Genomic DNA, 70829 nt, shown 5'->3' with positions numbered 1-70829 from the left:
TTCATATGGGCCATTACATTATATCTACTTCATTTATATGCATGTGTGGAGTTTGTGTGAGGTAGATTCCAAGATTTTACAAAGTTAGGACAAGTTTTACATCTTAAAAAGTCAAGATCAAAGCAAGTTTTATGATTTAAAATGTTTGTAGGAGACTATTTGAAACCATCAATAAAATTAAAAATTTTGTTATAAAGGATTGGGCAATTAACTTTGATCATATATTAAGAGAAGCAAATAAATTTACTGATTTTCTCGCTCATTAGGCCTCTTAAAAAAATTTAAATTTTATGGAATCTAACATAACTTGATTTATATTCCTTTTCTACATGGGGGAGGGGCATTGTATAAGGACAAAAAAGTGTTTGTAGAAAAGGCAGGTTTTATGACTAAAAAAAATGTCTACAATAATACTTATAAATTATTTACTAATAAAATTTTATATCAACAAGTTTGGAATTTGCATATCTTGCAAGATATAAGCTAATTCTTATGAGCTTGACTATATGTCTATAATGACTATTGCATATTAATTTAATTTACTTAACTTTTTTCCAAAATGAAGGGCTCTATGAATGTTGGAAATAAATATTTTTTCTTTTTTCTTTTTGGGTTTATATGTCTGAAATGTGTAGAGAAATAAAGGGAATGAAGATAAGAAATTGCAGCAAAAAGGTGTGGTTTGTGTATTTAATTTGCTTAGAAAATGCAAGCAGTGAGTGGTCCCCGGACTTAGAAAACAAAAAAGTGGATAACACCGAAAGAAAAGTTGCTTCATTTAGGGGCAAAGACTCTGCACACCAAAAAAAAAAAAAAAAATGGCGCCTACTCTCTCCCAATATTTAGGCTTTAATTTATATAATTTACATTTTTTATCTTTTAAAAATAATAAACTACGTATTTATCCAGAAAACTACCAAGTGGGTCACTATCACAATCAATCATACCCATATCAAAATTGCCTGAATAATACTGATCAAAGTATATAGAGATTTTGAAGAAGAGTTGAATTGAAATTGAAGGACAAGCATGCTTAAATAAATGGTCACTTTTGGGAATAATAATGACATTCTCGATATGAAAATAATACTTTAATTAAAAGGAACCCAAATAAAAATGATGAATGAACCTAAAAGTGAAGGCAATGCATAATCATAGGAAGTGGGACCATCACTAACTAAAAAGGCAAAACCTAAAGAAGGAGATTGATTATCATATGTGCTTTACTTGATGCCATCAAAAAAATTCTTCATAAGATTTTTTTAAAAATAATATTAATATTAATAATAGTAATAAGGGAATTGGTAGGTGTGAGTGGTGTCTCATTATATAACTTTAGACAAACATGTGATGCATTTAATCATTTCCTATCCTCAATTCCTGGCCTCATTGTCCCACCCTAACATTATCAAACATTTTTTTAACTCCACTTAAAATATAGCCTATATATAAATTTTCTTGATATTTAATTTTATCTTCATTTAAATTAAAATATAACAATTTAGTAACTATATGGATTGTAAAATAGATCAATGTTTTATTAAATCATATATTTGTTTTATTCAGGTTAAATTTATCATTGCTTGTCAAATTTTAATTTAAAATTTTGATCAGGGAAATTATTTTGTTTATTAAACAAAAGAGTGCTCGCATAAGTCATGAGGAGACAAATTGGGCAGTCATAGTGAAGAGAAATTAAAAAAATATATATAAAAATAAAAAAAGCCCGGCCTCTGGAATGTTATAGTGTTGATGGTATTTTAAAGGGTAGGCCTGAACTGACTTTTAAAGGCTGACTTCTGGGGGCCTAAGGGTCAAACAAAACTTTGGGCTTTTAGGCCCATGAAATATTCGGGCTGGGGTAGTGCATACATGAGACATTGCCCCTGCACAAGTTTTTTTGGCACAAATTTGTCAATAAGTAATTGTTATTTACCCAAAAAAAAAGTAGTTGTTATTTAAAACAAAAAAAATGACGTTATTTTTCTAGGGCTACACGTTTTTCATTATTTCAATGGAAAAAAGGGAAAATGACAAATAAATTCGGTTGAAACAAATAAATGATAAAATAGTATTGCAAAATGGATAATTACTCTGAATTTTCTAGAGACTTATTCATCATAAATTAATAATAAAAAGTAGTTGTTAAAATATAAACTAAAGTTATTAATAATAAATATAAAATTATTAATATAAGAAACATAATTGTTACTGTATGAATAAATTAAAATTATGATCAACTGTGCTGTTACTTGTTAATACTTAAACTGAAATTGTTAACAAAAAAAAAATTTGCTATTGCATAATTAAACTAACAATTACACTTTTTATATTAACAACTTTACTTTTTATATTAACAACTTTAGTTTAGGTATTAATAACTATGCTTTTTTATTATTTTAATTAGGGTCGTAAATGTAATTTCAAAAAAAAAAAAGAATTTATGTCAGATAAGTCTCTAAAGACTTCAAAATACTTACAATATTTTGTGACACTTATTTATTATTTGTATATTTTGATAAGATTTACTTGTCATTCTTCCATAAAAAATGAGTCATTTTGTCACTGTATATATATATATATATAGCCTTTTAGAATGAATGGTTACTTCTTCTTATAAGTCATTTCATATGAAAAATGAATTATTAATTCTTTTCTTCCAGTTTTATTATTGCACATTTTTTTATGAGTAAAGCAAAAGGTTACGTTAAAAAAAATTATTTTAAAGATGATGTATTTGATGAGGATAAATTGAGAAATCTCTTTTCTACTTTAGACATTATCTATAATTTAATTATATTTTCTTAATTTTAGTGAGACAGTTAAAATGACTTATAATTTATATATATGGTTGAATAAACATTGACAAAAATTAATTAACTCACACAATTTAAGAAATTAAAGTCAATTAATCCTAATAATTATGCTTGACTTTAAAAATTTTGAACTAAAATGTCCCTTTCTTCTAACTTAATAATAATATCATTTAATAAACATAAAGGGCCTGTTTAGTTTAACTTATTTCATGAAAAAATAACTTATTGGTTCAAAAAAAAATTATTTTGTAAGTTTTTATTAGTTTGTTTACACTTTTAAAAATAATCCAAAATTAAAAAAATAGATTTTTAGTTATTTTAAGAAGTTACTTTGCATAACTTTTAAAAATAATGTATGCAATAGATGAAAAAAAGTGTTTTAAAGAAGCAGTATATGTAAAAATATCATGAAATTTTAAAATAATATAATAATAATTTTTTTATAAAATAAAAATCAAGGAATATATTTTAAAATTTTAGAATAACTAACTAATAATTACTTTTTTATTATTGCAACTAATATAAAATAATGTCTAATTTTTATAAAATCTCTATAAAATTAATATCTTTTTATAAAATCTCTAAATTATGCAAAAATTACTTATTTTTAATTTTAAACAAACGGGCTCAAAATCAACTAATCCATCTTTTGAATAGGTAAAAGAAAATGCTTAATTACAGTAAATTGAATTCAAAAAGATGTAGCCCTCCCACATTCTTTAAAGAAATAATAATGTTATAAAGGCTTCTGTAAATTTTATGGGAAACTTGTACTTAAAGGTTCCTGGAGATCAACAATGGCACAGAAGTATTGTAGGATTATGAAATTTCTTTGCACATCAATAGGACCTAGATAAAATTATATTTGATTGCAAAAAGACTATATTGCCCTCAATATTTTGCATCTTTCTCATGGCCATTTTGATTGTGTGGTTAGCATGAGTGTTTGTTAATTTACTGTGGTTATTTGTTACAAATGGATGAATACTTATTGGTACAGCATTTGCATCTGTCTAATTGTTTTAATTAGGCTTGTTATACTTTAAACTTGTTAAAACACGCACGATGCTTATTAATTCAACACAATTGCTTGTCAAAAAATGAATGACCACTTATTGATAGACCATCTACACTTTGCCTATGTTTTTAATTAGGCCTTGTCACATTTTAAATTCATTAAAACACACATGAGAACTTGTTAATTCAACATGGTTGCTTGTAAAAAAATGAGTGACTACTTATTTTTTATAGCATCTAAACTTGTCCATTTTTTTAACTAGGCCTTGTCACATTTTAAACTTCTTAAAACATGCATTGGGTGCATTTCACTTAAAAAAAAAAAAAGACCATTTGCAGGTATAACATCTACACTTGTCTATTTTTCAATCAAGTTGTGTTACTTTAAACTTGTTAAAAACACGGATGGTTGATTGTTAATCTAACATGATTTCATATCAATTCATATGTCATATTGGGGGTAATTTGTTCCTTTTCCAATCAAATATAATTTCATTTATATCCATTGGATGTGCAATGAAATTTTAAAATCTTAGGATCCTTCAATGCTATCTCCATGGGTCCTTCAGTGCAATTTTTCCAAAATTTTTATTGTTTTGCTTATGAGAAAAGAGAAAAAAAAAGGGGATTATAAATTTGTTTTGATTTCATTAAAAAACAGAGCGAACATATATTTTGTGTTTGTATTTTGCAAGACCCAAACTCGAAATCTTATATGTCATTTGGTGCTATATGTGCTCACTCCCAATTATCATTGGTGGATCAGCCACTATTTTATACAAATTCAAACACCACATGCATTTATCTAATTTAATTGTTTGATAAATATTGTTCAAGCATACAATATTTTTATTAGGAACTGTGATCCTAAACACATAAAAAGACACACACGTAAAACTTGAATTTAAATTCTCTAAAATTGATATTGGTGAATTTTTATGAAATTTTCCTTTTTAAGAAAGAGAGAAGATTTTATATTTTATTTACAAAATAATAAAATATATGAAAATATTTAAAAATTAAAAAATTTACACAAATTTGCTAATCTCAACTCGAGAGAAAGTAAATCCCTAAAACTTTTTGCTTACTTTAATTTCTTCAACATTCCTACGTGCATGCATGACAAATAAAATATGAATAATAATCTGCCTTCATCACATCATCTGAACTTTTAAAAGTGGTTTACCAAACAAGTACTAAAATTCAAACAAATAAATGGCTAATTAAGAATCATGATGGTATAGTAAAGTCTCATAAATGTGTTGTTGAGTAGTCACTTCCATCAAGGTAGTTATAGAATTGACATGAGGTGCAACACTGCAACTAATCGAAATTAAAGAGTTTTATGAAAAAAAATACAAACATATATATATATATATATATATTGATGAGTCCTATTTTGTTTAGGGTTTGATGAAAGCGCTGCTGAGGGCTTACTTTCAAATTCAATGATTGGGTTGGTGATTCCACCACCTTTTCTTATCTCTTTTGTATTTTTGAGTACCTTTTGTTGCTTTATCATTCTTTTTCACTTAAAGTTCCTTGTCTATTTCTACTTTCAACTCATTCTCCACCCACATCATTAAAATAAACTCTCATTTAATTTAATACATCAAAACTTAAAAATATAAAAAGAGACAGCAACAACGTTTAAAAGTTCAGTACGTAAATTGCATATTTTTTATATAATGTGAAAATACATAGCAACAACGTATTAAACTGCACAGTAGGCAACGTAACATAATATAGAGATGGATTCATTGTACCAAATACTAGCAAGCGGGCTGGTGAGTTATGAGATTAGGTGATGAATTATATATAGGAAATATTATTGATCATTGATGATTGAAAGTTCTTGTGTCACCTGACTGTATTTGCACCTCAATAAATAAATTAAAAAAAAAGAAAGAAATTGGCCATTATAAATTTTTAGAGATGATTCTACTATCATTTGGTCAAAACATATTGACTCTCAAGCAAGGGGAAAAATGTACTTTTATGAAGAGATGCCTTGTACGGTTAACTTTGAAAGTAACTGTATTATGATATGTAATAAATTTACTCTATTATGATATGAAGTATCATGGATTTGAGTTTTCTTTTGCTGTACTTTATTTTCAAATACCTAAAATCTCAACATTTCATTTTAATTAATAGTAAAAGAAATTTTATTTAATTATTCCAAGTGAAGGGTTGAAATTTTAGGTATTAAAAGGGACAACAAAGATGGTATAGTTGATACCTCAAATCTAGAGGATTATATTGTGAATAAATTTGTGATAGAAGGATTTGAAGAATATTTGATTTAGTTAGTTTCTTTCATCAAAATTATGATTTTGATGGTTTAAGTGTAATATCAAATTGGAAAAAACTTATATACTTAACATTATATTTAATGTACTCGTTTTTTATTAAATCAAGACATGCAGAGCTTTTATATATTATTTATGCTATAATAGATTCATGTTATTAATGTTATTAATATATTAAGATTCATTTATTATGACTTAATTGGATGGATATAAGTATATTTAGTTTCAAGGCTTTTTATGGAATAATAACTAAAGATAATTAATACCTTTTTTTTTTAATTAAAGATTCTAATACTCCCTCCGTCCCAAAATATAAGATACTTTTAAATAAAATTTTATATACCAATAAATCTTATTAGATACACTTAACTACCTTATATTTTCAAAATGAAAATATAAACTTTTAAAAATACCCATAATTTAATATATTAAAAAAAGAGATAGAAATTAATTATAGAGAGTGAAAGGATAATATTAAAATTAATGTATTTAATAAAAATTTAATCTACTCAAAGTATCTTATATTTTAGGATAATTTTTTTAAATGCCTTATAATTTAAAATGAAGGTAGCACTACATTTGACTGATTCAAAAATATGCTTACCTTGATTGCCTGCATGTCTGACAAGCTTATTGAACACAAAACTAACATTGACCGCTGACTAGGGAACCTTTAGGTTGCAATTTATTGTTGGATGAATAATAGAGAAGTCTTAAAAAGAATAATTAATTCAAGCTAGATTTTAAACATTAAATTTTAATAATTTATAATTTAATTTTATAATTTTATAATTATATTATGATAAATTTATAATTTATATTTTAAATTTTAACAAAAAAATAAAATTTTTTATTCTTCAATTATATTAAAATTTAAAAATTACAATCTCACAAGCATCCTGCCGAAATCCCCAGAAAAAGAGATAATTATTATGCCACTGAGAAATTACAAAGGAATGTCAGCGTGTCAAGTACAGGAGTCACAGGCTCTAACTAGACGACACGTGGACAGGAAAAAGTGCGTCCTTGAATTCAGTTATCTTTTTGCCGCGAAATCATGGAAGACGGAGTGGGGGAAGAAAACTAAATAAAAAATAAAAATTAACAGACCGAGAGAAATTAAGGGAGGGACGGAAATGGATGGGGTATATACTGACAGCAACGAAGTAGGATCCGAATACAACGGACGCTGCGTTGAAGTTTTGAAATTGTTATTCTTTGTTTGTGTCTCTCTGGAATTTTTGGAACAGCTTTTGTGTTATTCTTTCGCATTCAGAGACAAAAGAAACAACAGAGAATAACACACGGAGAGACAGGGACAGAGGAATCCTAGTTCCTTTCTGGGAACGACGATTCCTCGTTTATGCTTCAACTTCTCCTCGCTTCTTCAACCCAACACAATCCCCTGCCTCACCTCTCAGGTCCTTCTTCTTCTTCATCATCACGAAAATCTCAGTCTTGAATCACCCTTTTCTAAATTTCTCGTCCATGTTCTAAATCTGTTTTCTTGAGTGCACCTGTTGAATAATGAAGTTTCTCTCCTCATTTTGTATCCTGTTTTGTTTTGTTTTATCTGCCAACCTAGCCTGATAATGCTTCTAATATGAAGAGTGATACTTGCCTGGGCGAGCTAAGTTATTTTTTCTATTGGGAATATTATGCATGTTTGAACCTGGAATTTTAGGATTGATTTGTAAATGCTTGTCACTTGCTGATGGATCTATATATTAATTTCTCAGGCGAACTTCACAGGTTCGTCTACTTGTGGGGTTTCACTTTTAAATTTTACAGTTGGTTTGGGATGAGGAGAACATTTTCCCCTCTGTAAATTTTCAATTTGTTGAAGGTATGTCCTCAATATTTGACTTGGGCTTGTTCTAATTGCCTAATAAATTGTTTTCAAGCCTCTTCTCTATTTACTTGAATTATGACATTTTATTGGTTTTTATTCTGCATGTTTCTTAAAGGTAACTTTTACTGTTTGAACGGCTGCAGGTTATTTCTTCTCAGAGAGAATAAAGGCTCTGTGCCTGAATTTTTTACTGAGCTGGCACCACTATATTATTAATTGCAGCAATCCCAAATCATGTTGTCAAAGTTATTGAAAAAGCTGGGAGCTTCCATGGGAATCTGTTCTTCCACATCAAACAGGAAGACCAGAACTCATAAAAGAAGGAATAGATTTGGGAGACGTAGATCCACTGCACTCCCTGATGTTCCTTTGAAAGGAGACTACCCTCATGGTGACTTTGTTCACTTTGATTTTGATAAGGGCACTTCGGCAGCGTGCCGGATATCCAATGTCTCGAACCGAATGTTTCATCTTACTCAGCTGCAATACCACAGCCACAGTCAACTTGAACCAAATGGTACCTTTTCTCTCTTGGTTTTGTCTTGTCTGCCACGTTGCTTGATATTTGTGGGATGTTTCTCACCACATTAGCCAATGTTAGGTTGTTCAAGTGTGAGTAGTAGAGTTAAGTGGATGTAAGAAGTCTCACATCAAATAAAATTAGACTTAATTATTAATACAAAATAAAGAAAAAGGACCCATTAACTTGAACCTTGAGGTTTTGGGTTAAGATGCAGTGTTATTTCACTACTCTTTGCCTATTTGTTCTCTCATCTTGTTTCTGAGCGGTTGCTTCCTATTCCTAACAACAAATTTGATGGATTTTCTAGTTCTAATGATTGATGAGAATTTCTTTCATATATATATATATATACACGCACATGCTGAGAACTGATTTTACAGGAACATGCCAAGATGAAGCATGGTTTGACTCTTCTAGTATGATAGAGTCTGATTCAGATGACGATTTTAGCAGTGTGTATGGAGGTAATGCATGTAAATCTTATCAAAACTTGGAGACTGACTGAGGATTGAGACTTCATGTTTGTTTAAGAGGTCTCTTGGTTTTTCCCCCCTTTGCGGCTGACTGCTTGTTTTCCTTTTTGTGAATGATACTGCAGGGAGCATCACAAATACTCAGTTACTTCAGTATGAAACTTCATCATGTTTTGTAGATTCAGAGGGAAAATATGAGGAATATTATGAGAGCTACCTCAATATTAATGACACGAATCAGAATTCTCAATCGTCTCAAATAAAGCAGTCGAGAGTTATCATGGTTTCGGTGAAGAGGACGTCTGTTGATGGAAATGAGAAGACTGAGCTGTGTAAGTACATGATACAGAATTTCTTATAAACAATGATTAGTTTGTTGTGTATCAGAACTTTTGGTCATATAGAATAATATAGAAAGCCTAAATGTACAAATACTATTATATATGCCTTAACATTTAGAACTTCCTTTTCCAACCTTAAGAATCTAATTGTTTCCAAAGATATGAGGAAATACTATTCCATTACATGTTTCATTCTTGATTGACCCTGACTTAGTTTCCTATATATAGAATTTAATTTAATCCTGTCAGAGTAAAATGTGAAAATGTTATGTTAACAAAATTGAGTGGATGTCAGGTGCATCTGAGAAGTTTCTTTATCGTCCCAGATCAGGGCTTCAAATTCCATGTTCAAACGAAGATAAGCCATTGCCTGGTTCTTGGTCTGCTCTTTCGCCTTCAGTCTTCAGTGTCCGTGGCAAAAACTATTTCAGGCATGTCCACAAATTGTATATGTCAACCTTTTGACATGTTTAATGCATCTATCTTTTGTTTCCTTGGAAAGATTGAATATTTATGTTCTAGTAATTAACTAAGCAGAGATAAGCAGAAGTCCCCTGCTCCAGATTGCAGCCCTTATATACCCATAGGTGCTGATTTGTTTGTCTGCCCAAAGAAAATAAGTCACATTGCTCAGCATATCGAACTTCCTTCAATCAAAGCACACGACGAAGTACCTTCTCTCCTTATTATAAATATACAGGTTAAGTTTCCATTCTAAACTATATATATAGCACATCTTGTTCTATGATTTTTATTTTTTCATTCGAGCATATAACAAATTGTGCTGCCCTCTCCAGTTGCCTACATACACTGCCAGCATGTTCGGTGATAATGATGGGGAGGGCATGAGTCTTGTATTATATTTTAAAGTGTCTGATAATTTTGACCAAGAGATCTCTCCTCACTTTCGGGAGAGCATCAAGGTAATTTCTCCCATCAATAGTAGCAACTTTTATTTTAAATCTGCAAGTTTACATATTTAAATGAACCTTTCACTGTAACAGAAATTAGTAGCTGATGAGATGGAAAAGGTGAAAGGATTCGCATCAGAAAGCATGGTTCCCTTTAGGGAAAGGCTAAAAATTTTAGCTGGTGTTGTTAATCCAGAGGATCTTCATCTTAGTTCTGCAGAGCAAAGGCTTATAAATGCCTATAATGGCAAGCCAGTGCTTTCGCGTCCTCAGCACAATTTCTTTACGGTACATACAAGCTCACAATTTTTTACATGACCTCTTCATACAGGAAGTTTAGAAAATATTTCATGTGGTGTCATTCTAGAAGATCATGAAAGCGGCATACTTTATGTTTGTTTGGTTTAACAAAGCATTTACCATGCTTAGACAAACATGAACTTGGTAGAGAATACAGATCATTGGTTTAGTTTTATATATTCTACCTTTTATTTTAGCGAAAGATGAAGCTTGCTTTACAATACAGAATGATTCTTCTGCTCCTGAAGCTCTCAATATTTGCTGTGTTCATTAATTGCAGGGACCTAACTACTTTGAGATTGATCTGGATATTCATCGCTTTAGCTACATTTCTAGGAAAGGACTTGATGCGCTTCGAGACCGTACAAAGCATGGAATACTTGATCTGGGCTTAACTATCCAGGTATAGCATGTTTTACATTATTCAATGAAAACAGTTTTGATATACTAGCTTCTGCAAAATGCCCACTTTTGTAATCCATGCTTGCTTATCTCATAGTTACCTTGATTGGGTATTCTTTAGTCACCTTTCTCTCTTATCTGCATTGTTTTACATTTTATTCGAAGAAACTATCAGAATTTTCTATTTTCATAAAGTAAATGTACTCCTTCCAATCCTAAATATTGGAGCTAGATGAAGAGTTTTGTATGGTTCTAAATATAAGACCTCAATCTCTTTTGTCTCCCTCATTTATTATTTTTCCCCAAACTACCTCTATTGATTGTTTGCATTAATAAGGGTAGTTTCTACTTTTAACGATTAAAATAGGGGCATTTTAGGGAGACTAATACACATTACAAATAACTAACTCAACTAATTTCCTTAATCTATGTGAATTAGTTATCTAGTTTCTACATTTAGAGCTAGGGAGAGTATGCGGGTTTGTCACACAATCACGTTCTACGTGAGAGTATGAAAGAGGAGTGTGTGATTAAGAATAAGCTTCCATTTTCATTCTCTCTCTCTCTCTCTTGATATGCTTTAACAGGCACAAAAGCCAGAGGAATTGCCGGAGCAAGTATTGTGCTGTGTACGTTTGAATAAGATTGATTTTGTTAACCGTGGTCAAATTTCAAATCTTGTAACTCTACAAGAGGATTAATTCAGGTGGTTTAATGGGTAAGAGCCAGCTTCTTTCCCTCCTCTTTCAATGGCAGAATAAAACAATGAAGAAGGATGACTAGTAAAGAATTGGCTTATTTGGTGCCAATACCATACCATTTTTAAAGTATCTAGAGGGGAAAAAGGGAAAAAAAAAACGGGAAGAAGAGGAAGCAAATTTGAAGAAAGTTTAGCTTTCTTTCTGTGATATGTATATAAAGGTGTTTGAATATATATTATGATTGTCATGTTGCTGTAAAAATCCCAAATTGTACTCAGTATGACCAATCTTTCTCATCTCTGAGATGTGTCTCAAGTACCCATACATCATAAGTTCATGTTCCCAGAGATGGACAGGTGAATATATTTTCTTTCCCTACACCAATTTTTTTTTTTTTTTTTTGGTGGATCTCATCTTATCTCCTAGCTGTAGGCACTAGGCAGGCATGAATCTCATCAGAAGTGAGCCATTTTGTTGCAGAGTCTCTGATGTTCTGATAGCTTCATATTATTTCTAGTTTTACTGTAACTAGAAGTGACCCCTGCAGGAGAATAGCATCATGCAACCTCAACAAAAATCATCATTGTGTGTCCAATGATTCTACAGTAAGAATCCATTCTGATTTTATTTATTTAATGATGATGATGATGATGATTTTTTGTCTGTCAATGCTTAACTGGGTCGCAAATGCCAACATGATAATAGAGATATAATTACAAGTAATGAAAGTTGCATTTTATATGATTCAAAAAAGCCTGATGCACTAACATCAAAGTCAACAATGCCAATTTTTATATGATTCAGAAATTTCTCAGCAATGAATTACAAGATGAAACCATGAAAAACCAAATTTAATACACAGAAGGCACAACTGGTACACAACTTCTAGACCCTTTGATCCCTATACGGCTATACCCCACTGTATCAAAACTTTGGCCCTAGATTGAAAATGAAGATGCACAGAACATCAAAGAACACATGACTATGGAATTGTAAATTCCCATATCAGTTTTAAGACTATCTAATTTAAAACCAGTAATAATCTGATGTAGCATTACAGAAGAGAAGAACAAAGTGTTATAGTAACAACATCTAAGTTTTATCCTCGGATTATACCTGGTGTTGCAGCCTGTGTCTGCAATCCTAAACTAGGTTATCTGTTCATTCTTCAACCTAAGACGTGCCACAGGCTGTTGCTGCTGATTGGCCCCACCAATACCTCCACCATTAATGAAACTAATTCTCTCTGGTATTGTGGTATTGTGGGGTCTAAGCTGTGATGCTGGGTTGTTGGCAATAGTGTGGCTGTTGCTTTTAGCTGCTGGCACGTTGTGGTTGTGTTTTCCTTCATATGTTGTAATGACAGCTTTAGGATCCGAGGATGCCCTCTCGACATGTTTCCGAACATTGCAACCTGTGGTGGTGCACTTGTAGTAGCTCCTACACATGACAGAAACATCCGGCATTATTAAATTTTCCAGGACAATTCTAGACGAAGGATTGTTCATTGTCGTAGTATATATAATCTGAGTCGAGACAATGTGAATGATTAAGGTGAGTTTCATTGCAAAACACGTCTAGCAAATTGACGTAATTATTTTGTTGGATTTTTCACGTGCATGATCATCAATCAGTCCTGTTATTTATTAAAACTCAAATTTAATAATAGTTGATTATGAGTCATTCAATTCAAATTGTGGGATCCATATTAAGTTCACCTCACTAATTAAGGTAGGTCATGTTTATTGGGGGTTAATTAACCCCCTCCGGTTCATTTCCAACATACTTATCTTATTAAAATTAAAAAAAATTTAAAACTCCTTAACTCTCTAAAAAATTAATAAATTTTTAACTTTGTCACTTACTTTCTCTCACTAATATTTAATAGGAAGAAAGGAGAGAAGTTTGATAAAAACAATGACATACTTTATAAAGGACCAAAATATTATTATTTGTCTTTCAAATAAGACTAGAGGGAGCAAAAAGTAAGTCAATCTATTAATTAAGATCATACAAGAATGTGAATGAAAAATATAATTCTTTTAACAAATTACTCTACTTAAATGGCACTATAATAAATAATGTTACTAGTTTAGTCTAATCTTTTTGTTCAAGAGAGAGGCTATTTAGAGTATATATATTATCTGAGGGGAAGTGATATATATATATATATATATATAAACTACTATTTGACTCAAATTATCTAGCTTGATAGTACTCAACTTCAATTTTTTTTTCTATTAAAAAACATATCAAAACATATCAATTTACTGCGCCCCATGATAATATACTAATGGGATTTTAAGATTTTTAAAGCTATGTTCAATTTAACAAAAAAAATATCTTACAAGCAATGATTTTTTTTTGGCCAATAATCTTACATGCAATGATGAAAATGAAGTTTTTTTGGTTACTATATAGATCTTAATTATCAAATCTGCAGAACCACTGAAGAGATTCAACCAAGCTTTTCAAGTCATTATATTTTTTAAGGTGGTAAAATTTAAGTAAGAAGAAAAAATTGTAATTGCAAAAGAACTATATCGGAAAAAAAAACTTTATTAACTGCGCACTTAAAATAACAAAATTGGCTTGAAAGTCTTGATTAAGATCGTCCTTAATTAATGTATGATGTTTTTTAAAGAAAAGAAAAGAAAAAAAAAGGAGTTTGAACCCTAAATCTCATTCTTACCACCTAAACTAGCATTAATATGGATAAGCTAGGAAAATCAAATATCCCTTGAACAAGAAAAGGAATGTATTATGTATAAAAAAAAAGGAATGCATTATATTTTTTATCCTATTTATAAATTATCTTTAACATTTTTACTCGAACTAAAAAAAATTTTAGAAGATAAAATTCATTAATTTTATCTAAAAATTTAATAATAACGTAACTTTGTAAATAGAATTAAAAAAAATCATTCTCCCTCAATTCTAAAAATACTAAAACAGGACAAGAGGTATTACCCTGTAGTTCTGTACATGGACCCTAATTAATAAACGAGATTAATGATGTGCTCATCCTTACCCACCCACCCCCCACTTTCAAAAAAAAAAAAAAAAACAGAGAGATTAATGATGTACGAGGTATTTCACCTTGGGAAAGGGTTGCCTTTGACAACTTTTTGGCCATATTTTCGCCATCTATACCCATCGTCAAGCAGGTCTACTTCACTTGTTGTCTGCACAATGATCCTAGGTTCCATGGCTGTCCTATGCGAAGACACTGCCTCATGCACCATTGCTTCTGTATTTCTGCAGATTTCAAAATTTTCTCTTCTTTTAGGATACATATCAACTTCTTAATCATGAATATCATCAACACACACACACACGCTATATCACAGCCACAAAGAAAAAACCTTGCCTCCTCCTCTTTGGGTCAGGCTCGTCATTTTTCTCCTCCACTTCATCAGTATCGCGATAACCTGCTGCTTCCTCACTGTCATCACTTGATCCTTCTGCCACATGTTCGGGCGCTGTTGACTCCCTCCGGGTTGTTCCTCGCGCGTTAAAACTCTCGACATTCGAAGCTGCTGCTAATGCTGTGTCTTTTGCGTGCTTGTTGCTGCTGCTGGTGAGCCGAAGAGGTTGATGATTGTGTTGTCCTTTGTAAATGATGGCGACAACGTGGTCATCGTCGATGGATTTCTCAACCTTCTTCTTGACGGGGCAATTTGGATGCGTGCACTTGTAATAACTTCGAGGGAACTCACTTCCTTTCACCTGTTTCTGCCCATACTTGCGCCAGTTGAATCCATCGTCGGGACATTCCTTCATTGATAAAGACGACGTCCCAGAATCTGCGATTGATGATGCGCTTGGTGGCATCGTCTGAACTCGTTTGGCAATGGAAGTAAAAGAAGATGAATTTTCGTTGACCTGCATACCCTGGCCTGAGACCTGTGCTAATGATTAACCAGTCAACAAGACGATGATATATACAACCATATCATTCTTCTACAGTAGAAGCAATTCAGAAACGAGATTTAATTTAATTACCTGAGAAGCCGAAAAAAGCCTGGGGGGATCGAGGAAGCCAGATGGGCTCAACCCTGGCGAAACTGCCAGCATCGGCGGCTGCTCAACGGAAGGCCTATCCTGCTCCGTCAACAATGGAGACGGCATAGCGCCGGTGAGAAGCTGCGAGAAGGACTTGAAGTCGTCGTTCTCGTTGAAGAAATTCGAGACGAGAGTCATCGGACCAGGACTAAACCCGAAGCCGGAGCCGCCAGAGGACCCACCATTGAAAAGCGTGTCCATCGAAGTGCTTGGCTGAGGTGGAGGTGGAGGTCCTATCTTGGCCGGCGCCGACGAAGACGGTGGTGGTTGCTCACCAATTCCACCCATTGGAATGGATTAGAATTAGACAAAAGCCGAGCAAAATGAGAAAGACTAATAACACTTGCCCTTCGTCTAGATCTCGAAAAGTCCACGCACGCAGGGTAGCGCTTAGCAATTAGTTGGTTTGCCGAATTTGGAGGGCAAAAATGAAAAATCATAGGATGAGATTGGTTTTTCCTCTAACCTTGTTGGTGGTGGGGTCCATGTAATGGGATTAGCTAACTGTCACAGGACACAGGAGGCTATTGACCTGGACGACTTTGGGATTGCGTGCCTTTTGGGTCGTTGGCACAAATTGGACAGCGATGTCATGAAATGATAAGTGCAGCCCAATGATGTGGGGCCCTAACTATTCTTTCGACATTAGGCGTCTCGCAGCTGCTAATTGTTTTTTTTTTTTTTAATACAAAGGCCGCATATACTGTACAAGAAAAAAAATCAATTCATGTTAGAGCTTCTGCATCTTAAGGGCAATTCTACAAATAGTAACTTGATTGACATTCAATGCTTGATGAACAAACCAATTCACTTATCTATTTGCTTGTCTGAAAAGATAGTCCAAAGTAATAATTTAGTCTATTATGACTAAGCTCCTTATTTTGTTGATAATATTTAAGAGTAAGTGATTATGGGTTTTCACGTGTGAAAGCCTCAATTAGTTCATTAAATGCTGCTTACTAATTTACTATTACTCCCGTTAGTCCTTAAGGTACCCAACTTATCAAAAAATAAGAGGTGGTTAATGTAACATCTCAAGTTTTTAATTAAGAATTAATAAAATAATTATGGTTAAATTAGTAAAATAATCAATTAATTAAGATAATCATTTTTTTGGATTACTAACAAACCTATTGGACTATTAGATGGCTTCGGAGTTAGGTTAGAATGGTTATTAGACTAATCAAACTTAGGTGGAAGGCCCAATTTGTGTATGGGCTAAATTGAACCATTTACATAAAGGATAGTGATAAGTTTAGTTAAAACTATCGCAAGTTACTCGCAATAAGAGGGAAAAAGAAAGAGCAATGGAGAAGAGAAATTGCTTTGCTAGGGTTTCCAACCTTAGACTCTTGGGAGCTCATTTGGACCATTGATCATTTAAGTAAACTTCTTACTCCTACCTTCTACCTCTATACATGTTGTTATTAGGATTTTTGGGCATGGGAGGTGCTAATTCTCGAACTCTAAGGTTTGGGTGCAAGTCTACTAGCTTAAATGGTGTTATTTTGAGTTAATTTAAGTTTTTGTATTTAGGTTTAGGGATTTTATGGTGTTTTAAAGTTGATACCTAATGTTTGGACAAACCTTGGGCTTAAAATAGAGCTATTTTGAGTTGATTTAAGTTTTTATATATAGGTTTATGGATTTTATTATGTTTTGGAGTTGGGACCTAAGGTTTGGACAAACTTTAGACTTAAGATGAAACTTTCAGAGTAATTTGGACCATAATCTAGTGTTGTTTATTCTTATAAAAATTAAATAGAGCTAATGAAAGATGGCTAAAGTTTTGATTATACTTATGATAAGTTAGGGACTTGGCTTAGCTTATGTGAGCTAAAAGTGCCGACGTTAGAATTGAGAATTGGCACATAGTGCTAAATCTTGTAAATTATAGTTCTTTGGATACCCTGGAGCAAGTGCAAGCTAGATGAAGGTATTTAATTTCATGGATTACCCTTTTTATGAAAAAAAAAAGGGTTAAAATAACTGGATAATCTACTTTGCTTACTTGCTTGTTAGATCATTTATGAGATCTAGTGAAATAAATAGTTATATACACACACACACACATGCGCGTGTGTGAGTTTAGCTTTGAAAACTTATGTAAAGTGAAAAAATGGTTTTAAAAAAACAAGATTTTTATATCTAAATATATGTATATGTGTTGTGAACTTGATTGACAATGTTGGCATGCTGACCATGGTATTTATCATAATATTTTTAGAATTGGATCGGATAGTGAACCAAAAAAATCAGTGATTTACAGTTGGTATGGTTCAACTGGGTTGGACCAATGATCAAATTGGTGACGTAATAATTAAATTAAAAAATTATATATGTATTTAATAATCTAAATATAAGAAATACATATGAAATCGCTACTTAACTTAAAAAAATAAATATTTTAAGTTTATCATGACTTAACAAGCCACATGATACAACATAATATCAAATGATTAAAAAAAATTAGTCACTTTTAAAAAATTGATAAAAAATTTAAAAAAATTTGAACAGTCCAATTGTTAAAAATTGGATCCGGCTCCCAGCTTGATTTTAGTTCCCGATCCGATCGCTGGTTCAAAACAATCTAACCCAGTTCAACCCCTAAAATAGTTTTCTCATATAAACAAAATCAAAATCCAGACCGATCGAAGGTTGGGCCAATCCAACCATTCGGTCCAGTTTTAAAAACACTGATTTATCACGTGATATTATAATGAGTGAATGCAAGCGTGATCATTAGTGTGTGAGAGTGGAAGTTCACCTTAAATAAAGTAGCCTAAATCCTCATGGCATTCACTAACACTATATGTAGCCCCCATAATCAATTTATACATTTGTTTAGAAGTCCTATCTTGCCGCAAGTAGCAGAGTTAGGCCTACAGCCTTAGTTTGAAAAAAATTATAGCTTTGCCCTCATTTTCATTTATTTCCTTCTAATTCAATGCCTATGCTTCCCATGTATTCTAAACTCTAATTTTTAATTATGTGTTAAGCTCAACCGTTGTTTTTTTTAAAGGTTTTTATTGAGATCTAAACTTTACATGATTTTAAAATAAACTAGTTAACCCTTTTTCTATCATTGTATATTATTAGGATTAATTAATTCTTAATTACTATGATAGTATGTCATGTAAGTTATGTTTTGGTAATATCAAAGTAGACATTATAATTAAATTATTAACTTTATATGAAAATATAATAAACTTTCAATTTTACCATATTTAAATGAATTTTTTTAATCTATATCACATTCTTTCTCATAGTTAATAAATTTAAATAGAAATGATATTGAAAAAACATATTAATACCACATTAAATGAGTTATATTTAGGATAAAAAAAAATTCTTCTAGGAGAACCATGGGAGTGTTAACTATTTCCTCTTGGATTAAGGATATGTTTGAAATGAGATATAAAACATGATAGTATAAACAACTATCTCCTTTTTAAATTATAAGATATTTTTTTAGGGAGATTCAATATCATAGAATATAAAAGGCTTTGACAAAAATAACTTTTATTTAGTGATGCTTTTTCAATATTACTTTTTTTATTATATTCTCTCTCTCTTTAATATTATTTTAATGAAGAATATTTTTGTAATTTTATATTTTTATTTTAAAAAATAAAGTTGTAAAATATATTTAATAAGATTTTATTGATATGTATGATTTTATCTTTGACTATTTTATAAATTGAAATGAATGGAGTATAAACTAATGCAGTACATTATATGCTTCTCACTTGTTTAGTGCACATGATGTATTGTATTAGTATAATTATACACCATAATGCCCCTATACATTAAAATTATGGATAGTTTGATATAGCCTATGAGACCGTGCAAGATATGAAAAATTTTATTATATATTACTTTTATTAGCTAACTCTAACCCAATGAGATGAATCTTATTATTGTTATTATATAATACTTTTATTCTATCTACTAAACTAATTATCTTGTCATACATCATAACTAGAGTCTTCAATAAAAACCAGGCATGAAATCTACCCTTTTATTTCTTATATTTTTGAGGCCTCAATTTAAAAAAAAGATTTTAATATAAAAAGATGTTTAGGTTCTGTCCTTATAAACCCTACCCTTAAGGGCTCGGGTTAGCCGTACTATTTTTTTTAAAACTTTCTTATACTTCATTTGTTTAAAAATTTAATATATTTTTTAAAGAATTAAATGTTAAAAATTATAAGATATTTTTAATGTTTTAATTTTTAATGTATAATCATTGTCTTTTTTTTAAGTACCCCTAATAAATAAATTACTTTATATTTATTTTAAAATAAAACACCATATTAAATAGAGATAAATATGAAAATATGGTGTTAGTTTGAAGATAAGTAATTACTTTATTTAGATAAAATTTAATTAAAATACTTTATATTTTTTAACAAAGAGAGTATAATTTACTTAAAACTTTTAAATAATATATGAGAATAACATAATTTGTTATATATTTATTGTAGGTGATAAAAATAAAGTTAGTGGTGCTGTTGAAATCACACCAACTCCTCCAAATAAACTTCCCTAAGGGTCTAATGTTTTATTTCTAATAACAACTAAAGAATATTTATATTTTAAATATTTAATTAAGGTACTTTGTAATTTATATATGCATTAATATAGTTAGAAATTTTAATTAAAAAAAGTTATGCAGGCTTTTAGGCTAAAACTTCACTAATTTAGTGCTGTCACTGAAAAATATTCTCATATTTAGTATTCAATTATGTCTCGAATATAATTGTATTCAATAAGGGTTAGAAGGATATTGGTATGCAATAAAAAAAAAAAAATTAAGAGTATGGAAGCGTGAGAGATCCTTTCCAAAAGCAGGATGAATTATAGGGTTCTCCTCAACTTGCAACCATCTTGAGCAGTACATTTCAAAAAATAAAGTGGAGTCATCGGCATATAAAAGACATGAAACCGGATAAGCACTTTTAGAAATTCTCATACCATGCTGGGAGCCTTATTGCTGGTAATGGACATTAAAAATGATCTGGTACGTGATACCTGACATGATATAGTGTTAAAACTCTTTTTTTTTTTTGATAACATAGTATTAAAACTTTATCAGATCTTATTATATTAGCCTTTGTACTATTGGTCCTTGATTATATTGGTTCCTAATAGAAAATGTGCTGTGTAAAATTGTGTTATCGTTTGGGAAAACACTACTTTTAGTGCCCACATTTTGTTTCAATTTTGGTATAGGTTCATATATATATATATATATATATATATTAGTATTTTGACTTCCTATACTTTTTTTCATCTATAACATTGGTCCCTACATTTTTAAAGGGACATTAATGTGGTACAAATAATGTTAATAATATTAATATGTCTATTAACACCATTAATTTCGTGCTTGTATGTGAAATTGATGTTGATATGAATTTGTTTAATAAGCAAAAATTTAAAAAGAAATCTTACATCAGATGAAATAAACAAAAAAGGCTAACCCAAACTCTTAAATGATCAATATAAGGTTTATGAAAAAAAAAATTATTTCATTTGATGTATTCTTTTTTTTAAAAAAAAAAATTGCTTAACAAAAAGTCCAAATTAACATGAGTTTGACTTGTAAGCATAAAATTAATAATATTAATTGACATGTTAGTATTAGTAACATCGTTTGTGCCATATCAACATCCAATCGCAAGCGCATGTTCTCTAGTTTAATAGATAGAAAGAAAAACAAAAGTAATGAAAATGAATCATATACTTCTCTGTTAAAAAATGTAAAATATTTTTAACTAAATCTCACATTTAATAAAGTAGTTATTTATTTTTAAATTAATATTATTTTTTATATTTATCCTTATTTAATAGAGTGTTTCTCATTGAAATAAATATAAAGTAATTTATTCATTTGGAGCACTTTTAAAAAATAATAATTATACCTTAAAATACTAAAAATATCTCTTTTAAATATCCAAACTCTTTAAAAAATATTTTATATTTTTTAACAAAGGGAGTGTGCAATTTTATTTATTCATTGGGTTATTTTTAATTCAAATACTATACATAAGATCAATCCGTGCATGGAAGGGGTGATTATTAATTATCCAATTTTTTAATAAAAATTGACTAAATTTAATAAAAACATGAAAAAAATATATAGTGTCCAAACTAAATAATAAATTATTGTAAAACACATTTTAATTTAGAAAAAAAAATTCTTAAAAGGAGGTCTCAACAAATTTATTGTGCAAAAGGACTTGAAATCATTTTAAAAACCAAGACAAATGGATTTGAGGAGGACATGATGAAATTGCTCTCAAATCAAAACATGTAATTCAGAAAATGATCACAAATTTTGTTGGGTAAAAGAACAAATTGGTCCTTAAAATATATATTTAGAAACGTCTAGAATCTCAAACTTATTTTTTATCCAATGTTTCTATTCAATTTTAAAAATAGAACAATTTAGTCCCAACCATTGAAAGTTAAATTTAACCATTAATTTATTAGAAAATGATAAAAAAATCTCAAAAATTATACAAAAAAAACCAATGATATTTTTTGATCATTTTTTGTCCTTTCTTGATAATTAATGGTCAACATTAATTTTTTTAACAACAAGGTTATATTGTACTATTTTCAATAGTTGAAGAGAAAAATTTCATAAGAAATGAATTTAGAATTTCAGACGTTCTTAAACTCATAATTTAAAAGTTAATTTATTCTTTTATCTTTTTTTTCATAACCTGAAAATTTTTCAGATAATTGAACATTTTTCATTTTTTTCTTTTAAATTTAAAAAGTTCAGTACTATTTTAAAAAACCGACATTATAGCATTAAAATATTCACAAAATTTAAAGAAAAAGGAGGACAAAAAACATAACCATAATGAAATACATTGAAAATAACAGAACAAAAGGAACTACTAAACATTTTTCCTAAAAACATACAAAACAAGAAAATTTTGAAAACTTAAAAAAAAATGCATGCATACTATTAAAGAAAGTTTGCATACATGCGAGACAACTTACTGATTGCAGACATTATTTCTTCCACGTTCATTTGAAAAAAGAAAAAGAAAAAAGAGAACTCATATACAATTCACAAAAAAATACAGTTGAAAAAAACATTGCAAACAGCAGAAAAAATATTAAAAAATGGAAGACAATTTGCACATATTATTTTTTCAACATTTATTAAAGAAGACAGTGAAAGAAAAATGCATATTGCCAAAGAAAGATTGAACATGTCTATGCACATTGTCTTTCATGCATGTGTGCAATCTTTCTTCCATCATATAGACATGTTTCTCCAATTTTATGTTATTTTTTTCTTCTTCCATAAATACTGAGAATATCATGTCTCTGCATGTTGTCTTTCATGTGTGCAATTTTTCTTTTGTGGTATACATGTTTCTTTCACCGTATACAAGTTTCTTAAATGGACATAAATACAATTAATATTAGGATTAAAGAGTAAATCTACCCTTAAATAATAAGTTCAGGAATGTTTGAAATTTTAAATTTAATTTTGATATAATATTTTTTTTAACATTTTAAAACTGTGCAATATTGCTCTTACTATGAATAAATGGAAACTTTAATTGTTAGTTGACTAAACAATTATAAAAAAAGAAATAAAACATTATAGAAAAGTTATTTAATTTGTTTCTTGTAGGGCTATTTTTTGTGATTTCCTTGATTATTTTCTGCAATTTTTAAGATTCTTTTCTGTAATTTTTTTAACTAATTAATTGTCAAAGTTAATATTTATTAACTTTATAGGAGTAATATTGTACTATTGAAAGAAAATATTGTGTGAAAAATGAGTGTAAGATTTTATACGTTCTTGAACTTATAATTTAAGGACAAATTTATCATTTAACTCTTAATATTAAATAATTAATATGATTAACATTTTAATCCTGTCAAGCTAACAGTGGTCCCTTAATATGTGTTGTATGCATTGATTAGTTCTTGTTTTTATTTTCTTAAAAATAAAAGAAAGCACTAACAAGCTTACGTTCAAGATTCCATATGTAATATAGAATTTTTGCAACGAAAAAAAAGACAAAGTATCAATCCCCATCAGTACAGTCTATGGAACTGAATCATCGCCTTCATGACTTCGTTCAGCTTTTCAATGCCACTTGTGACCCCCTGCGACAAAGTTGACTGTTCTACCCTTGAATTGGTCTTCCGTTGAACCAGTCAATGCTTCAGTTGTGTCAATTCAGAGCTCAGACCAACATGGGTATACTAGTAATTCCAGGTTTTTTTTTGATAAAAGTTGATTAATACCATAGATTTTAGAATTCTTTTTAACAGTATATTTTTAAGGAGTTCAAAATTAGACAAAAAATTTAAACTTTGTTAAATCTAATATAAGCTTGGTTTAGATTTTAAGAAACAACAATCTCAACTGAACCAAATGAATCAATTTTGTTAAAAAGAAAAAAAAAAGAGCAAACCTTATTTAAAACTAAACTGATTTTAATTGATTTGTGTTGGTTTAGTTGAGTTTGATTTGGTGTAATCAATTTTCAACATTCGTACTACCGAGCACTAAACATGTCAAAAAATACACGTTTACCTTAAACTCAACTTCCTCAGTCAAACGAGTCAAAAAGAGGGCATAAGGCATCGTCATTTATCAATGCAGTCTCTACATAAGCTGTATAAAATTAGACTCTCTTGGAATTTTTATGAGCTCCTATTGATTACTTTCTTTTAGATTCAGAAAAATTTATTAAAGTTGATTAAATGTTAAATTTTCTTATAGCTCTTTAAAATTATCCTTTAGTTAGTATAGCATGTGGGGAAGAGAAATGTAAAAATTATTCCTTCCGTTAAAAAATATAAGGCATATTTAATTTTTTAAGATATGATTATTTTTTTAAAAGCGTCCCTATTGAATGAATCATTTTATATTTATTGTAGAGTGTTTAATAGGAATAAATATAAAAAAATAAGATTAATTTAAAAGTAAGTAATTACTTTATTGAAAGTAAAATTCAGTTAAAAATATTTTACATTTTTAAATAGAGAGTAACATATAGAGATAAAGAATTTTTTTTTGAAGATTAGTTATAATTGTCTATTAAATTTTGTAAGAAGTTTTGCTTTAAGAACCGATAGGTAGGACCTTATAAATGTTAAAAAAAAAAAAAGTTAAAGATATGATGTAGCATGTGTTTGTGTATCCATTTTGGGACACATATGGGAAAAGGAATTGTCTGAGGCACCAAAATGGACTCCCAAATATGCATTTACCGGAAGGGGTGCATTATGCTACGTTGAGTTCCTTAGAATGTACTTCCTCCATTTTCAAATATAAACAAAAATTAATTCCCACAATTTAAAAAAATTGATTAAATATAATATTATATTTAAAATTAAAAAAATATGAATTAAATTATCTTTATAATTAACAAGACAAATTTATCTAGTGAAAATAAGCATTAACTTTATGAGAGACAATTTAAAAAATATAATAAATTCCTTTTAAAATTTATAATTTTACTTATAAATAAAAACAAAGAGATATATGATAAATTTTTTTTTTTAAATGTTTGATAACTGAGAGAATATTCCGCAGGGTAAATGAACCGACTTGCTAACTTCCTCAGTGGGCTTGGGCTTTCGGCCCAGATCTTATATTTGAAATGATCGCTCTTACAAGTTTCTTCTTCATCATCGCAGTTTTGACTTGCTATTTTATTGGTCTACCTCTTCATCCTCTGCTACATTATAGCTCTATGCCCCTCTAAATTTCGACCCTTTTCATCGACGCAGCTTTGACAACCGACGACAAAGGGAGTTTTTTAAATAAGGATATTAAGATTATTTCACCCAAAAAAAAAAATTGATTTCAGATGAATCTCAAGCAATTAAACCATTTCACAGTTCTTATCTGTCTTGTGCGTATTTTGGTGGCCCTTTTATGTCATTCTTCAACAATAGTAACTCCATACACCATATCATACAAAATCCTTTTTAATTAATTATATACCAATATATTCACAATTATTTTTAAACAGCCAATGTGAGCATTAGGCTTTGAGGATCACTATTCTCAACTACGGGGAAAGGTATGGCAACAAGTAAAAGCAACAAGAAAAATAGTATAATAGGTGCTATGGAGTTGTATAAACAGTACATTCTCGCCAATATAGCTCCTTTTTACACCATCGAAAAGTTCATGGTTTAGGACTGATCTAACACAATAAATTATATGTTACCGTCTCCTAAAGAAACCCATCCCATAGTTCTGAACACATCTTTCGTGATTGGTTCAACCTTCAAAGTTTGTTTAATTTAATAGACAAACTCACAAAAGATCACCAAAAATACTAAATTATCGTAATTCCAACTTTCACACTTTCCATCAATCAGCTGACATGCCCATTACTTCGGGCCAATATCCTTCAGGGCACAAATCTGTTCCTCACCCATAGCTGACATAACACTCACAACCAGATCTTTACCCTCAGCAAAGCCATCCTTGATCTGCACAACAAAATCAATTCAGTGTAACATAATTATGGCTATTCATATAAACAAGGATATGACATATTTCGTGACACTTTTATGACCATTAAGTTAATAAAGCCTTAACAATCCTTTGTACAACCAAGAAAAAATTTAGAAAAATATAATGCAAATGTTTAACGTCTGCATCAGAGCCATTTTACAATTGAAACTAGGCAAAACCTGGTTTAATTATCAAAACGAGTGAAGGACCCAAAAAAAAAAAAAAAAATCATAACGAGGGAATCAACAAACTAACCTGTGTAAGCAGATTTTCGTCAGTTGGAAGTCTCAGATCATCCTTGGTACCACCAGAGTCGGTAAGCAGACTCACCTAACGTATTTCGAAAGAACAAAATATCTTCATAAACAGATTACAGTTCCGGAATGTGAATAAAGGAGGAGAAAAAGATGAAACAGTATGCATACAAATCCATCCTCTGATATATCAATCAGCTGGTAATCAGTGCGGTTGACATGTGGGACCTGTCACACAGACACAAGCTTTAGGATCTTAAAAGCATGTATAATTCAGAGGCTAATATAAAGGGAGAATTACATTGGAGCCTCACATAAAAAAATTAATTACTACTGTAAGGATTATTGACAATTAAACTAAACTGCATTGACTATACAACCAATTGTCAATATAGTTTAATTTAGTTGTCAATGGACCTTGCAGTAATTAATTTCTATGTGTGAGACCTAATTGTAATTCTCCCTAATATAAATCTAAAACAAAAGAATCTCATACATCACAGTTGTGTGAGGAAGGAACAATATCTTCGAGCTTTTTCCCAGTAAAAATGTCGATGCCAACAAAGTGACACTTAGCATGTCCATGCTTGCCAGTCTTGGAAGTAGAAACCTCCACAACCTGCTAGAAAGAAAGACAGAACTGTATACCCATACAAAAAGGGAGAAAGAGAAAGAGACAAATGCAACATCTCAAGCATAAAATGTTTTGAAGGAAAATGTGGGACAGCCACGGAGTGGAATCAATTTTCACAAGACATGCATACAAGAGACCTAATGTAATTAACATGTAATGAAGTGACTTGTTAACCAAGATCTAAAATTGGTTACCACTTACCAGTTCTTTTCAATTAATAGCAGTCTGAATGGGTCTCATCGATAATTAGTAACTCTCTCTAGAAGGCATTAATTAAAAGCTTCTTAGAAACAATAATTCCTCAATGATGTCCACTTCAATGGTTGAAAGTGTATTTTAAATTGTTCCCTGCTCAGTGAACAGCGCTTCACACGCAATAATAGAAGACAATATGCTAAGGTAAACGCTAACAATAGATCAGATAAATCAGACCCAATATAAGCCCATAAAACTCATCTTGTTCTAAACTTTAACGGGAAATCATCAAAACCATAAATTCAACACTCGATTGACCTTCCCCTCCATCTCCCTTCAGCCAGAGTGAACACATAGTAATAATAAATAAAAAGACACATACAGAGTAAGCCATCAAGATAAAGATAAGACCACAACGAACAGAACAAGACAAGCGGCAAACTTCAAAACAAGCCTGGATAAGATTCTAGATATGATTTGGGGCAAAAGCGATTACCACCAACGGTTACAAGAATTTTCAAACAATTTAAGAGGCAAAGTTACAATAAATAAAATTGCAGCCACGTATAAACTTAATAAGCAAATTGAAAACATTCGTCCCAGATCCCAAAAAATCCCAAAAAAATACATACAAATACAACTAAGTGACGATCTAGCGTACGAAATAGAGATACTACAGATCCAATGAAGCAGAAACAAAAGGGTAAGTGGAAATTGAAGAAAAGTAATGAAAGGAACCTTGCAGGGCCTGTTTTTGATCACAATGTAACCATTCTTGCGGATGGTACCGGCCTGCTGAGGAAAGGTCTTTGAAGCTCCGGCATCGGCTTTGGACTCGAAATGATGCTCCTCGTCCGACATGGCTCCGCCTCAAACCAGAGAGGGAAAAGAGTGAGAGAGAGAGAGAGAGAGAGAGACGGAAGCAGAGCTTGGAGAAACAGGATAATCACGAATAAATGGAGAAGAGGAAGATGATGATGGTTACTTGGTAAGGGAATTTTGTTAGTATTTGCTGAAATATATATAATCTATAATAATATTTAATAATTCACTTTTTAAATGTCTACACTTTTTTTGACCAACTTTTAGACATTATAAAGGGTTGGATTTTTTTCTTAATTAATTTTTGGACATCATAAAATGTCGATTTTTAAATAAAATGTCACCAGTTAATTATAAAATATATATTAAAAAAAACTTGCTTAATAAAAACGCTAAGAAGGAGGCCCGCCCACGTGGTGATGGGATCCCCCTTAATTAATCTCACATTATTGCATTTTAAATTGGATTTGAGGCTCCTAAGTCATATATCATATTCATGGATATTATATAATATGATCATGTGAGAATTCCAAAAAGAAAACCCCAACTACAAGCCTACATTTCTGGGTTTGTTTTTTCAATTAATCCTAGCTTTTACAAAAAAAGGGAAAAAAATTAATTACTAGTAAAATTCATTTACTTTTTTAAAGTCTACTATATTAGAGGACACTTGTTTCAATTAATCATATTTTCCTAAACACTTAATTATAATTTGTTTGCTTAACTTTGTCCCATATTCACAAAATTTAGATGAGATTTGCTTATTTAACTTTTTTTCTCATGAAGTTAAAACTATTTTTTAAATAAATATATTACCTTTTAATTCTAAAGATATGAACACCCTTTTTAGTTTTTATTTCATGATAGGTTGGATTTTAGGGGGTTATGAGTAAAAATATTATAAAACATTATAAATTTATTATTTTTTCCTTAAAAACAATCAGCTAATTTTTTGATACCTTCTTGTTTTGGGTTAAAAAAAATCTGAAGTTTTTATAATCGATGAACCAAAACGTGATGCGAAAAATATTCAAAAAGCCAATAGCCTTATAACTTCATGACATTTTCAATTTGGCTTGTAATTTGAAGTGGTTAATGTGGCCTTGTATTCGACAAAAAAAAAAAAAAGTGGTTAACGTCTTCCCCTCAATTCAAAAAGAGAAAAAAAAAAAAGAAAAATGCTCGAAGGGAATCTTCATTCCAATGTCAAAAGTGAGTTACATAATATTGTAGACAAATGAGAGCACTTCTAAAGAACAGAATGAATGAAATTGTCAACAGAGGAATACAAATTTTCAACACAGGAATTTATCCACTACATATAAAATCTCACTCAATTTCAATCTCTGAAAGGTACTTCAAACAGGCACTTCAATAAAGAATAGCAACTTATAAGGACCGTTCTTTGCCGCTCACCCTTCACCAAAAATCAACTTGCATTCCAAAGGAAAGCTTAATATGCCATATTAGAAGCACCATTTCCTTCAAAACAACTACAGCCTGGTTTCTTGAGCTAGACAATTGTGAGTGACTCAACTGAAGTTAGTGAGTGAATCAATTCCATAGTAAACCCATCAACTTGAAATCATTCATCAAGACACCGCCTAGGAAGAGAAATAAATACAAGCCGGATCATGGAAGTTAGAGAGAGACTGGTAGAACCCACGAGATCACCATTCTGTTGTAAATGATTATACAGCACGGATTGTGGATAATTCTTTCCCGCCTCCAATTGTGTCAATGCCTTTGTTGCTAAGCTACAAGCACACAAGCTTAGCTTCTACTAGCGGAGCTTCTGGCAGAAACTGATTTAATACTGACGCTGTCCATATTGTGAATGAAGATACGAGGAGGCTCTTCTCTGTCAAGATGAAAGGGGCAATAAATGACAACCAAATTAATAGATCGAAGGTTGCAGTCAAAACTCAATGGCAATGTATTCCTTTATTAATTTCCTCGCCTGTAGTCAAATTAGGTGAAGAATCTTTTGATGTATTCCACGTTTGATAGTGTGAGTAAACGAGTGGAGGAAAAATAAGGGAATAATTACGAACGTTTCATTTGCTTCTTGCTGTGTGTAATTGAGATTCTCAATGAATTACTAAGGAGGATAGATAAGATCAAAGGGTATCTACACACACCTTAAAATACGGAATTTCCAGAATAATATGAAAATATCATTTACAATAATAATAATAATAATAATAATAAGATAAAGCAAAGATAAGATAATATTGATAACAGTATCATAATCTACAAGTGATATAGAAGAAATGAGTGGAGGACAAACAAGGGAATAATCACTAACATCTCGTTTGCTTCTTGATATGTGTAACTTGAAGCCACAGCCAAAAGCTGTCCCACGTGGTTGTATGACAAGGATGCCACACTATTTGGGTATCTAGGTAACTGAAATGAGAAAAGACGGAAGTAAAGTTGAAAAGAAATCTCAAGCGTACGTGCGTGTGTATGAATGAAGCAACCTACTGGTACAGGGTACAGACAACATTAGTCGATTAGCTACATGAATGCCACGAGACACAGGATAGGATTAAGCATGAAAATTTCTAGGCAAATACCTCAATTAGTCTCTTTCTACAACCAGCATCCCATAAAATCACATAACCTTCATTGTCACCAGTAGCAAAAGCACTTTGAACACTAACCAACAAATTAAATAAATATAAAGTATCAATGGTTATAAAGTATAAACATTTATATGGTAACTTATTGGAAAGGATGAACTCACAGTGGACTGAATATAATGTCATTAACTGATGCCAAATGATGTCTTCCATCCACCGTTTTAGGATTACAACGGAATATAAATCTATAAAAGAGTTCGACAAGGCAATTTGTTAAGCACCTTTCAATTTCGTAACAAAAATCAGCTGACAAGCTGAACTATTTCCACCAGAAAAGGGAAAAATAGAATATCTGTAAGACACATTGAAGGCAATTAGACAAGTATGGCTTATGGAGGCCCAAAATGAAGAGAGAAAATGAAGTTGCATGTTGAGCTTATAATGTTGAACTGACAGATAGAAAGTGATTGAAGATTTCCAGAGTTCTTTACCCTTCATACTGGGACCAAGCAGACAAGCACTAAAAATTGTGTACTGATTCCGTTCAATAACAACATAAATCCATATGTCATGCTCGTGAAACTTAAGTCCATCTCTCTCACATCTTATTAGATCCATGTCATCACGAATATGAACAGAATACCAACAAGGCCATAAAAAATGAAGAGGGGGAAGCATTTAACAAAGCAAGATTATAAAAGTCGAAACACCTATCCTAGGATGAACCAGGTCCTTAAATAGTGTCAATTAGAGAGAAGAAAAAATTTTGTTAGCTAAAAAGACAGTAAGGAAAAGAAATAGGAAAAGTAAAGGTAATGCATAGATCCCTGGTTGGGAAGACATATACACGTTATCAAAAGGAGGAAAATAACCAAGGAGGAAAGGAACTGCATGGGCAGCAGCTTGATTTGGCTTTGGCTAGATAGCAGCCTGTGGGATTATGAAATTGGGAAGGAAGCCATGTATAGGATTAGAAAACTTACTTAATGTCATTTGAACTAGATGAATCAGAAATCTGCAATGCTACCCTCCCATCTACTGATCCAACTGCAAATCCTGCAAAGTTGTAATTGAAAGAATAAAAGCAAAGTCATTGGTATAGCTTCTTATAGAAGCATTAACAAGTTGTGACCTGTTTCAAATTAGACAAATTAAACTAACAAAGTCATCATACCTCTCGTGTAAGGAATTGAACTGACGCATCTAATCTGTGTGCCTTTGTGTGGTTCACTTGATGCAACTGGTTTGTCAAAATAACGAAGATCATAGGTATGCACTGATGTTCCAATTCCAACTGTTAGATTCAACCTAGAGACAGACATGGAGTTCACCTCTGCACCTAGAATTTTTGAGCATGAAGGAGCATTCTCCATACGAATGTCCCACAACAATAACTTGTCAAATCCAGCTGTGATCAACTGACCTACAATTACCAGGAACAGGAATGATTATGTATCTTTTCTAACTATTAGAGACAACAGCAAGCCAATGTTCTGTACAAAATCAAGAAAATTATTACATTCAATTTTAGACCTTCTACTCTGCCCCAAATCATTCTTTCGTCAATATATTCCTTATGAACTTGTAAGAACTCAATAAAACCTATAATGAACCATCATCTAAGTATGTATTCTATTCATGACCTGAGCCAACATTTATTATCTTTCTGCAACAATAAATGAGGCAACAATACCTTTAATATCTTCTACTTCTGCCATACAGTTTTCTAAACAACAAAATGCATGCAGAATAAAAGCAGAATGAAGTATTTATTATTTAGTTTTGGTCCAATTATTTAGTTGCTGCATTTGACCTCTCAATATCATATCAGCAATTATAACAGAAACCAATAGAGACGAAGAACTAAGGTAGAAGGTTGGCTGCGATAGCTTACATATTTCATTGGAATATCCAATGCATGTCACTATATCGTCATGATTGCCCAATGTATCAATAATGCCCAAATCCAAGTAATACCTGACAAGGTTAAGCTCAAGAGGAGTCAAAGCACGTTGATGAAATTATAAAATGATACATGACTATGCTGCAAACAGAAAAGGAGGATTTTGTTTGGAGCATTGTAAAGGCATACAATAAACAGCAACCAAGGGACACAGCCTCTTGGGCATGGTCAAGCATCCTTGGAAAGAAGAAGACTATTGGAAAAAAAATTATGCTGGAAAATAGAAAATGGTAGATTCGTTAGAGTATGGAACGACAAACAGATTCTGGGGCAATTTCATTATAGAATTCATAAAACCTATGTTGATCGGATTGAAGAAAATTGGAGACTTGACAAGTTAATATGTAATGGATGGTGGGAACTGAAGTGCTCGCAAGGGATAATTTCTGATCAAGAGATGAGTCAGATCTGTAAAATTTCCATTTCTGTGGCAAACCGTGAAGATCGACTTGTTTGAGAACTTCAAAAGATAGTAATTATTCTGTAAAATCAGGTTATCATTGTACAAAAAATCCCTGCAAACAACAAAGTCAGAGAGCAAGGCATTCCTCCATGATCTTCCCCCCCCCCCCCAAAAAAAAAAAAAACAGAGAATTCAGTTTGTGTGATGTTTAAACAATCCTGTGGCAACCAAAAAAGCTCTTTTTAAAAAGGAGATGCAGTGAAACCTCTCTTTGTCCGATTTCTAGCAGTGAACCAAAGACAACATCTATTATTCTTGTGTCCATGGGTTAGACGTGTTGGCTTGCGAGTCCTTTAGCTTTGAGATTTGATCACAACAACATTTCCGCTTTTTGCATCATGGGAAAGCATTTGTAATGTGGCTATGTTGGTCTATGTGGAAAGAAAGGAATGACGCATTGTTTAACTCTAAGGCTGATCCATGCAAAACCATTTAAGCTACTTCTAAGAATATCCAAGAATTTTAGGATGCCTACTGTAATTGTGTTGAAGACTTGAAGCAAATTTTGAATGTTCCTTTAATGCAAAAACAAAGGGGGCGGCTATTGGTATTATCTGCGGAAATAGTGAGGATGAGTTCTTATGGGGCTTTGGTAACAAAGTTGCTGCTTATTCTGCTTTTATGGTGGAATGTCCGGCACTTAAGAAAGAAGGCTGTTTCCTTGGCAAATGAATTTGATTACCAGGGTATCATTTTTTAAGGTGATAATGCTGACATCTTTCGCTGCTTGGATAAAGGAGTAACTGATGATTGTGAATGGCAGTGTAGAAGTTAGATGAAAGAAAGTTTGGATAGCATTCGTTTGATGGCAAGATTCTCGTTTTCTCCGACTCCTCAAGAGGAAAACTATGCAGCAGACCACATTGCTGTAGACATTGGTAAGAAGGTTTATCATATTAAATGGCCGCATTCACCATCGCCTGCTCTTATGGATATACATCGTATATTAGTCCGGTTGCTAGTGCTATGTTTCGGTGCTGATGTATTATTTTGATTTGCATTGAGTATTTAAAATATGAAGCATTTTCAGGTTGAACAAAAAAAAAAAAAGAATAATGACGTCAAAAGCTTTAAGAAGTTATTAACGTCTAATTATTAATGCAAACGGAATGCCCACAAACATCGTTAAAGGTAAGTATTAACATTAACAATAAATAAACAGCTATATCAAGGATAAAAAAAATTAAAAACTAAAATAAAATGAAACCTTCGGATTAATCCATCGGAACCAGCGGTAAAAGCAACCAAGTCGTCCTGGAAACAACAATCCAGAAGCGCCGCTTCTGACGGGGCTTCTAGTCTAAGCGCAGAATTGTCAGCGTCGTATAAGCGAAGGCTCTGTTAGAAATCCACCAATCAGAGACCAGTAACTTCCAGCAGAGTCAGAAACCCAGAGCTTAGCAAAGAAAAACAGAACACTTCAAGAGAAATCGGGAATGAAAGTAAAAATACTCAAACTTACAGAGTCCCAAGAAGATATGAGGAGATTGTTACAGTTGGGGGCGAATTGGATCCTGGAAATAGCGTCCCTAATCGGGTTCTGGAACTGCAACTCCAGGCAGTCTCTGTTCATGTTTCGCCCCAGAGGATATGGATTCACTATTCACTATTCAGTGCACCGACCGAGAATTGAAGTTCGAAATGTGATTGGCGCCAAGGAGGCGGCTGAGAAAGAAGGGAATAGACGTGATGCCCAATGCCCTTATTATTTATATATTATTTAGGCCGGAAGTCCTGAACAAGTGGATCCGTGGCGCAATGGTAGCGCGTCTGACTCCAGATCAGAAGGTTGCGTGTTCGATTCACGTCGGGTTCAAATCCCCTTTTTGAATTTTTTTTAACTTTCTAAATAAAAAACATACTACAGTGTATATACATATATATTTGGCCGACAACATCTTGATACGAAGCCAACATGACTAATGCAAATTATTGAACTTCCATCAATGTCCATTTTTGGTCATATTCCTATTAACTAGGTAAATCGCAATGAAGATACATAATTCAACAAGAATATATATAATAATTTTCTTTGATTATGAAGAATAATAAGGGGCGTTTAGGGGGAAAATTAATATTCTCCCCTTCGAATTTCGAAGAAATTAACAACAAATATTATGTTCTGTTAATGAGAAGTCTGAGATTTTGTTTGGAAAGAGAAAAATAGGAAGGAAATAAAATAACAGAAAGACTTCTTTTTTTTTTTTTGCGCCTTATTTTCTCCTAATTTCTCCAGAGAGAGGAAAAACTAAATGAAAAATTTTGTTAGGGAAGGAGAATGTTTCCTTTTTCTCCTTTTCTCTCTCAGTTTTTTTTCCCCTTTCTTATTCTCCTCCAATTCCAAGCTAAATGCTTCATAATTATAGACGAGACCCAAAAAAAAAAAAAAAAGTTACTAGCAATGATGAGAAAAATCTGTATACAAGAAATAAATTCATTATTGACAACATAGAGTACCTCCAGTGTGACTATTAATGGAAAATATAAAAGAGAGAATTACACACAAATTTCATACAAAAAAATTAATTACTATAAAGTCTATTAACAACTAAATTAAGATCATTGGCAACACAAATCTTAATTCAGTTGTTAATGGATTTTGAAATAATTAATTTTTTTATGTGAAATTTTAATATAATTCTCCCAATCTAAAAAGCATATATATCTATTTCTTTATAATTAATTGACTCTATAGAAATAGAACAGCTACCAAGGAAATTTCCTTGGGATTTGGATGTATTTAGCTCAAGGAACACATGCAGAGCCACCCAAAATCCATAACAATGGCTTCAAAGAAGAGCTTATCATAGATCTCAAATGAAAATAACAAGGCATATTTAGCTCAGCTAAACATCAAAACAAACAAAATGAAGGTAGTATAGTCAAACGGAAAAGCTCCTAGTCTTCCCTTACTCAAGTCTCAATTATATACACAGTCATAACATGGTTAAACTAGTAAAAATTCCTAACACAAATTTTTCAATAGTCTTGTCCAAACTTTCAGTTCAGAAATCATGACCTCTCATCCGGAACATAAAAGTCAAATCTAACATCAACCGAACCTGAACTATCTCCGATATCCTTGTACTCGATGTTAGTTATTGTCCCATATTCGTCCAGATCCTGATATTCCGGCTTTACACGCCGAACAGGCACTGTCACAGAGTAAATAGTTCCAATATCAGTATCAGCAGAGACACTCAACTGCACTTTGTCCTGTGATTCTATTTCCACAAAGTCAGACAAAACCCGCACAATGTTGTCAACAATTTTGCGCTTTGCCTCATCGCTTACTTCACATCGATCAGAAAACAAAATCATCTTTAGACGCTGCTTGGCAATCCTAGCATTTGAACTTTTTCTAGACACTGCTGATGGGAAAACTATCTTCCAAGCCAAGCTCAGTCGTTCAAAGAAGCTCATATTAACAGCATCAAGGAGGAAATTCTCTGCTTCTTGGGTAGCAAATTTTGGTGACAGATTACGATCTCCACTGACTGCAGAAACTGGCTTCCATTGACCGCGGGTACCATGATGTCTAACTGCCATGCTGGGATATTTTGGTGTAAATTCAGAGATGCTGGATGCCCCATTCAAGGAACTAGAGAAGTCTACCTATAAGACAGAAAAGCTAAGAAATAAGGCAGGTGAAGACATTTCCACTCTGTAAATCTTGTTATGTTTTGACAATTACACGAGAAGGTTATAGTTTTCTTATATATCCTTCAATCTTATAACCAACGCAACACTTCAGCAACGGTGGCCACCTCTTTCCATTTGGGGAAAAGGCTAACAACTCATGCAAGTCAATTAGCCTTATCAGATTCCTTTATCACTTTCAACCCAAACTTTAAGAAGACAAACAAACATACACTCAATACATGCAACGCAAGATGTCACAAGGATCCCATCCCAGAGACATTGTTCAACACCTAGCACATCTTTCACAAACCTCCTCCATTTTTCCTCAAAATATTGATAGATATGCAAAACAAGGATTTTCGTGTATGCAGCCATAGATTTTCCTACAACATTAACAAGCACCAGCTGTGTACAACATCTAAAGGACAACTATTAATGCAACCTTGGTGAACAAACAACCTTATAGTTCATCTCATCCTTGTCCAATATACAAGAAAACAAAATTTTATCCCCGTCAAAGTAAACAGCTAGAATTCCTGCACGAAGATACTTGAACAAAAAAGTACAAGAATGCAAAACTTTATACAATTATTTTGTCAGAAGCCATCCTAAATATGGCATCTCTCATCCTTCGCTTTCTTTTTCCCCTCAAGTCTTATTGGACAAGTAACACCTCAATTGCAAGCGATATCTTTGATTTAACCAGGCCTGCCATCTACCATCAGCAGATAATTAAAAAAGAAAAGCCCATAAAAAACAAAATACACTTAAAAATAGAGAGATGTTTCAAGTGAAAGCAGTCAATTATCTGTGACTAAGACCCCAAATTTCAAAACCATATATATCTATAAGACTTCCTTGAAGAATCAATTACCCAATATAACTCTTTGCAAAGTCCGAAATCCCCAAATTCCCAAATTTGGAGACGGGGAAATGTAGTAGAAGAAAAAAGAAATTGGGGTTTCACCATCTCATTTAAACCTCTAACACATTCTCATTAAATTTCTTCATTAACTGAATCCTACAAGACATTATCAGAAATCAGATGGCTAAAACCGCAAAAACAACCGACTCTTCACCCCCGTGAGCCCGAGACGAGCAGAAATGGAGGAATAAATGAGAAAATGTTCATACCTTCGGGGATGACAAAGCACTTCGACGAGGGTAAGAGTGATGAAGATGAAGAGTTGCAGAGACTCTTAGATAGCCGGAAATCGCCATTGTTAGGTTTGCTAAATTTCTCCTTCTACTGGGAATTCCCTCGGTTCTCAGTCCTGCCTTCTCACTCTATCGATCTTGTCTGGTTCTTGTTGCAGCTCGTTTGTCGAACAAGTGAACAACAATGCAACGTACCACAGTCGAGAGAATTTCCTTTGCTACCACTGACGAGAGAGAAAATGAATTTTACCGTTTAACGTATATTTTCAAAACTTTATTTCACTTATCGTCATGAAAATTGAAACTATCTCTCCCATAACTTGAGTAAAGATATGGTAATTAATTTTTTAAATTTTATACCCTTAATTACAATGATTTATTAGAATTTTTAATTTCAATACAACATTTTATTATGATTATTAATATTAATAATTAATTATTAATTTTAGTGAAAGGTAAAATTGAAAAATCACACAATGTTTTACAAGTTTACTATTAAAAGGTTTTATTATGTTTGCATAGTTAAAAGTAAAATTTTAATTTTCAATGAAGTAAATTTTACATTGATAAGGCATTTCCAGGAGAACATTGTCCCCCTGCCTTGACCTAAGAAATCTTATCCAACTTTTTTAGCAAGATGCTTTCACAAAATTGTGAGTTTGCAGTTTGCACACTCCATTTTTTGAAAATTTTATTTCTTCATACTTCAATTAAATCCCTTTTCCCTTCCCAAAAAGACAAGGAGTTAATAGTTTATGTTGGATTAGTTAGAGTTATTAGTGTCAATTACTTAGTTATTGATGATCTTAAAATCTATATAAAAGGCATCATATTCCATTAGAAGTTAAAAAGATTATATACTGACTCAAAAAGAAGGTTAACATAGTCCCCATCTTATTGTTTCACCTCCATATCTAGGGTTGGTCTATAATCCCTCAAAAAAAGGGTATGTAGTTTTTTTTTTTTTGGTAAATCAGTAAGGAAGGATTTATCATCTTCATTATCATTTTTGTTAATTGATTAATGAAAGATTTTCATCATGGTCTTTCTCATTAATATTCTTCTCTTCTTAATTTTTCTAACAGCTTATGAATTTTTACTAATAAACTTTTTATCATATTTATTTAGTTTTTACATTTACTTAACCTTATTATGCATATTTAACATTAAAAACAATAATTACATAGCCTCACTACATATAGGATGATACAGAATATTGAAAATGATATGCTACAAGTTATTAATTCAAAAAAAATCTTCCTATAAGATTAATACTTGTGTATAAAAACTTTAGTCTCTGTATGGGCACTTTACTAATTTTCCTTACATCTTAGATGTTTTGAAAGATCATACCAATGTTTAAATATCTAAAACCTTTTAAAATATGTAAAAAAAATTAATAAAATATTGCATACAACCCAATAAAATGCATGACAAATATTTCGAAGGTAAAAAAACCGGAAGTTTATAAAGAATTGCACTATTCACACCTCAAAAAATACCTGCAAATTTTCTCTCCGCTTTTTATTGACATTACTTATGGCTTTAAGTATTCCTTTCTTACTTTTTTTTTTTTTTGGTTTTTGACCGAAGCTCCCTTGTTTTAATGAGACTTGAGTTTGCTTATTCATAAATTGCTTTGACTGAGCGCAGGTTTTGTAGTTTTATTTTTTCATAATTTCTCAAAAAAAAAAAATCTTTCAAAGAGAAATTAATAAACAACTACTCTCCTAGAACATGGGCGCCACAAGGCAGGGGTTTCTTCTGAAGCATCTTCATAAGAAGGCAAGAAAGTGAAGAAACCAACTGAATAACATGGCGGGGAAAAAAGTTGTACTATTCAAAGTCTTCAAATTTGACTTGCCTCATGTGAGCTTCTCAGCTCACATTCAATGAATCATCAGAACAGCAATTCAAAATATCCAGTATCAACATTTCTGGCAAAAGATTTTCTTAAAAAAACACGAGACTAAATCCTACTGTATATAATATAGCATTTTGCAATGACCTACATAACAATGGAGATAAGGATACTCAAAAGACCTATATGCTCAGAATTCTGATACTCTGAGAGCATCACGAGGCGCATCATAAACATCCTTTGGCCTTGACTTCTTAACACCAGCAGTGAACCAAACCTTATCAGATTTGTAGCCCTCAACCGCCACAGTTGTCACCTTAACCCACACGACGACCTTCGTTTTCATTCCCTCTATTCCAGTGAGCTTCCCCCTCGTGATGATCCCTTTGACTCGAGTCGCGTATCTTACCACAGAGGAGTCCTTGAAGGTGACCTCACATGCAGATGGCAAGTACACAACCAGCTTACCCTTGGTTTCGTCAAACTCGTAGCAGATTATGTTCTGGGGGAAAAGCCCCGCCGGCAAGCTGTAGTCCCGGAGGAGATCTGGCAAGCTTTTAAGTGGCTTGCCTGAGGGCATAGATATTGAAAGAGAAAGGCAGAAGAATAGGTGATATGATCAATAGCTGGTAAAGTAGTTTGTAAATTGGTCAAATTAACTAAAATAGACTAGATTGAGATTAATCATACAAACAGTTAGGCGCCTAAATGTATGAATACATAAATATAGAGGATCAAAATTGTTAACGAACCATGGAACATTTTCCTTGCAGAATATTTCTCAAAGTTTGCCCCTTCACTGGCATACTATTCCCACATAGTGTGATGGTCTACCAAATTGAATCGTCTACATTCATGTATTCACACGTGTGTATGATACAGAATAATGATGAGTATGGCCAACATTCCATGCATGCATCATGTCTATTTGAATGCCAGGTATAAATTTTTGGGGAATATAGAAAATCCGACTTGATCAGTTAGTCATAATGTGATGAATACGATAAATAAGATGTAAGGATTCCATTTTCAGGGCACACAAAATGGACGCTGCAGTCATGTTCCTGGTATACATCTAAAGTACCACATCTGCTTGTAAACGCAAATTTTTATATGCATGATCTCACATGAAAACACAATGTCTAAGCACATTTGCATACCTTTTAGCTTGTTGAAAATCCATTTTGCTTTCTCTTCAACAGTATTTGAGAAAGCCTGCAAAAAGATCACCGTTTTAGCAAAATTAAGGATTGAGGCAGTAGGAATGTAGGACCAAATTCTGCAATAGCTCAAACACTAACCACTAACAGCATTTTTGACTAAATTAAATGCTTTATATTCCAATATGCTAGCATATGCATACAGAAACTTAATCTGCTTCTATGCTAAGAAGACACAAGAAGTTTGTAAAAGTTATAGCTAATCAACAGAAAGAAATAAATATAGGTTGCCTATATGAATTCTGTGAAGCCGATGCCTGCCTAATTCTGTAAATGATTATAGCATAGTCCAAGCTCTTTTTTTTGAACATGGCATCCGCTTGATACATAAAAATATGAGAACAGGCCTTAAAATCATCCAAAGAAGCATGCAACTAATGACCAAGCACCCAGTCTACAAATGGCACGCGTCAGCTGTCTGTATCCAATAAGTATCAGTTTAAATAGTTATACAAAATGAAGGAAGGCACTATCCTGGACTGAGCAAGTCATACAAGGTCAATTATTTTTGACTCACCAAGCCTTAACACCATTTTCTAGAAGAAAAAAGGAATACTTTAGATGTAAGAAAAAATCCCCATATTGTTGGTCAATTGTTAGTAACAACAAAAATCATAGAGTGCCACAGTGGTGACAGGGTATCATGGGATAGTGATTCAACATGAAGAGGGAAGCGGTGTTAATGACATGTTGAATAGCTAGAGCACTGGCACATTAGGAGAGGGGTTGATTATGGCAGTGGGGAGTTAATTCATTTATTTTTATCCATTTATTTGTATATTTATGTTATCTTATTGAAAATAGGGTTGAAGGGTTTAAGCAGAAGAATAATTGTGGTTGAATTATAGTTGTATTGGAGATTCTCCATTTCGGATTATAGGAGTATTATGCGTTCAAGATTATTGCATTTACTGCTCTAGTAATATTCCTCGCTTTGTTAGTCTTATGGGTTAAGGTCCTTGCTCATATTATCTAGTAAAGAGTAGGCTTTCCCTTCTTTCCTTTTTCCAAGTTCAGATTCTGCCAGAAAATAAGACTGGAGAATAGATATGTAAGTCGGGGGAAAACCGTAAACCTGATGCCTTAATATTTTTTTATCAAAAACTAAGATCTAACCCACCTATATATTTCCTCAATCTAACGAAAAAAAAAAACCCCCATGAAGACTATCGTTGAAATCTGAATCTCCTTCGAACCCTAAGATTAGCATCAAAACCCAATAATTCAAGAGGAACAAGTGTGAAGACAATGGTCCAAACAGATGGAAGTATGCAATCATGTAAAGAGATGAGTTTCCATGATTGGGTTGCTGTGGGAAGTGAGAGAGAATAGGATAGCATATTCAAGTAAGCATTTGATTGGACCCATACTTGAGTAACAGATGGTCGGGGTTAAGTAGACAGAAGGAAGTCACACAGTGAATAAAATATTGTATCAGTGGAAAGAATCTGACACCTAAAGTTTTGAGTATCAATGCCAAGCGTATATTTTTACGTTGAGAGAGACCATATAAAGATCTCTCCAATAACACATTACTGTTTTCCTTCCTCTTCCATAGCTTTGATGTCTACGCTCATATATTTCCCCTTCCACCAATTCAGCCAACGAGTATAGAAGTGGGCTCAAAGGAAATTACATGTTCTAGAAAGCTTAACACTCTAAGGCCCAGAAAAATCTGAAGTTTTAAAAATAATCCTATTCCCGCATAACCCAAGAAATGATTTTTCAGAAACAAGAAAGAAATATACCATTGTTGCAATGTCATTCATGGAAAAATTTAGTACCATACGAAGCAATAATAATATGCAATAAATTCAATTTCACTTCAATTACCTCACCATATATCTACACCCCAAAACTTCCAAACACCACATCACTCAAATAAGTTCCCATAAATCGCTACTATCAATCCGATAGCGTTTAATCAAAAAAATGATAAGAAAAAGTAATCCATTTCATTCTTAGTTCAGATAAGTCGTTCAGATCTCTGAAGCCAGTACCGACTTATAATAACCACATAAGACTGACAGGAGCCAGATAACCCTCAATTGCGTGGCTCGCTCGGGATCATTCCATTAGAAAATGCAGACATTAAAAAGGGACAAGAAGCTATGAAGCTTAAAAAGCAGAAAATCAAAAGAAGCAAGCGAAACCCAGAAAAGATGTCACTCACATTGATGTCGTCAGTAATGTTAGAGAACTCCTCCTTGGCTTTCTTGGTAATCCATGAGTTTCCCAGACCCACCTTCAAGCTACTGACTCTTGTCAGAGCTTTCTCCATTTTCTTCTCCCTTGTTTCCTTACCTTTCTTAGGCCACAGACAGAAGGGAGCGTTAATGGTGGTTCTCCTCCTAAAGCTGCACCTTTGGCATCCAAGTTAAAGCTGGCAATGGAAAAAGGGACAAACACGCTGATGCGGACCGTAGAAACCTGCGTTTCACGTTTCTCCATAAAATGCAAATGTTTTTGTACTTTTGTGTTTACGATCCATGTCTTGTTAATCTTTGGCCCAAAAACTGATTTTTAAAAGGGTTAAAAAATATATCCATCCCTATTGGTTCTTGGGATGGGGAGAAAATTGGCGATGGGGGGAACATGAGAAAAAAGTAGGAAAAAAACTAATTTTTTTACTGTTTGAATAAGAAAGAATAAGTGAAAAGAAGAAAAAGTGAAAAAATAAAAAATAAAACATGAAACCCACCTTATTCTTTCTCCACAAATGGAAAGACTTTGAAAAAAAAATATTTATTCTCCATTCACCCTTCTATTCCTTTGCACATAGCATTTGCTTCATCATCTTCCACCCTTCATATTTTTCCTTAGGACCTCAGCATTCTAATTCACATTATAATTGCTACAATAATTTATTTGCTATACTATAATAAGTGACAATAATTATCATAAAAATAGTTTAACACTGATTCACATAATTTTTATAATTATAAAAATCTTTAGCTTAAAAATTAATGACCTCGCATTGTTCTATTTCAGTGCCATACATGTCTCCATCTTCTCTACAAACTGTTATTTTTATAAATGTGTGCCTTTCATATTTTTATGACATTATGTATATGTAAGTTATTTTTTATGTTCTGGCTCTATAAGCTTGCTGTGAAACTCACAACTATATGTAAAAGCAAAATACTCTCACCAACAAACCAACAGCCAAATTGAAATTTATTTATTTTTTATTATATTTAATTTTAAAAATATCCATTTTCTAATTTTGTAAATAAAAAATAACACATTTTTTGGAATTATTTGGTTTTAAAATATAATACCATGAAAGTAATTTCTACCAACTAATTTAATTTTAAATTATTTTGATAACGTTCATTTTTATATAATGTTTACTTTCAATATATTTTTATACATATAATTACATTAAACATATATATTTTGATATAAGAGTATTATAATCATTAGTTAGTTAGAAAATAATAGAAACTAATTAAAAATATATAGAAAAGAAAATTTTATTAGTTAGTTCTTTGTTGTAATTTTTGAAATTTTTTCTATTATTTTCTTATTAATTAACAATCAAAGATAATTTTTATTAATGACAAGGACTATACTGCATCATTTTTAAAAGTTAAAAAAATATTATACCAAAAAAGTTTAAAATCCAGACACCTCTTAGTCTTTTACCATTTTTAAAAATTATTGAATCATCAATTTTAATTTATTGGCCCTAAAATGGCATAATAATTTTGATTGAAAAAGGATTTAGACCTCCTCAATTAAGCCTTGATTATGGAATATTTAGTTTTTTATGAAAAATTAAGGAATATTTATTAAATTATGATTTAATAGTGTTGAAGTGAAGAAATATGTTTATTATTTTAAAAAAATATTGCAACTTCCTTTCACCACAATTAGATCATAATCTAATGATTAATATATTTTTTTAACTAAGGTTGGATTGAAAGAGCCTCAATTAAGCGATCCAAATTCGAAAACTTGAGTATTAATGACAGTCTGTGAGTTTTGGCCCCAAAAAAAAAAAAGCACGGGAGTAATTGATCCAATCAAGAAGAACATTAATTTTCAATTTTTTTTTCTTGGATTTCTTTTAAGTATATTCTTCATTCGATTTTATAGTGGATTTTTCAACAACAAAAAAATCAAATTGTTGCAATTCTTAGAGTTCAAATATTTACTATGACTATGATTAAACTTAGAGTTGAAATATTTCCTGTGGCAATAATATTTAACCATTATCATTTGCAATATCCTAATTGTCAACAGGGATCTAATTGCCGTTAAAATTTATTGAAAAAATTAATTCAGAATGAGGGGATCCTATAGAGAATGAGTGAGGCGAGGAAATGAAAGTGAAAGTACGAAACCCCAGAGGACTTAAATTTTATTTTATGATGTTTGCCTTTTTATTTTAGGTAATGGACTTTGAGTAATGTTTGCCTTGATCATGTCTTGTATCGTGCTTGTGTAAATGTTTATTAAAGAAGGAAAACTTTAACAAGAGTGAAGACAAAGGAAATACACTCACCCACACATACATACTTACATATGATGCGATCTCAAAAGAAAGCTTGATAATGAAGCTAGTTTAAGATGTCAAACTTAAAAAGATGCTACTGCACATGGTAGGGCCAGGAAAAGCTGTATTCTAAGTATTTTCCAGCTCAAAAGAATGATAAGGATAGCATCTTTATTCAACAGAAATATAATTGCGTGCTGTAATATGCATTGCAAGGTTCTCTGCAACTATTTTGCACGTTCATCTACACTTCCTGTATTGTATTGTTTGGTGTGCTTGCTTGATCTGGCATTCTATCTCATTGCCTCAATCATAGCAACTATTCATCAGACGAGACAGGAATTGATATAGGTTGCATGTGTTTGAGTGCCAAGTTCATTCATTCTACAGCTTATATATGAATGGTATGTCAACTTGGGGCAAAGTTTTTTGAATACTCCCCAAGAAAATTTATTCACTGTTATATTTGATGATACAACTTGTTGCAAATTTTACAAACACACGAAAATCAAGTATTATTATCTATGACTGAGGTACTCCACAGATTTAAAAAGTAAAGCTGTATTCATCCAAGCAACAATTAATCTGCATGCCTAGTGTGTTTAGTCATCAAGTCGCCTTAACAAGTATTCCACCTCTACTTCCTTTGTCAGAGGCATTATCCAATCTCCATAAAGATTGGCAACCAGACTGGGCTTCATTTTATACACAGGATCTGATCCTTCACTATTTTCAGTGACTCTTATTGTCTCCCCATACCTTCTTGCCTTCCATTCTACCCTCTCCTTCACTTGTGCTTCCACTTTTTCAAAAGTCAACATCTCCATCAGTCGTTTCCTGTCCTGCAACACCAATATTAACCAGCAATGAGAAGTTAGAAAAATCAAGCAACACGTCTACATGTGGAAACATAAGGCTAAAATCATGCACAAGATTACTTTCGCTTCAATGGCAGCCGCATATTCCCTTGGAGATTCTTGGAATTTTGCCTCAGCAACAAATTTCCCATAATGGATTCTCTTCGAGAGAGCCTGAGCATCACGAGAAAGGGGGAAAGTTCAAACTAACTACTTGATATCATAATTATCATTGCCGGTGCGTAAGACAGGATCACATACTCTTTAGAGCAGCGGGTCATTAATTTGTTTTGCATAGGATAAATAAATTTTATTAGCAGACTCTTCGAAAACAGGATATTCAGGAAACTTCCTACATCGAAAAACTATTCACTCTCAAGAAAAATTCATCATACAACTGAAGCTCAATCAGCTACCTGCAGACAAAGAGTATCACAAACAGTTGATGATCCCCAGTTACCATCACCTCCTTCTTTTGCCAATCTTGGGAGGAGGTCTATAAAATACACGTTCCAGATCTTATCGTTTATATTGATTGAAGCAGCACTGTGATGCAGAACCTAGTTATAAAGCAAGAGGAAGATGGAAGCTAGATTAGTCAAACTTCACAAAGCAATACGCTTTCAGAAGTAAATTAAGAAGATATATGAAAGCACAATTGTCAACGAAAAGCTAAAATACAAATAACGGGTAATTAATCAAATAAAATACATTAAATTGGCGAGAACGTATGATTCTAAGACATCATCAATCAGCACTATAATTCACTCACATGGTAAAGGTATCAAAATGTTCCTCTATCCATCTTAATTAATACATATGACCTTCGAGTGAAAGCACTGATAGTATATATATATATATACAATATTTTTAAAACCTGTAGTAATGCCCAAATTATTTCATGCAAAATCTTATTTCATACACCAGATGTCAGGTTCAAAATAAAAAAAATTATTTCATACAAAATCTTATTCTACTTTAGTTAGTAAAAGAACTTATATCTCATCATCAAATAAAAAAATAGTTGAAAGCCAAACCTCGGGGTACCGCATGGGCGGAAGCTTTGGCACTGGCAAGTAACCAGGAAAGAAAGGATTCTCATCCGGGCTCTTATATCGTCCAACCTGAAACCCGAGGGAAGACAATAAGATTTTTTTTTTTTGGTAATATTTCAACTGATTAAGAAATATAGTAACCTTGGCATGTAGCTTTTCAGTTTCTTGGACCATGTATGTAACCAAAGAGCCTTGAAAGCCATCCTGGAAGAATGCTCCATTGTCGTAAGCACCTCCATTGTAAGAATACTGAGCTCTCTCCAAAAGGTTGAATATTATGCTATCCTCCAGCCTAATCAGAACCTGTCTTATGTCATCTAAGGTGAAGTTTTTCCTCTCATCTCTCCTGTACCTGTAGAGAATGAAGACCATATAAAATTGGTTCACAAGTTGGCAATCAATTGCGATCTATTTATAAAAGTTTACTTTTGGTGAGAATTTGTTAGCTTAACCATCTATAAATTTTCCTCCCTTATGCTTTAAGTTTAATTCTATATATAGACATCAGGATGACAGCAAATACTCTTGATATCTAGGCAAGCATGCTTTCAGGTCGACAGAAAAGAGCATAACACAAATTATTAATTTATGTGTTATACATCAATCGAATAGAAGATAATAATAAAAATAGTCACACACGCATGCAGACACACATACAATTCTTGATGTAGCTGCTAGTATATACTCCTTACAGCCTAGCTAGAAAGAGAGTAGATAATTTTCTAGATCTCAGAGGCAATGTCAGTGAAAAATATTTTTCTTAATCTTTTTTTTTTTTTTGATACAACTGAAAGCCAAAAAATAAACAATAAAAGATCCACCAATGGATCAACTATATAATTGCGTCATTCTGAAGCAACTCCTGTGCATCATTGCCTTTATTTACAAAGGAATATAATTGTGATTTTAAGAAATCATTGTCTTATATCAGTACATGACAACATAGATGATAAATAAGCCAACCAATCACCCACCTTCATATATTTTGAAGTGGATCCAGGTATATTTTATTTTTTAACCGATCCAAAATAGAATGTGAAATTAAATTTGTGAAAACTATTGTAATATAGGCTTCATTGTCATGCAAACATAAAAATTAGGTACTGCCTACTTCTAAGCAGAACTCGATAGGGTGATTCAAAAGAACCAGTATATTTCACCCCACCGGAATCTATGAAGTTCCTTTTAATGGCTCTTCACCTGCAAACAATACTGATGTCGATCGTATTTCTCCTTGACCAACTTTAAAAGAGCCTATGAGATTCTTGATCTCCAGAAACTCTTTGACATGGTGAAAGAATAAGTTCAATATATATATATATATATATAACTAAGTCACACGTAACGTTTGAATTTCTTTCAAGATTTCAGAGTTCCATGAAATTCGTATTAGAATTCGGCCGTATCACCGTAAATTTCTAGAATCCATCCTAACGCACAAGAACGCGCGGATCGACAATGAACAAAGACAGGCAAGTAATGAAGTACATGACGTCTGGGGGATGAGCAGTAGCCTGAAGAGGGCGACAAGCCTTTCCTGCCATATTTGATTCCGTAAACTTGTGTCTCTGGAAAAGAACGGTAGGCTGCAAGAAGGTTGTGAAGAATTTGCAGCCATCGCTGTGACTCCTGTGAGCTGAGGAGTTAGGCGCAGGAAGAACTGTGAGAAATTGAAGTGTCTGCATATTGCTTTCAGTTTCAGAAGCGAGGGAAAAGTCGATTCAAAATGGATGTGACTGTCACGGCTCCAAATTTGATCCTGTATTTATAGAGATAGCCTCATAATTGATAGCCCCCAGAACCACGCCATTCTTCTTCTTTTTTTCCTTTTCTTTCCTTTTCTTTTCTTCTTTCTTTTTTTGTTTTTTGCCAACACACCGTTCTTGATTTTTTGCATGCGCTTAACTAATTATTTACATTCCATTACATGAATCCCGAAGATTCGGATGTGTTTTCATCATTTGTAAAATAAAAATTATTTTATTTCTCAGCCAAAAATGTGCTCAATAGATAAAAAGAAATTATTTTTTACGAAAAGTTGTTATCTTGGCCGAAGACAAAATTTTGGTATAAACATAGATGCTTCTTACTAAAATAACTAAATAGTCAGTCTTCAAATATTACTAATAAAGCAAACAATGTGAGAAGTGACTTCGCAGCATTTTAATATAAAATAAAATATTGGTATTTTTTTTTTTTAGAGAAGTGACACTTGCATATTTACATAAAAACAAAACCATTATAGTATTTAAAAAAATTAAAATAACATTTTTAAATTATTAAAATTATTATTCATACTTTAATTATAAAAGCACACTAATGGGTAAACTACTTTGGTCATGGTTACAATCACATGCAACACGTGACCTGTTTGGAAACCAAAAAATGATGGGTAAAGATAACGATAATTTGCAAAAACATTTTTAGTTAAAACAACTTTCGGTTATGCTCGTAACTATAATTAGATTAACTCAACGGTCCGGGTTTGTTACAAGTTTGCATAACCACTATTTTTTTCACTTGAGAACTCATTGAAACTGGCCAAAACAATAACACGTTCTTGAATAATTAGTTATTAATATAATGCAAAATTATTCCAGCTGATGATGGAGCTACCCATGCGTGTCCATGAAAGCTCTGGCCTTATCATATGCCTCCGTCAAGTACTTCCTGAATCTGGTCGCATTCAGCTTCACATTCTGTTCTTTCAAATATATCCTTTTCTTGCTCCATTGTCCCTCGTGATAATCCTCTGGTTTCTTCACCACCAAGCTCTCACTCCCATACTTCTCTGATAAGCTGCTTTCACTTGCCTCTACCTTGTACTCCACGTACTCCAACCCTAAAACCCTATTTGGTTTCTCGTAGTAGGTTCTAGAAGCCCACTCTGTTCCTATAGGAACCACCTGCATCAGAACTGACCCTCGTCTTGGAAACAACAAATGAGTCAACCCAGCACCGTGAACCCCTAACAGTACATGGCTCGCATGAACCAGCTTGTAATCACCCGCCATATATTTGTCCCTTGATGCTTCCAACACTCTCACGTTAAACCCCACTTTTTCGCTCGCCTTGACGATCTCTTCCTGGTTCAATATCACACGGCTCACATTCCCTCGATCTCCTACACACCAACGTTAGGATCGGCGTAGAATCGTCTACGATCTGTGCAGGAAGAGGACTATTCTCTACGGAGCCGGGTCGGACTCGGACGTATGTATTCTTCAGAGAGGCACGGAAGTCGACTAGGTTTTTCGGGTCGGATAGTTGGGTCGGGTAGACCATGATGGGCCCATGCTTCAGTAAACCGACTACTGCCGATGGAAAGCAGTGTGTGGTGGTCGAATTTGTGTTGATGATCGGGTGTGTGGTAAAACTGGAGACTAACTCGGCGTACTTGCGAAACTACCACGTGGCGCCATCTATGATGACAAGGACCACGTCATGATTAGGGAAGAGGAATGGACTGTGATGAAGAGGGGGATGAAGTTCACGTTGAATTCATGGAAGAAATTTCCGGTGTAGCCACCCGCACTGAATACGAGGACTGGGCTTTTGTGTGTAACGGTGCATGTGGATTTTGGTGGAGCGGAGATGAGCATGACCGGTTTGATCGGGGACTAGTTGACTTGTCGTGCTTGGGAGGGTAAGGATGGATTTTCACTGGGAAATGGGTTGGGCCCAGTTATGGGGGCCCAAAGTGAAGATGGTTGATTGGGTCGGGTCCAAAAGTGATGGGCCGTTCACGGTGCAGAAGTCGTCGTGAGATCGGTCGCATGTGATAGAAGTTGAACTACTGCTAATATCCGACTGCGAGAGCGACGCACGCGCCTCAGCTTCGCTTTCCATATGCTCACGTCTGCGCAATAATAAGGTGAAAATTGCTTGTTAATTAATTGTGATTTCCTATCTAATATGTATCTAATAATAATAATAATATAATGACGTGTTAGAGCTAATTATATGGTTAAGTTTTTTTCTTTTTTCTGGCCAACTAATTATATGGTTAAGTGTTCTCGCCTTTATATAGTTTTTTTGGGGCGCATCATTATATAGCCATTTAAATTAAATTATTTTAAAATGAATCCAGATGTAAAACCAATAAAAGTTTTAGTCTATATTTATTTTCTTATACTAGATTTCAAAATCGAAGAAATATTTTTTAGGTGGCATTTGGATAAACACGTTTAGATTTTAAGTTTATAAATTTTAAGTTTCACATTTAAAACTTATCTATTTAAAATTCTTTGTATGATTAGTATAAAAAATCCAGCGATTATATATCATTTAATTTCCTAAAAAAATTTTAATTATCTATTTAATTCATAAACTTTGACTCATTACAACTTAACTTTTGTGATTAATTGAATTAAGAAATTATAAGGACTATATTGTAAAAAATTATAAAAACTAAATTGTTTTGAGTTAAGAAAATTTAAGGATTAAATTGATAATTAAAAAAATTCAATAACCAAAAAGTATAACTTTCCAAAAATCTACATCAATAAGAATGAGTTGTCCTACTTATATTACTTGTATATATGTTTGGGTTGTATAGAAAGATGGCTAAGATTTAAAGTAATTAGAGTAAATTAAGTATTTAAATTCCAATGAAATTATTAATAAAAAATTACTTGGATTTGGATTCTCAAATCCATAAAATTTTATGCATTGAAATTAATGCAGGAGCGAACCGAGGCTTCCCAGATTTTTTAAAATTATTTTACTATATTAATGAGATATTTCTTTCAAAGGAGAAAATTACTATTTTGACTCTTCATTTTTCAATTTTAACTTTTATTTTTAATTTCTTTACTGTGCATTCTTTACTTCCTACACTTGTTTTTGTTTCCCTTCTCACTTAATAAAACAAAATTTTTCTTAAACATCGATCGTTCTTCTTTACTCCCTCTAGTCCTATTTATAAAATAGAGAAAAAAAAATTTTAGTCCTATTTATAAGTGACATAATTAAATTTTTATCACAAATTTTTTTATCTTTCATTAAATTTTAGAGAGAGAAAATATGTTATTGAAATAAGTACATTTAATAAAGATAAAGTTGAGAATTTATTAAATTTTAAGATAGAATTAATAAGTTTTAAAATTTTTTTAATACTAATAAAAAATATTGAAAGTGAATTATAAAAAAGATCGGAAGAGTACTCTCTTTACTTCTATAGGTAATAGTAGATTAAAATATGAACAAGTTATTAAATTTTTTTAAATTTTTATCATCAATCATTTTTCCAAATCATGGATGCCTAAATTTTTTTATAGGATAAGATTTAGATACTTAGCATTATGTACTTAATATATTTTTATCTAATTAATTGAAAACAAGTAAATTTAAATATGTTAAAAATATTAATAATAAGAGTTTATTATGGAATAAATAATCTATAAAAAAATGTGCATATCTTGATTTAATTGAAGACAAAGAAAGTATATAAGCTTTTCTTTTTTATAATTCTTTCCAAAACTTTTTTCCCTGTATTTTTAGCAATATTTATTTTTGAAAATTTTCAAAGTCAATATTCATAATCATCAAAATGATATTTTTCCTTTTGATATTTTAAGTTTTATAAATGATTTGTTATCTTAAAATTTTTATCAATTCTATTATAAAATTATTTTTAATTAATAAAAAAAATTAAAATAATGTATTCTAGATATACTATAAAATTTGCCTCCCCTCCCTTACTACTCTAGCTCCACCTTGAATAAATATAGATTTGGTTCGCATCCAAATTCATCAAATCCCCACTAATCCAAATATAAATAGCATGTGTTATTATTGAAAGACCAAATTGTATATAATTCAATTTTTAAGATTCAAGTTGATAGATATATAATATAAATTAAAAACGATCCTTTCGGTGGCTTTTAAAATTTTATAATCCTCTAATTTGTTTGAATAATTTTATATCATAAATTGGTCTCTTAAATTTATCACCGAATTCTGCCATATCTTAGCATAAAAATCATTTACTCATAAGCAAGTTATCATTAAAAAGAAGTAAATAGAAACCATATAAACACGAAACCCCTTTTGGACGGAATAAAAGTGAATGGAGGAGAATGAATGAAATAATGCAGGCGTTATATAGAATTAATAATTACCATAGAGGAGAGTAATCTGGAAGAAGAAGATGAAGAGGAAGAGCGTGAAGCATATAGCTGACGAGCTTGACCATGTTGATGATGTCTTCGCTGCCACCATGGATGCAACTGATCAATTAACTGTAATGTAACTCATCAAACTTATTGGTTCTATGAAATATTCCATCTTCTTCTTCTTCTTCTTCACAATCCAACTTGCTGCTTCAAACCTGCAACGCACGCAAGAGTACATGTAAACTATATTAGGATGAAAAAGAAAATCACTAATTGCAGTATAGTTACATGCTTCGATCAAAACTAGAGTTTAAATGGTTTTTAACGTGAAACCAAACTCATTATTGTCCATATCAATATCGTAAGTTGGCATGGGTTAAAAAGAAAATTAGGGCAGAATACTTTATCATCAGAAAGCCCAGAAATTGTAAATATTCTGTAATGATGTTCTAAAAGTTTCAGACCTTTATTTCCTTTACCTGCATATAGGGCAGGGTAGAGATATGGAATAGCAGTAAAGCTTTGAAGAAGAGCATTAAGAACTGGTGCAGAGAGCTCAAGTTATAGACAAAGGAGTTATACACACACACACACACACACACACACACACACAGAGAGTTTGTGATGATTTGAATGTGAGACAAGAGAGAAAGGTTGTGGAGGTGATAGTTAAATAATAGGTATAATGACAGATAAGATGGAGGAACGAAATACAGGTAAGAGATCAGTCTTGCAAAACTTGCTTAGCATAAATTGATTATCTTAACTAATATTAAGCCTTTACCTTCTCTTTTTAATTAGCACTAGGGCTCTACAAAAAACAGGACAGCATTGAACTTCACCCTAACTCAAAATCTAGTCTCTTTCATAAAAAGGACTAAATTAGGCAATCCGTAGTCTGGTCTTATCCAGTGATAACCCAAAAATTAATAGGATCAGACTTGGTCTATGGAACTGGAAGACTGGTCCTGTTAGTCTACTATTCACTTAGCTTTTTTTTCTTTTTTCTCTATGAGAGGCAATAATTCATTTCAACCTAATAAACTCAATTAAGATAATAAAAACACTTATAATAATGGTGGTGGTGGTGGTGGTAGTGGTGGTAATAATAATAAATCTATAATAATTTCTAATAATAAAAAAATATTTTTGTTGTAGTCTAAATAATTTAAATTTATAACTTTAACAAAAACAGTGCTCAATAAACTTCAACAATACTATATTATAACAACAATTTAGAAACAAATTTAATAAATCTTCATACAATTATTTCCTTAGCATCAATTACACTGGAAATATTTCTTAAAAATAAATTAATTATAATTATAATAAATAAATCAATAGGACTGGACTGGACCAAGTGGTTCAGATGCTTAGTCTCTTGTCCAATCCAACCCAAAGAAATAGCTTGATCTTTTCAGTCTTTTTGGTCCTGATGGACCAATGTTTATACGGACTGAACAAGACAAGAATCATCTTAGGTTGGATTGGGTCAAACAGAATTGGAGGACTTTTACATAGCCCTAATTCACACCACATATGTATATAGAATTAGCTTCTCTCCTTTGTGATGTCCCTTTGCTGCACTGGAGAAAATCTGGACGATTCAGATTTAATGTATAATTTTTATTTTTATTGTATATTCATGAAAATAAAAAATTTATAAAAATATTAAAAAAATTTAATATTAAATCTACATTGTCCAAAGTATATTTGGGTAATAAGCTTATAAAAATTTTTAATATTAAATTTGAATAATTTATATTGAATTTGAACAATCTAGATTGGTGAGAAGATTAATTTATTAAAATGTTTATACATTTTATAAATTTTTATTTTAATGACTATAAAATAAAAATAAAAACAAATACTCCCTCCGTCCCACATTATAAAACACTTTTAGATAAAATCTCACATATTAATAAACCTCATTAAATATACTTAATAATCTTATCTTTTTAAAATAAAAATATAAACTTTTAAAAATACCCATCATTTAATACATTGAAAAGAGATAAGATGAAAATTAATTATAGAGAAAGAAATGATAATATTAAAATTGATGTATTTAATGAAACCTTAATCTATCCAAAACATTTTATATTTTAAAATAAAAATTTTTTTATAAAAATGTTCTCTAATTTGAGACGAAAGCAATGCATTAAATCTAGACTATTTAAATTAAATCTAAGCAATTCAATTTTTTTTTTCAATATAGTGAAATTGCAAAGGAGGGACATCTCGAAGGAGAGAAGCCGAGCCTACATAGGAGTGCGTAGGCTCCTAACTAATGACAAAATTATATTTTGCAATAGCCACACACAACCACACAACATTTGTAATTCACAAAAAACGGCTTCTAATTAATTGAGTCAAAACTCTAGTCAGTTTTTTGACTTGATGCTCCATACACACAGAGAGACTTTTGGTTACTATAACTTTCCCAATGAATTAATAATTACCATGTGATTATGTGAATGAATTAATGTGCAACGGCTCATATCGGACATTGTGGGTTAGAGAGGGTGCCACAAGTTAATTTAAAAAAAATGAATAACTTCAAAAATGCCCATAAACTTTAAAATTTTTTAAAAATGCCGCATAACTACAAATAGTAATTAAAGTCAAAGTAATGACTAATACTGACGAGAGAAAAAAATTGCTTTCCTTTTAAAACTTTTAAGGCAAATAAACTCCAAATAAAAATTCAAAATACTGATGCTCCTGAAAAAAAAAAGTCTTAAAAAAAATATATCATTTAACCTTCAGTCAAACTTTAATTTAACGATTAATATTTTTTATATTTAATGGTGGGGCAAAAACACTTTTTTAAAAAAGTCAAGGCGAAAATGTTTTAAAAAAAAAAGTTTAAAGTGCCAAGCGTCACGGGAGAAAAAAGTTCTAAGGCAAATTTGTCATTTAATCTAAATTAATTTGAGATGGAGTTATACATAAACCATACTCCCTTCATTTTTATTTGTAAGAGAAATTATCATTTTTTACTTATTTTTTTATGTAAGCAAAACTCTTTATTTCAATAAGCATTTATTATGCATTTTCAAAATTACCTCCTATAATTTACATTAATAAAAAATAATTAATATATGCTTATATTGATTAACATAGGACATTTTAGTCTAATTTTTTATTTTTAAATATAATTATAATAATTAATTAAATTTCTTAAACTGTATTATGATATAGTTTTTTTTTTTATATATAAAAAGAAAGAGAGTATAGCATATTACATCTTCTTCCTTTTAATAATTATTTTAATTAGTTGTTTCAACTTTCAAGTTCTGTGCAGACTGCTCAAGCCTTTTTCTCTTTTTACCTTAAACTGCTCAAACCTTGATAACGAGCGAGCTTGATTAAAGATTTTAGGTGGGCTATAAAGTTGTCGAGCGTTTAATTATTGATCATGTTGCGCAGAGTAGATAAAAAAATGAATCGAAAAATTATGAAGGTGATGAGGCTCATGATTAAAGATGGGCCAGAATCATTATGGGCCCAAAAGTACATTCCAGAAATTCGTGAAAAAGGAGCATCTTGGCCCACAGCCAGGGACAGAGCATGAGGTCACTCGTCAGAGGAGAATAAATTCCTACGTTCAAGAATTTATACCGTATTTATTGCCAATGCACAGCTTCTACGAGAAACATAATTAGTCAATTTATTATTTTTAAAAAACAACAGTGACTCGATTCTCCATGACAGCATGTCGAGATTTATAGGCATGAAAAAATGCCTCATAAATAATGTAATGGGGTTGGGTTTCAAGTTTGGTACTCCTTGCGTCATAATTTATAACGTATTTTTAAATAAAATCATACCTATTAAAATAATACCTTATTTGTAAAAAATATTAAAAATAAAGAATATAATAGAAAATATAGTATTAAAAGGTATCATTAACAAAATTTTAATTTTATCAAAATATTTTATATTTTAAAATGTTAAATTTTTTTAAAAATATTTTATAAATTAAAACGGAAGATATTACTTACCTAGCTTATACTAATGTTACAAAAGAAAGAATGGCGATGGAGAAGAGAATGAACTTACCAGCGTTGGTTTTAGTGGAATCAGCTTTAGCCAATCACTCAATTATGAAATCTCAAATTTGAGTTTGTATAAATATAAAAAATGTCTTAGGGAATCAGCTATGTAATCAAATAATCATATAAAAAAGTGAAAAAGAGAATGGCGGAAGGGTAAAAAAAGGGGAGAAGAAGGGGTAGTGTGGGAAGGGGAGCAAATGGGATTCGAAGCCTAGGATTGGGTAAGGGAATCTGCATGGGGATTCGCGTTAGAGAGAGATTGTTGAGAGTCAGTTGTCGTAACTCAGACGCACACTCTTCACGCTTGTGGCGTACACTTGTACGGCCACATCCTTTCATTCTCCTCCCATTTTACGGGTTGGGTTTGCGTGCTCATTACATAACGAGTATAATGAAATTTAAATTTAAATTTAAAAAAGTATTACATATTTTTATTAAAATAAAAATATATAAAAATTATAAAATAAATTTAATAAATTTTTTATTTTTAATAAAATATAAATTTAATTTAGAGGGTTTAATAAAAATATATATAAATTATAAAATAAATTTAATAAATTTTTTATTTTAATATAATATAGATTTAATTTAGAGGGTTCAATGTAATATTAAAATTTTTATAATTATTATAAATTAACTATTCAAATATACTACGTACAATTTAAATTTAATTTGGTGTTAATCTAACTTGTATAGACTATATCTGACGAGCCAATATATATCAATTATAAAAATTTTAATATCAAATTAAACTCTTTAAATTAAATCTAAATCATATTAAAAATAAAAAAGTTATTAAAATTATTTTATAATTTTTATATATTATTATTTTAATAAATATAATATATAATAATATTTTAAATTTAGACTATTTAAATTAAATTTAGGTGGTTTAAATTTGATCGCGGTGATGAACATTCGAACCCATTCCCCGTTTTAACCCCTCTCCTTCGCCCACGTCATCTTCTTCCCCTACCGTTCTTTGTTCTGCCCGCTCCCCCTTAACTGCCTTTTTAAAAGCACAATTATTAAGCAATTAATGTCGTATGCTTGATGCACCTCTACGGAGTTGATGAGGCAGAGGGTTTAGAGGTGATTTTGTTCGGGCATTTCAAATCTCTATGCTATTATGACTAAGGCTTTGGCTCTTGAAAAAAAAAAAAAAAGCAATGATGTTAGCCGTGAATTTAGGGTATGATAAAATTATTTTTAAAGGTGATTATTTAAATTTGATAAACTATTTGAATGGCCAACGGCTTGAATTTTGTGAATGGGCTTGTAGGGTTGTGATTCCAGTGTTGGGTTTTTCTGTTTCTTTCCCTCATCCTAAAGTTAATGAGACAGCTGAAGTTTGATGAGATATTCTGTTTGGATGGACAAATATACCATCACTTTCTTTTTCTCGTATTCAAGCTGAGGATATCATGGAGGCTTCTTCCACTCTTGACTGTCCCCCAAGGAAATACTTCCTTCGTTTATATGTATAAAAAAAATATATATCACATAATTTAAAAAAATTATTAAATCTAATAATTATGTTTAAAAATAAAAAATAAATTAAAATGATTTATGTCAATCAACATAATCATATATTAATTATTTTTTGTCAATAAAAAACATAAGAGACCAAATCAATAAAACTAAAATTTGAGAAACTAAATCAATAATTAATATAAATTTGAGAGATTGAAAGTTTCATTATTTACAAAACTATTTTATGAAAAATAAAATAGTTTTTATAAATAATGGAAATGATAATGATTTTCCTTTATATTTTGTTCCATTGCTTCAATAAAAAAGAGATACAATGTATATAGGCAAAATCTCACAACTCAAAAGTTTCAATCACATTAATGCTTATGAAATAACAAATCATGTGAGTCACATGGGAAGATGAATCACATGAATGTCGTATGTTACAACTTTTGATAAACGTGAGTGTGAAATAAAATAATAACACGAGAGAAGCAAACATTCATATGTTATGACATGGGAGGTGGACGTCGACATAAAACTTACTATTTATATTCACAATAGTGTATGTATTTATTGTATTATTAGTAAATTGAGTACTAACTTTAAAAATATAGGATTTCATTTTGGTATCAATAAGAGAGCGAGATTCTCACTACCTCGATATTTTGAAGCATTGATCACTTCATCGTGATGATATTTAATACTTAATTGTAACAATTATTACATTGATGTAAAATATAAAATTTAGAATAATACTCCCTCCATTTTTATTTATAAGAGAAACTAATATTTTTATCTTATTTTTTTATATAAGCTAAATTATATTTTTTAATGACCATTTATTGCAAACTTTTTAAATTACCTCTCATTATTTTATCATTCATAGTCATAAGAACCATTTAATAAAGGCTTTATTAACACAATTAATAAAAGGATATTGTAGTCTAATTTTTTATTTTCATATACAATTAATATAGTTAATTAATTTTTTTATATTGTGTGATGCAGTTTTTTTTTTCCTACAAAATAGAGAGAGCAAGTCTTAAGCGATAAAATGATTTCCAACTTTACATGACACACATTCATGCACGCATACAAATATATCAATGTTGAATTTGAATCCATGATTTCTTCAAAAGAAATGATATCACACTGCTAACTAATTATTATTCCCTACATTTTTATATATAAAGTATTTTTATTTAAATTATATATATATATATATCAATAAAAATTTACTATTAGTTAGTTAAAATTTCATTAAATCATGGTAATTTTTCAATTTTGTTTAAGATAATGTCAGTTAATATCATGACGGTAATAAATAAAGCATACAATTAATATCTCTTATTTTTTTAAAGATAAAGATAAAATTAATTAATTATTTAAAAATATTATAGCACTCCTTATATGTATAGATAAAATAAACTTACAAAAAATATGCTATCTATGTAAGGACGAATGGAGTAACTCTTAATGATAATAGTTGAAATTTTAATACATTATTTAAAAAAAAATAAAAATAACCCTCCAAGATCCCACCAGGCGCCGGCCATTTTCCCTGGCCACTTGTCCTCCTTTGTATGATTCCGTGTCTGGACCACCCTCTTTCTCTTTAAGGCCTTTCTCTTGCACAAGCCCATTCAAATTTGGTATTATCGCTATTATTATTACCTGACTATTACTATTATTAAAAATACATCATATCACAAACGGAATTTGTACTTAAATGTAACAAAATATTTGAATTTGATTTTTGAAATGAAGAAAACTTAAGCTTGACAAAATCGCTAATTCAATGTTTCAAGTGAGACAAGTAGGAATATGGTTTGTGGTTGTGTCAAAAAGTAATGGATAATCAAGAGAAAATTACTCTAAAGTTTCATACAGTGAATCTAAATACAAAAAAATCACGTCAAATCATAAAATTATTTTGAAATTTTGTGTCTTTTTATTAAGTTGTCAATTATTGATATGTACTCCTTTCGTTTAAAAATGTAAAATATTTTTAATCAAATCTCACTCCCCAATAAATTAATTAATTATTTTTAAATTAATTATATCTTTTTATATTTGCTTTTTTTAATAAGGTGTTTCACTTTAAAAAAATAAAATGATTTATTAATAAGGATACTTAAAAAAAAGGTAATAATTTCCTATTGAAAGATAAAAAATATATTTTTTAACACTTAATTTTTTAAAAAATACTTTATATTTTTAAATGAAAGAAATATTGTTAATTACTAACAAAACTACTTCATCAACATAACAATTATATATCCATAATTGATAGTTTCAATATAGCAAATTAACTTTTGCGAAGGACATTGATTTCAAAGAAATTTTATGTTTTGATAGGATTTTTTTTTTTATATTTAGATTTCTTGTGTTGGACATTAAAATGATTTTCCCAATAATAGGAGCCCAACTTATGTTTTCGAGACTGTTTAAACTCGAATTATTTATTTAGTTGGATCTAACATGAACGACTAGCCTATTACAATTTAATGAATTATGGTTTGGATCTTATTAAAAAAGATTTTCATATTTAACACTCAACTATACCTTAAATAAATTTTTATCAAAAAAAGCACTATTGAGTAATTTGAAAAAAAAAAAACGAGACTTGAAAGCCTCTTTTCTTTCCTCTTATTTTCCAAGTCCAAAAATAAGAGAAAAAGGAGCCAACCTAGATTTTTTCTGGAGTCTAACAAGATAAGATATTATGACAAAAGTCAAGGGAGGCAAGATTGAATGTGGGAAAATAATTTGGTGGAACTTTCAAATGCCTTTAGCTTGCAATCTATAAAATCTTGGACGGAAGGAAAGTTCAAGGGAACTTGTTCTTTCCATGCTATCATTTTACTTGGCTATTTTCAAGTTTCAACCGACAAAATATGAAAGTTCCTGTTCATTTACACCTAATTTATAACACAGGAATGTGACTGTAGAATATTTTTATGTTAACCCAAATCAAATATCTGTTTAGATTTAGACTTTATGTTAAGTGACGTCCTGAGTTTGTAATTCTCAACTGCTTATAAAACCATATTTGAATGCACATATAGAGATAGAAGTGACATGGCTTTGCCTCTGCCTTCGAAGTGAAGAAAATCTGTTTGCTTTAAAAAGAAAAGTCATGACCTTAAAGCAGGTGCAACATCAATGGATGATGAGGTATTAAAAAAAAAATTGAATTTCTTTAATTTTTATGGTTAAAGTTGAATATCTTCTGAGCTTTCAAAAGCACTTTATTTTGAAAAAAAAAGAATAAAAAAACATAATTATTAATTTCAATAATTTTATTGTATTTTGTCATTAGTTTTTATAATTTTTTTAATGTTCTATATCCTTTTAATTTTTTCCATCTACAATATTATATCCTTTTATTTTAAGTCTATTTAGAGGGATGATGATGTGGATACTAATAATAATATTAAATTATATGATGTGTAACTAAAAAATTAATGAAAAAAAAACATGTTTAAAACACACTGAGTTGTCAGTTGAAATTAGTAAAAGGTAAAAAAAAAAAAAAAGAGGGACAACTGCTTTCTAACAACACCCATCAGGACGAAAAGTGATTCCCAGTCACTATGAATCAAACATTTAATTTTATACTCTTTCTGTTTAAAAATATAAATATTTTTTAAAAATTTAAATTTTAAAAAATATAAAGTATTTTTAATTTTTTGAGATATAATTATTGCCTTTTTTCAAAAGTACCCTATTAATAATGACTTTATATTTATTGTAGGGTATTTAATGGGAATACATATAAAAAGATAGGGTTGGATGAAAAGTAGGTAACTACTTTATTAGAGGTGAAATTTAATTTAAAATTCTTACATTTTTTAATGAAAGGAGTATGTCAAATGCCCTAATTTAATATCTTTAGTGTTGCATGATCACCCCTCTGAACATATTTAGACATAGAAGCTAAAGTTATAAATGAAAAAAATTATAAAGACCTAGAACATAAAAAAAATATAAGAATCAATAATAAAATCTGATAAAACTATGAAAACTAATAATTATGTCTTCCTAAAAAAAACAAAAAAAACATGTTGTAAGGCCTTGCTTGGGATGATATAAGAGTTTTTTGTTGGGATCAAAATGAGAATTGAAATAGGAAATGAATTGAATCAGGTTTTAAAAATATCTATAGTATGAAAATAAAATGTTAATATAATTTTGATAAATACATGTATTTAAATGATAAAAAGATTAAAGTATCTTTTTTTTTTTTTGTGAGGGGGGGGGGGGCATGCAATGAAGGGCATAGAAGTTGATGAAAATAATGTGAAAGGCTCGTGCCAATTCCATCGCAATTATGATGAAATTCAATTTAAGATTTTTTTTTTTAAATTTAGATTCTGGAAAATCACCACACAAATCCACTAAACAAGCCTCGCCATAGAATCCATTTCCATGTTTAATTCCTTCTTCCTAATTCTTGCATGCCAAACAGGGCTTGACTGTTGTTTTTATCATCTAAGGATTTGAGGAGAAATGGTCAACAACATATAATTATTGAAAACGACATATCTTTCGGTGAAGAACAATAACATAAGGTTTGATTAAGAAGCTCAGCGATCCTACTTGACCGTTGGTTTCTAATTAAGAAGCAAGGGTAGTTGTACCCATAATCGATTTAAACCAGTTATTGGTGACCCATTACATCAGAATCAAATCTTCATATCAAATTTGTGTGTGATCGTCATTTATTTAAAAATACTAATCCCACATTTTCTGTTCTACTTTAGGAATTTTTTCATATCACTGAAAATCTTCTGCCGAAATAACCACATCGAATCAATTATTAATTTTTAATTAATTATGTCAATTTTAATTTATTGATTACGAGTAGTGATGACATTCAAATTTTTTCAAAAAAAAAATTTGACAAATTATTAGACTCACGTATGCTATTCTTAAAATGCCATTCTCCATTTGTAAAAAAAATATTAAAGACATAGAATATAATCAAAAATTAATATTAAAAAAATGTTATTCATAAATTTTTTTTAATCAAAATGTCATAAATTTTGAAATGCCTAATGTCTCAAATATATTTTATAATTCAAAATGGAGTAGCATAAGAGTAAAAGGGAGGAATGTAGTAAAGGTATTTTGGTAATTAAATAGGTCGGCAGGTAAATTATAAGAAAAGACAATTCTGAAACGTGTGGTGGACATCCAAACAATGGTTGAGGAAATCTTTGCTGAGATAAGTACCTCAGCAGAAACAAAAATAGGCGCTCACTTAATGGATCGATTCCATTCACTCGATGAATCATTTTACACAATATAATAATAAAATAATCATTATCATTATCATTATAAATCAATATAATTTTAGAAAAATACAATCATGTTTGTGTAATTTATTTTTATTTTTCTAAAATATCCCATAACAATTTTATTTAAAATAAATATCTATATAAATTTCAAATGATGTGATTTAACAACTTAAACCCACTTTTGTGCCTCATTTCATTGCTAGTTAAATTTAATTTCCCTTTACTTGAGACACTCCCTTGATCAAACAAGCAGTATCATAACCTAATTCTAGTAGAGCTTGTGCAAGGAAGACACCACAACTTGTGTGAAGACGTTGATGAAAAGTCCAAATTAAAAAGTCTCAATTTTACATGGTTCAAAATAATCAATTTTAAAATTTTAAATGAAGATATAATGTCAAGCTTGTTTACATGTATCCTCTAGTTGTTCCTACCTCTACAAGTTGAATTCCCACATAAATGGAAGAAAGGTCTTTTTTTTTTAGCTTTTAAAGGAGATTAGTTGTTGAAGAAACATCTTTTTTTTTTAAAGAATAAATAAATGTAATATATATTGAAAAAGAAAATTCAATTTTTTTTTATCAACAAATTCAAAAGATTAGAATGAAAGGGAAATGGATGGAAGTTGTGGCGAGGGATAAAAATAAAAAAATGGGAAAAGGTGAGGGGCATGAATCAAAGAGGTTGTTAAGAAAATGGGATAAAAGCATCTCCAAAAGCAGTACTTAAAGATTATCCAATTTAAATTCAGAATTTTATATATGATGAGTCAAGTTGGGAGTAATAATTAGATGAACCATTAATGGAATGTTTGGAGATATTTAGGAGGGAAGCATGTGGAGGAGGCCGTATAAATGAGAGCCATTATTAAAAGCGGCAATGAAATTGTTTGCTCAAAGACCCAAATACCTCTCACAGTCATCAAGTCAAGTCAATCAACCCCCTTGGGCCCCACCTATCCGCCTTCCCACTTTGTGGGCCCTTTCGCATTAAGTCTCCCAAATCTTCCCAATGCCACTTCACTCATTTTTCCATGACTCTGACCTTTCAGATTGCGGGTCCCACTCCATTCTCCCTTTGGCATTTTCCCTCCTGCTCTTTGTTTTGATAACAAAAATATTTTATTAAATTTATTAAGGCACTAATTAAGTCATTTATCAATTTAGTTGAAGTGGATTGAACTGGATTTTTATATCATAATTTTAATTAAATACTCATATGTAAAATAATTATAAAATATAATTTTTTTTATTAATGTTAGTTTAACATATTAGACATTTTTTACAAATTATTAGTATTAATTTTTTTACAAATATTTTTATTAATTATATTGTAAAGAGAGATTATATAAAAAATTAAAAATAATCAATAGATATTGGTTTTAATTAGAGGTTAATTTTTATTTCAATCTTAACTATCTAAATTTAAGTTAATCATGTTTTTAAATCCGTGTTCGTTTTCCATCTCTTATACCAAAAAAAAAAAAAAGCTTTTCCTCTTATTGTTCTTCTCTACATGTTAAATGGATTTAAAAAAAAATGCTAACCGACTCCTGAAAGACATCAGAATCAGATCAAATTTGGTTGAAATCCGATGATAGTTTTTTCCAAAATTTTAATCAAAGTTCATTAAAAGAAACAAGTGAATATCTACCCCACCCCCCGGGGAAAAAAAAATTGATAAACTGCTTGAATTAAACTTGGGAAAATACAAACAATAAATTTGATTGTTATTTGAATAGATTGCTATTTATCGTTAGTCTCTATAATTTGGTTGTTATTTGTTTTTTCATAATAGATTGTCTAGTTAGGGTTGTTTTTATTTTGCTGCTTTTGTGGCTCAGTTTCTCCTTGTAATTAAAAAAAAAAAAATACACATGAGAATCATGAATAGGCACTGATAGGGTTAGTTTTGCTGATATGAATTAACTTTGTTCACTCTTTTGCTAGCGTGAACCTCATCTCATATCTATCTTTCACATTTTGTTTTAATCAAATATAAAAGAAAGGTTTTTCCCCCTCAGATATCTTTTTTTTTTAATTATACTTAGTCAATTTATTTTCATGTCATCAGCATGTATTTACCCTGATAATAAAGGCGTTACTAGAGTTATAGGAAATTATCTTCATCAATGCCACCTTATGATTTTTCTATGCATTTTTAAAACTATAAAACCAATGTTGTAGACTAATTAAACTAAAAAGACTGAAAACAATAAAATAAAACGGCATAGATTAAACCACATATTGTTTATATTAAGCTTTTATATAATCTACATATTATGCATTGACACACACATATCACCATTCATTTTATTTACTTAAATACTTGATATCAAATTGCATGTATAAATCTTAATATTCTTGCAATAACCACTTTGTAGATGGTACTCGTTCTGTATTTAAATATAAGAAAAATTTAATCAGTTCATATAGTTTAAAAAAGTTGGATGATCACAATAATTATGTTTGAAATTTAAAAATTTGAACTAAATATACCCTTATAATTAATCTTTAGTATGTGAAAGAATTCATTTTGAAAAATATGAGAGGCAATTTGAAAAAAAAAAAAAAAGATAAGTAGTTCCCGAATTTTGCAATTTCACTTTCAAAAACAATAAAACATATGCCAGTTTCTCTTGTAATGTATAACAAAGAGAGTACTATAAAAATTGGCTATTTTATATCATTCATTCATTCAGTATCTTTTCTTTGTTTCTTTTTTTGTTTTTTGAATTTGCTGACTTATCTCCACACAAGTCTACAGGATTTATTTCTTAAATTTATTTTCACAAGTTATGTCTTATTTATTTTCAATTTATTTCTAATTTGTCTTCACTTAGGTGATTTATTTGCTCTAATTTAATTAGATAGTTTGATAGAAATTAAAACAAATAAATATTGCACATGAGAATTTGTGATAATGGTTAAGTTCTCGTTGCATATATATATTTTATCAAATTTTATTTGATTCAATTATAGATATATAAAGAGAATGCATAATATTTAGATAATATTATAATTATAGAATTAAAGGTCCTCCTTGCTTTAAACCTTCCACCCAAAGTCAATAAAAATAATACTTATAAAGTGAATATATAATATTGGTAGGAAAGAAATTCATGCATTGAATTTAGTTTGAGAATTGGTTAAGATGAAAAATATTTATTTAATTGCTTGTTGTATCTATTGGTTTATAATTGTTGTAATTTTAGGATGTTCAAGTTTTAAGAGGAGACTTTGCTAGATTTTTTTTTAGAAATTGAACTTGGATATGCTTAAGTTTAATATTTTCTAGCTTTAATGGGTAAATATTTGTTTAATTGCTAGTTGGTTCTATTTTTTGTTGTTGTGATTTTAGTATGTTCAATCTAAGGAGAGACCTTGTTGATTTTTTTTTTTTTATAAATGAGTCTAATTGAAGCAAAAATAAGCTAGTGAATTGGTAATTTAATGGACTTTGTGATGATTTGTTAGACAAAAATAGAATGAATCGTAGTTAGATAAATGCTAGTAGAATGATTAAGGAGTATGAAAATAGTATGAATTAATTTCTTGAATTTGTTAGAAAAAATATTTCTAGTAAAAATGATTGTCCTTGTGTCAATTGCATGAATAAGATTGAACTGAGTATTGATAAAATAAAAGAATATTTAATTTATTATGGGATAAATTTAAGATATATAAGATAGATACGGCATGGGAAGCATGAACAACTTCTATGTCCCAGAATGAGCAAATTATTAATGATTTGGATGATAGAATAGATGATATGATTCATGATGTTAAGATGACATTATTTACATAATCACGTGTACATGACAACTTATGTATTGATGCAGAAAAGCCTTTATACTCAAGGTGTACTAAATTTACACTATTAACAACTGTGTTGGGTTTGATTAACTTAAAGTCAAAAAGTAGGTAGACCAATTTTAGCTTCACGGAGTTGCTTGAGTTCTTGAGCCAAATGCTTTCAATCGATAATTTACTTCTAAAACATTTGTATGAGATAAAGAAAATCTTGTGTCTAATAATGGATATGGATTATAAAAAGATACACGCTTGTCTCAATGACTGCATACTATATAACAATAAGTATGAAGAGCTATACAAATGTCTGAAACGTGGGACTTTACATTACAAAGTGAAGAATGATGATGATGTTGGCAGTGATGAGATCATAACTAAAGGGTATCATGTGAAGGTGATGTGATATCTTTCAATAATATCACGATTTCAATATTTGTTTGCTAATTCAACATAACTAAAGAATTTGACGTGGCATTTTGATGAGAAAATATGTGATGGGAAACTTTGATCCCCCACTAATTCTCCTCAATAGAAGACTATTGATCACATATTTTCTGAATTTGGTAATGATTCGAAAAACCTTTGGCTTGGACTTTGTGCGGATGAATCAACCTATATAACACTTTTAATAGCACGAATAGTGTGTGGCCAGTTTTGTTTGTTATTTACAACCTATCTCATTAGTTGTGTATGAAGGGCAAGTACAAAATATTGTCTTCGATGATTTCGAGACCAAAATAGCTAGGAAACAACATTGATATCTACCTGACACTTTTGATTGAGGACTTGAACATGCTATGAGAGGAAGGTATGGATGTATTTGATGTTTATAAATAAAAGTACTTCAAATTGCATGTAATGATTTTTATGACCATAGACGACTTTTTTACATATGAAAATTTGTCAAAATATAATATTAAAAGGCACAATACATATCCTATATGTGAAAAAGGCACACGCTTGTCATATAAAACTATGTCATCATTGTTAAAAAGGGAACGTGGTTTTCAATTCTCATAATTTATAAAGATGTCCACAAACCACATCACTATAAGATCAAGGTGACGTGGTTTGTCTATAAGCCACGTCCCCTCTTTATAAAAAAGGGACATCACTCATTTTTTAATGGAGACATGGTTAATATTTTTTATGTTACAAATATATATAAAGTAAATAAGTTATTATTTTAAGTCATTCAATATGATATTCCTTTTAATTGTGATGCAAAAATGCCAAAAAATGTTATGTAAAAAAACTATTTTGTAGCAATGCTGCTTCACCATTCATCCCTGTACGTTGCACACACATGTATATAGTATTTATATATCTTTTAAAATATGCCTATTATATATAACATACTTATTATATATGATAAATATATGTTATAAAATATATAATTTATTAGTTTATTAAAGTATTTTTATTGATTAGCATTAATTTTTTATTGATAAAAAAGAACGATGCTTGATGTTTAGATGTAAATATTAGTCTATTTTTTCTTTAGCTTTTTAAATTAAATCATTTGAAATAATACATCATTTGAGATTGTCCTATGCAAGTCCAAATAATTTTAAAAATTATATCTTATATATGTTGATTTAAATTTCATAAAAATTTAAATATTTATCCTATTATCTCATCAAATCTTAATATTCAATAGAATCTAATCTATATAATTTATTATAAATTTTTTTGGTGCTTGTTATAAAAAAAATAGGCACTTAAATTTATATACTTAATGCAGTTTTTTTCAATCAAATCAAAATAATTGGACTTTAAATTTAAAAAATTCAAAAATATCAATAATAAGAGATAGTTATATGGTAAAAGTGGCAGCCTAAAAAATCATCTATTTGATAAAAAAGTTGAGTATATAAGTTTAAATATTTTAAAAAAATTATTATTGTTATTGTTATTTATTTAGTTAGTTTTAAATTACTTAAATTAACAATATTTATTAAATTTAAAAACTTGGCCCCCTCAGATTTTTACTCTGGTCCTCAAATTAATGATATTTATTCAAGGTCCTTCTTAGAGAGAGAGGGGGGGGGGGGGGCGGAGAGAAGCCAAAAAAAAGGTGAAACTTGAAAGGAGTATACTAAACAAGAGTTTTTCTGCGCAATCATGTTAAGGGCATGTGCTTTGACGGTCCCCACACGGATCCTTGGTTTCCATTTTTAAAAAAAAATAATTATCATTTTTGCCATAAATAAGCACACTTTTTTTTGGCAAGAGGACATTAGGAAAGAATGCCTGCAAATTGGACCCACTCGAAGAGGACAAAATATATGTTTAGTTTTTAATTTACATTTAATAAAAGATTATTTGAGAAATTCAATTATTTATTGTATTTGTTAAAATCATATCCCAAATGTGATTTTGAATGTGCTTTTGATCATTGTTCAAACTGGTTTCAAGTTTTCATTTTATATAGTGCATTGTATTCAATCTATTCATTGGCCTTCCCCAAATACATCATGTGGAAACAAACTCTTTGTTTTAATACATTTTCCTAAAATAAAAGTTAAGATAACCATTAATAAATGTTGATTACTTGGTAAAGATTCAACTTATAACTCACAAAATCATAAAATCAAATATTCTTATTTGTGTGAA

General features: G+C 30.8%; 7 protein-coding genes, 1 non-coding gene and 1 pseudogene across 12 annotated transcripts; 2 read left to right on the top strand and 7 right to left on the bottom strand.

The window, feature by feature from the left end:
• Nucleotides 1-7259: 7259 nt before the first annotated feature.
• On the top strand, nt 7260-11946 carry LOC129311363 (uncharacterized). 2 transcript variants are annotated; one of them, XM_054953636.1, is made up of 11 exons: nt 7260-7566; nt 7898-7991; nt 8141-8514; nt 8901-8984; nt 9119-9325; nt 9630-9765; nt 9872-10034; nt 10132-10257; nt 10339-10533; nt 10826-10948; nt 11535-11946. In XM_054953636.1, the coding sequence occupies exons 3-11, from the start codon at nt 8232-8234 to the stop codon at nt 11646-11648; spliced, it is 1431 nt and encodes a 476-aa protein (XP_054809611.1). In that variant the 5' UTR covers nt 7260-7566; nt 7898-7991; nt 8141-8231; the 3' UTR covers nt 11649-11946. The 2 variants fall into 2 exon arrangements, with proteins under 2 accessions (XP_054809611.1, XP_054809610.1); XM_054953635.1 differs by having other exon boundaries at nt 7885-7991.
• A 19-nt stretch (nt 11947-11965) lies between these two features.
• On the bottom strand, nt 11966-16101 carry LOC129311364 (probable WRKY transcription factor 4). Of its 2 annotated transcripts, XM_054953639.1 has the most exons (5): nt 15654-16101; nt 15019-15554; nt 14748-14906; nt 12765-13088; nt 11966-12189 (listed from the first exon to the last, which is right to left on the bottom strand). In XM_054953639.1, the coding sequence occupies exons 1-4, from the start codon at nt 15999-16001 to the stop codon at nt 12797-12799; spliced, it is 1335 nt and encodes a 444-aa protein (XP_054809614.1). In that variant the 5' UTR covers nt 16002-16101; the 3' UTR covers nt 11966-12189; nt 12765-12796. The 2 variants fall into 2 exon arrangements, with proteins under 2 accessions (XP_054809614.1, XP_054809613.1); XM_054953638.1 differs by lacking the exon at nt 11966-12189 and having other exon boundaries at nt 12418-13088; nt 15654-16100.
• Nucleotides 16102-25805: 9704 nt separating this feature from the next.
• LOC129311264 (eukaryotic translation initiation factor 5A) lies at nt 25806-28290 on the bottom strand. The gene is made up of 5 exons (XM_054953436.1): nt 28057-28290; nt 26986-27108; nt 26661-26717; nt 26491-26565; nt 25806-26210 (listed from the first exon to the last, which is right to left on the bottom strand). The coding sequence occupies exons 1-5, from the start codon at nt 28177-28179 to the stop codon at nt 26109-26111; spliced, it is 480 nt and encodes a 159-aa protein (XP_054809411.1). The 5' UTR covers nt 28180-28290; the 3' UTR covers nt 25806-26108.
• A 1037-nt stretch (nt 28291-29327) lies between these two features.
• LOC129311263 (mitotic checkpoint protein BUB3.3) lies at nt 29328-34810 on the bottom strand. 3 transcript variants are annotated; one of them, XM_054953434.1, is made up of 9 exons: nt 34614-34810; nt 34359-34489; nt 32620-32702; nt 31900-32148; nt 31709-31781; nt 30890-30970; nt 30720-30801; nt 30449-30623; nt 29328-30001 (listed from the first exon to the last, which is right to left on the bottom strand). In XM_054953434.1, coding segments are annotated over exons 1-9 (987 nt in total). In that variant the 5' UTR covers nt 34725-34810; the 3' UTR covers nt 29328-29999. The 3 variants fall into 3 exon arrangements, with proteins under 3 accessions (XP_054809409.1, XP_054809408.1, XP_054809410.1); XM_054953433.1 differs by having other exon boundaries at nt 30449-30549; nt 34614-34807; XM_054953435.1 differs by lacking the exon at nt 29328-30001 and having other exon boundaries at nt 30496-30626; nt 34614-34809.
• An 85-nt stretch (nt 34811-34895) lies between these two features.
• Nucleotides 34896-34967, top strand: TRNAW-CCA (transfer RNA tryptophan (anticodon CCA)). The gene has a single exon. It is a non-coding gene; the product is annotated as a tRNA-Trp (tRNA).
• Nucleotides 34968-35935: 968 nt separating this feature from the next.
• Nucleotides 35936-38192, bottom strand: LOC129311667 (cell division topological specificity factor homolog, chloroplastic). Its single transcript, XM_054954063.1, has 2 exons — nt 37928-38192; nt 35936-36766 (listed from the first exon to the last, which is right to left on the bottom strand). The coding sequence occupies exons 1-2, from the start codon at nt 38012-38014 to the stop codon at nt 36164-36166; spliced, it is 690 nt and encodes a 229-aa protein (XP_054810038.1). The 5' UTR covers nt 38015-38192; the 3' UTR covers nt 35936-36163.
• Nucleotides 38193-39767: 1575 nt separating this feature from the next.
• LOC129310979 (uncharacterized protein At5g01610) lies at nt 39768-43492 on the bottom strand. Its single transcript, XM_054952884.1, has 3 exons — nt 43206-43492; nt 40973-41027; nt 39768-40382 (listed from the first exon to the last, which is right to left on the bottom strand). Exons 1-3 carry the CDS (start codon nt 43311-43313, stop codon nt 40003-40005), a joined length of 543 nt encoding a protein of 180 aa, XP_054808859.1. The 5' UTR covers nt 43314-43492; the 3' UTR covers nt 39768-40002.
• Nucleotides 43493-45884: 2392 nt separating this feature from the next.
• Nucleotides 45885-49166, bottom strand: LOC129312018 (chorismate mutase 1, chloroplastic). The gene is made up of 6 exons (XM_054954561.1): nt 48934-49166; nt 47587-47797; nt 47428-47514; nt 46807-46950; nt 46472-46564; nt 45885-46375 (listed from the first exon to the last, which is right to left on the bottom strand). The coding sequence occupies exons 1-6, from the start codon at nt 49128-49130 to the stop codon at nt 46136-46138; spliced, it is 972 nt and encodes a 323-aa protein (XP_054810536.1). The 5' UTR covers nt 49131-49166; the 3' UTR covers nt 45885-46135.
• An 891-nt stretch (nt 49167-50057) lies between these two features.
• LOC129310843 (xylan glycosyltransferase MUCI21-like) lies at nt 50058-51294 on the bottom strand (annotated as a pseudogene).
• Between the last annotated feature and the right edge of the window lie 19535 nt (nt 51295-70829).

The sequence above is a fragment of the Prosopis cineraria genome, unplaced genomic scaffold (genome assembly GCF_029017545.1).
Source record: "Prosopis cineraria cultivar Desert tree isolate PC_DT_omini unplaced genomic scaffold, ASM2901754v1 PC5, whole genome shotgun sequence".
Taxonomy (NCBI): domain Eukaryota; kingdom Viridiplantae; phylum Streptophyta; class Magnoliopsida; order Fabales; family Fabaceae; genus Prosopis; species Prosopis cineraria.
The sequence above is the reverse complement of the archived record's forward strand: the minus strand, read 5'-3'. Positions and strand labels throughout refer to the sequence as shown.

What these genes read in the sequence shown, in the direction of transcription:
- LOC129311363 (XM_054953636.1), top strand. Translation starts at nt 8,232, where the DNA reads ATGTTGTCAAAGTTATTGAAAAAGCTGGGAGCTTCCATGGGAATCTGT. An exon ending in CAGTCAACTTGAACCAAATG is followed by an intron (nt 8,515 to 8,900) that starts GTACCTTTTCTC and finishes CTGATTTTACAG; the next exon opens with GAACATGCCAAGATGAAGCA. An exon ending in AAATGAGAAGACTGAGCTGT is followed by an intron (nt 9,326 to 9,629) that starts GTAAGTACATGA and finishes AGTGGATGTCAG; the next exon opens with GTGCATCTGAGAAGTTTCTT.
- LOC129312018 (XM_054954561.1), bottom strand. Translation starts at nt 49,130, where the DNA reads ATGCAGACACTTCAATTTCTCACAGTTCTTCCTGCGCCTAACTCCTCA. An exon ending in GCTCATCCCCCAGACGTCAT is followed by an intron (nt 47,798 to 48,933) that starts GTACTTCATTAC and finishes CATTCTCTACAG; the next exon opens with GTACAGGAGAGATGAGAGGA. An exon ending in CGGCTGCCATTGAAGCGAAA is followed by an intron (nt 46,376 to 46,471) that starts GTAATCTTGTGC and finishes TTGGTGTTGCAG; the next exon opens with GACAGGAAACGACTGATGGA.
- LOC129310979 (XM_054952884.1), bottom strand. Translation starts at nt 43,313, where the DNA reads ATGGAGAAAGCTCTGACAAGAGTCAGTAGCTTGAAGGTGGGTCTGGGA. An exon ending in ACATTACTGACGACATCAAT is followed by an intron (nt 41,028 to 43,205) that starts GTGAGTGACATC and finishes ATCTTTTTGCAG; the next exon opens with GCTTTCTCAAATACTGTTGA. An exon ending in GATTTTCAACAAGCTAAAAG is followed by an intron (nt 40,383 to 40,972) that starts GTATGCAAATGT and finishes CTATGCCCTCAG; the next exon opens with GCAAGCCACTTAAAAGCTTG.
- LOC129311263 (XM_054953433.1), bottom strand. Translation starts at nt 34,724, where the DNA reads ATGAACAGAGACTGCCTGGAGTTGCAGTTCCAGAACCCGATTAGGGAC. An exon ending in TGGATATTCCAATGAAATAT is followed by an intron (nt 32,149 to 32,619) that starts GTAAGCTATCGC and finishes TGGTAATTGTAG; the next exon opens with GTCAGTTGATCACAGCTGGA. An exon ending in GACATTATATTCAGTCCACT is followed by an intron (nt 30,802 to 30,889) that starts GTGAGTTCATCC and finishes TTTGTTGGTTAG; the next exon opens with TGTTCAAAGTGCTTTTGCTA.
- LOC129311264 (XM_054953436.1), bottom strand. Translation starts at nt 28,179, where the DNA reads ATGTCGGACGAGGAGCATCATTTCGAGTCCAAAGCCGATGCCGGAGCT. An exon ending in TCAAAAACAGGCCCTGCAAG is followed by an intron (nt 27,109 to 28,056) that starts GTTCCTTTCATT and finishes TCTTTCTAGCAG; the next exon opens with GTTGTGGAGGTTTCTACTTC. An exon ending in ATATATCAGAGGATGGATTT is followed by an intron (nt 26,566 to 26,660) that starts GTATGCATACTG and finishes GAAATACGTTAG; the next exon opens with GTGAGTCTGCTTACCGACTC.
- LOC129311667 (XM_054954063.1), bottom strand. Translation starts at nt 38,014, where the DNA reads ATGGCGATTTCCGGCTATCTAAGAGTCTCTGCAACTCTTCATCTTCAT. An exon ending in GTGCTTTGTCATCCCCGAAG is followed by an intron (nt 36,767 to 37,927) that starts GTATGAACATTT and finishes TCTGTCTTATAG; the next exon opens with GTAGACTTCTCTAGTTCCTT.
- LOC129311364 (XM_054953639.1), bottom strand. Translation starts at nt 16,001, where the DNA reads ATGGGTGGAATTGGTGAGCAACCACCACCGTCTTCGTCGGCGCCGGCC. An exon ending in CCTGACCCAAAGAGGAGGAG is followed by an intron (nt 14,907 to 15,018) that starts GCAAGGTTTTTT and finishes TGAAATCTGCAG; the next exon opens with AAATACAGAAGCAATGGTGC. An exon ending in AAAGGCAACCCTTTCCCAAG is followed by an intron (nt 13,089 to 14,747) that starts GTGAAATACCTC and finishes TGTCATGTGTAG; the next exon opens with GAGCTACTACAAGTGCACCA.